Raw genomic sequence first — 72,089 nt, 5'->3', positions numbered from 1 at the left:
TCAAAATTTGAATGGACAAATAGATACAGATTTGATATTACCCATTTTACAATAGTGGTATATGTGTGTATGTAATATAGTGTGTGTAATATATATGAATTTATACACACACACACACACACACACACACACACATATGAGATATATACTGTAAAACATGATATATTCACGGAATGAAATTTTCGTGGCATGAAATTTTCGCGAATTGCCACTGGTGTTCAATGCATGTAGTGTAGACAAAAACTTTTGCGTGCATTGTAATTTCGCGAGTTTTGGCGCTCGCGAAATTCGCGAAATTAAAATGCACGCGAAAATTTCTCGTTTTACAGTACTGTGTGTGTATATATATATATATATATATATATATATATATATATATATACATCACTATGTATTGGTGTACACCTTTTGTGCTTGCAATATAAATTCTTTATGCTCTCCAACTCAACAGTTTGGCTTGCCTTGGATCTTAAAAAAATTATTGTTCCACAGAAAATGTTGTATAATTCATTGATAATCGAAAACTTTAATCATCTCAGAACAACTGTGTCCACTCCACAAAACAAGGAATACATAATCAGATAGCATTAAGTGCAAGCATGCATATTTACAAAAGAACAAAAACATTCCCACCAAAAAATGCAACAGAAGAACAGCAATACATATTACCAAGCGTGTATTTTCTACTTAATTTCTGCATATCATTGCATAAACCACTATGCACATGTCTCATTTCGAGCATCCATTTGTGCAAATAGTTGCTACGGTAACGAGACATACGCACTCTGGACTGTTGCACAGTTCCATTCAGCATTCCAATGACAAACACCTCAAATTGAAAAAGGTGACATTGCACCAAAGATATGGTTACAGTCAAGCTTACAAAAGGGGGCCCCCCATCACTGATACAGCAACGGGGTTTGTTTTTCTCATGTCTTGGTTTCAGCTCTGAGTTTTGAGTGTAAAGGCAAATTCCGTGTGTATTCTCTACTTGACAATTAACACTCTATACATTTGCAAGCGGTTACAGTGGAACAAAGTCTAACATGAGGACTTCCTTTTGTACACTATGGGGGTGCTGGGGACAAAATTATCAGCATCTTCACAACTGAAACACTTCACCTGATATATTTCTTCATTCCAAATTGAATGCTAAATCATGATCATTTATACATCTTCAAGACACGATAGTCACACATTACTTCACATGAAAATATAATTTTTATCTATCAAATCGGCCACAACCCATCCATTCAGATTTTCTCATGAAAGCTCGATTCCAATCATAATATGTATACTATTCTACCTTCATCCTTTATCTGTATATTTGTTGTGATAGAACTGACTCAATCAAAATATGGCTGATCAATTTTTTTTTTCTGAATGGATGTTTCAGCAAACCTACACTATACCATAACCACATGCAACAGTGACATTTATTCAAAACCTGCATGATAGATGAGGGACAATCATGGTGTTTGTTGTTGCTGTTGTTCTGCTGTTTGTTGTATGGTTGTTGTGGGTTCATTTTTTTTTTTTTTTGGGGGGGGGGGGTGAGTAATATGAGCATTTAATCTTTACTCTGAAAGACACTTGCTTTGCCATATGCTCACATGTGTTAATATCCCAAAATATCCTTTCATTCATTACAAAGAAATGCAAGGTTTTAGATTTTCCTGGTCATTTCAATAGCCAGAACTTCTGCTAGGTAAGGGTTTTGTTGTTGTTGTTGTTGGTTTTTTCATGTTTTCATCTCACACAATGGGAAAATACGATCCTAATTTTTCAAAACAGCCTTTTGCTTGCTACCAGTTGTGGTCACATTGGCAAATCTTCAAGAAGTTTAACTTTGAGAACACTTGCGAAGTTTGCTAGTCCATTCACACTGGTGGCCAAACTTCTCGAAGTTTCAGTTCTCAATACATGTACGTTCTCATAAGTTTGGATCACTGGTGCACAAAGGGGAAAGCGTGTGCCGTCTGACAGCTTTGGAGGCACCGCACACAGAATGTGAACTGGTCATCTGACAAACTTAATGAAGTTTCAGTAGTTGCCTTCAGACTGCACAAACTTCGAGAAGATTTGCGGGATTTGGAGGTCGGGTTTGGGAAATTTCCCTTGTTTTAGAGGGAAGTTTCATGAGAGGTTTGTGGGAAGTTTTCGCTCAGACTGGACAAAACTTCAAGAAATTGAACTTGCGAGAACTTGAACTTTAAGACGTTTTGCCAGTGTGACCACAGCTGTAGACGAAAAGAACATTTTTCTTATATACATTCTGCAATGTAACGGTCATAAATTCCTGGTACCTTGAGTGGGAGGTTGAGCTATCATAGCATCAACCATAATTCTGACCTCACAGTCCCTAGCTCCTTGAAATCAAAGCTTATAATCAACTTTTTCGCATGGAAAAAAAATACTGAAGGTATGCATGGAAAGTGCATAAATGAGTAACACAAATGACAAAAAGGGGAAAATTGAGATGAAACCACAACAATTTTCATTTATATCAACATGTAGTTTACATTTTTCAGACAATGGTACACATTAAAAGAAAATCTGACAAAAAAATATAAGCAAGACCTGAAAATGAAAACAAAAACATATGTTGGTTCAATTGGCAATCTTAAAGAAGCACACACACACACAGACACAAACACACCACTCAAACACACACTCAAAAACACACAATAGAGATCATGTACTCGTGCTGATTATTAAAGGACAAGTTCACCTTCATAGATATCGTGGATTGGGTGAATGCAGCAATATTAGTAGAACACATCAGTGAGAGTTTGAGCAAAGTCGGACAATCCGTTAAAAAGTTATGAATTTTTGAAGTTTCTGCTCAGTCACAACTGGATGAAAAGACTACTATAGCTTGTGATGTCACATGAGTACAACGATATAAAGAAAGAATAAAGAAAATTCAACATATTTCCATTTTTCTCGCATGACAAAAGAACACTCGACTTCTCTCTTTCAGAAGGCAGGGGGAATATCATTACCTTTAACATACGTCAGTAGCAAGTCGAAGGACTGTGCACTTTATTGAAAAAGTAAAGTTTTGTGAAATTCTCTTTTTATTTTCCTTATTAGAATCATAGTTGTATGCATGTGACATCATACACTGTAGTAGTCTTCTCTTCCAGCAGTGACTGCGCAGATACTTAAAATATTCGTAACTTTTGAATGGATTGTCAAATTTTCCTCAAACTTTCACTGATGTGTTCTACTAATATTGCTGCATTCTCTCAATCCTTATGTATATGAAGGTGGACTTGTCCTTTAAATACACATGATTTTTGCCAGCAGGCGATGCCCTATACGGAAACTATGCATATCTGGAAGATATTTTTCTTGATACCAATGCAAAAAAAAAAAGCTAACCACATTCCTTTCCATCAAACAGTACGCACATCATAGTGAAAGTGTTCTACTTCACAACCTATCTTTACACCCCCCCCCCATATTTCATAATTTCGTTTCTTTTTTTTTTTTGTGCATCTTGGCAGATTTCTGCATATGGCCGATATTCACTCCAGAGTACCAATCCATCAAGCTACCAGACATCCACTAGTTACATCGTTTGAAGAACTGTACCACTACTATTTTATCTTTTCCCCACGCTGGTCTAAACAGTTCCATCACATTTGCTTCTGCAACAATTGCTCTCATGAAATATTTGCATGCTAAGCCAGACATAAATTCTACCCACAAACATAACCCTAACCCTAATCCTACTCCTCACATCAAACTGAACCTAGAACCCTCTCACAACCCTAACCCTACGTCCTTGGAGATAAAAACACCAGAGCTCCATTTTATTAAAAGATATAATCGATTGTAAATTCCCTTACCACACAGGCTGCCATACACTTATGATAGAAATCAACTACTGTAAAACACAATATATTCGCAGCATGAAAATTTCGTGAATTGGAGCCAAATGGCCTTTTTTGCAGCATGAAATTTTCGCAAATTGCAACTTATATCCAATGCATGCTGTGTAGGCAAGACTTTTGAGTGCATTTTAATTTTGTGAATGCCGGCACTTGCGAAATTCATGAAATTCAAAATGTACGTGAACATTCCTCATTTTACAGGATATGATCAATTGTAACTCTTCGCAAGACAGGGTCCAGAGCCATTGTCACAGGAGTAAATGTTGTGTCACCAGACTCAACACCTGACATGCATTTATAATATGATGCACAAGTAAAGTCTGAACATGGACATCTACAAATCATTGTCTTCGGTTCGACCAAGGAGGTATGAGAGTTCTCTCATACCTCCTTGGTTCGACAAGTTTCATAATCAACAATATTCATGCACATGTTGTATCTTTGACTCCATGGCTGAGATAGGGGCGAGGCATGCTTTTTGTTTGCTTGTTTGTTTCAGAGAAGGCTTTCGTTACCTCTGACTTTACTCTGACAAACTGAATTGGAAATTCTTCTTGATAACAAGACACATTATCGCCTGAAGAGGATAGCAACAGCCATTTTTTCTCTCCTTTGGTGATTGATTGCTACATTATCTTCAGGATCTATCTACATACCCTGGGTACAGAGGAGGCAGATTCTTGAATAAATTGATGAATTACATTTTTGACATGAAAGCTGGTGTAAACACAAGTAATTTGTCAACTCTTTTATGTTGGATCAAATTTTGCTTTGGAAAAAAAAAAGTGCTTTGCTAGCAATATTCATAAACTTCAATGATTACAAAGAGATGAAACACTAATTCCACTTTAAATTCAGTTTTTGCGTTATGAAAGGAAAAGATTTACTACACAACACATCTAGCCTTTTGCCGTTTGAAGTTGAAATTCACTGCTGTGAGGTGAGATTAATAGAAAAAGTAGATCATCAATATTACTTTGGTGCTGTCCACAAATTGCCATATTTCATAATTTGATATTTTGGGTATCTGACTGATGCAAACAAACTCATTAATACAAAGGATCAATTCTCTTTTCTTTTCTTTTTTTCAATCTCGGCTTAAGATGCAGCCACTACATTGAAAAGCATGTTCTGGTTTGGAGCATTGTGTGTACAACATTGAACAAGAGACCCGGGGGTCACACGCTCACCTGAGTATCGCAAGTTCACCTTCCATGCATTCCTGCTGACTCTTACCTAGTGAGAACATTGGAAACTTATTTGATATTCATTAATTTAGGAGGTTTGGACCCCCTGGGGCCCCCCAAGGAAAGCATGGTGCTCATTCAAACACTTTGAGATCTTATCCCTATGGGAATGCTACTTGACAAGTTTGGTGGAAATCCATTACCCGATATGTTGTTTTCAGCAAGAAAATGAAAATTCAGGTCCGCATTTGGACCCCCCCCCCCCCCCATCCCATCCCGCTTCCTTGGGTCCCAAGGGGGCATCCCTGATTCTCCCATGAACAAACTTGAAACAACGGTCATCAATATACTGACTCATTGTATTAACTTAGCTCAATCACTTCCAGTTCTAGAGAAAATCTGTGAAGATCCTTACAGGAGGGGGGGGGGGGGTGGGGGTGGTCCCCTGGGGCCCCCCAGGTGGAGCATGGGGCCCATTTGATGGAATTGAGATTCTATCCCCCTAGGGATGCTACCTGCCAAGTTTGGTGAAAATTAGTGATAAGGTTTTCAAGAAAAAGATGAAAATGTACAATTTGGGCCCCATTAGGACCCCTCCCCTGGGTCCCAAGGGGGGCACCCATGATTCCACCATGAACAAACTTGAAACTACAGTCATCAATGTACTAATTCATAGTATTAACTTAGCTCTATCACTTCTGGTTCTAGAGAAAAAGATTTTTTAAGATTCCTTAATTTTGGGGGGTTTGGGGCCTCTGGGGGCCATGGTGCCCACTTGAACAAATTGAGATCCTATCCCCCTAGGAATGCTACCTGCCAAGTTTGGTGAAAATCGGTCAAGGGGTTCTCAAGAAGAAGATGAAAATGTAAAAGTTTACGCACGACGGACGACAGATGCCAGACGACGCACGACGCACGACGGATGCCGCACGACGGATGCCGGACGAAGAGCGATCGCAATAGCTCACTTGAGTCTTCGGCTCAGGTGAGCTAAAAACAGGAAAGCACTGCACATGGATGAAAAAAATTCCTGAACAAACTACAGTACCATGACTGTGTCATGTACACACAATTGACCAGTTACTAAGTTTCAGCTCTAGAAAAGGAGGTTTATGTATTTTGGATTGCCAAGAGTTATTTTTCTGTTGGTCAATGCATGCAACATGTTTTTCTCACTCAGAAGTTACAGAGTAAACTAGAAAAACACTCAGAGAGCACAGGCCTCTGCCAAGCAGCTCATTTCAACCCACGTACATAATTATGCTGAAATGGCTCTATTTCCCAAATGAAAAACTAAACAGTCCTTTCTGGCATCTCTACCTTTGCTTCGTGCAGTGCCTCGAGTGTCCACTCGGTACGCGTATGTGCGCTTCAAATACACGCAGCTTGAATTCCCTCGTTTGTTGGCCCTATATCCCAATGTTAAAGAATCCTTCACAAAATTTGGATTCTAAATATTTCCGATCCAGATGGTGATCCAGATCACAACCGTAATTCAATCATCAATTCCTTGTGTCATTATCAACTTTTGCTGAACGTGCCATCCAAGTCAATTCACAACTCTTTTGAGTTATTTTGCAGACAAATATTTAAACAAACAGACCGATACTGGCAGAAACATAGCCTCCTTTGTGGAGATAACTAAAAGTCTCAAGATGAATTGATTTTGTGGTCCATCGTTCACACTGCACTGTACAGGGTTAAGGCACAAGAATATTTTTCTTCCTTTTTTGGTTGTTTACTACAGCTACAGCTGAGGTACACACATCCTCCTATAAGACCCATGTAATGGACATGAAATGGAACCAGTCCACTTCACAGAGCAAATGAACCAAACTGAAATAGCTAGACTTTTTAACATGTCACATCAATAGCATAGGAGAATATATGCCAAACATTATGACTATTTACAAATAAGACATTAATGGGAAACTGAAATGAAGTATTACTGTTTTTTTTTCCCCTTGGTGAACATATCCCCAGTGACCACAACCCACCCCCCCCCCCAAAAAAAAAACAATAATAATTTAGCTTAGAGTTGGTCCTCTCTGATACTTCGCAGTATTAGAAACATATGACTTGAAAAAAAGAAGAAGAAAACAATGACACCACTATCATATTAGGAATTTGTAGCCTTTGATAAAGTGGCCTGTTGAGAATATTTACATAAAGTCGCATACCACACAAGCTTTGTTTTGAGCACAGGTCATAAGTGTACTCGTAGGTCTACAGCCAGCTGCTTTTGCACGTCAAAGCCGTACACAGCCATTATCAACATACATGTACAACCAAAGCAGAATATTTAGTTAGTATAATATTTAGCGAACACAGTCACTGGGAATAATCACAGCATGCAGACATAAGTATATTTGTTACCAAGTTGTAATTACCACATATTTATTCACTCTGTATTAAAGGCCATGATTCTTTCAGGGTACAATACATGTAAACAAAGACAAGAAAAAGCCGTCTGTCCGGAGGAGTCTTTTATTTTTTTTGATGTTATCGCTCTCCTCAAGAGACATAGGAGGGGATCCGTGAAGCAAGACGCAGTCTCCGCGGAACATATCCCCGACGGCCAGACACAGACCGATCTTCTCGGTCAAATATGCATCATACAATTTGTTGAGTGAATGCCTTCCAGAAAAACTGGGCAGAAGTGCAGACACGGCATTTAATTTGATTTCTGGCTGAAAAGCCTAATGTGGCAGACAGTCAACCTTGCATATTGTCTTTGTGGCCAATCGGAATCCCCCTTTTTTTTTTATTCAAAATTTTTACCAATCAACTGATATTATAAAAATGAATTACTCATGAGAACATTAATTCCTGGAAAACAAATGCAGGGTACAAGAACTCTAAGGTGAGAGGTCGCTACTCTTTCTCCCGCAAAGGGAAATTCTTATCTTTTCATTCAGTCACTACGGTGCACCATTGCGCATTCCTCCACTATCAAAGTTGTCTTGCAAATGTGAAATACATAATATGTGAATAGTGTATCGGTATTACACAGTTCGTCTTGGTAACAAAAGATGAAGCCAATTTGAACTCCAATTTAACTCGCACACGGAGAGTCAAGCATCTTCTGCATTTAGAAAATAGGCAGATTTTTTTTTCTTTTTTAGGCTTTTCTTAGGCATGTTGTTCACTTAGTCGCCACATCACCATTCTGATATGACTAACCAATGCAAGGTTGACAGTTAAAAGTTAAACACACATACAAAACAAACAAGAGATAGAAACAAAAATGTCCTTTTCCTCTCATATTTTGAAAGTGAGCTCCACAAGCAGTTTGAAAACATCCAAAACATATGTACATGATATGTACAGTATGCAAAGCTGAGCATATATATATAAAGCTTTTCATTCGGTTTTCACCTCTTTTCACCTCTAGTTTGGGCATGAACAGGCTGTACAATGTCTTGGAGACAACAGATGCTTAATGCCACAGATAGCTCTACCAGATCAGACAGCAATCCAGATGCTGTCGGGCAGTGGAGATCCTTAGTGAATATTTGAGCAAGAACATTAAACATAAACAAACAATCACAGATATAACCTACAGCAAGTTGATTCTCTTTTTCAGTCACAAAATATGATGTCATGTAAATATAGTCACAAAACATCTTGTGTCCACAAACAACACGACCACTGCTATGTTGGCATGGTCACATGTATTCATCTGACCAAAATGGCCGCTCAGAATTTCCAACATGATGCAAAATCAGATGAAAACCAGCAACCAACTTGCCCGGGCTATGTACCATACACACTACATGATTTTATGGCATACCAATGCAAAGAATTTCTGGGCATATATTTGTCCAATTTTGCTCAAATATTCACTGTTTTTTAGTTTAGTTTAGTTTTTTTTTACGTTGCCCTCACACAGTCACCTCCCCTCTTCAACGTCACTCAGGTGCCCGCTCGCTACGGACATGCTCACAACAGCCCTAGGAGGGAAATCACAAACACGTCAAGCACAAGATAGTGAAACTGAACACGCATCGACAGACCACCTGCAAAACAGCAGTGCGTCCATATGGGGCACCATACATTTTCTGCTATAGAGGAGGGTCTGTGCTGAGAAGAGCACAATCTCGACTGGCTCGAAGCTCGTCATGCTCCTCAAAAGTCATTCATGACACTGTTGGGTGCCTACGCCGCTACTGTCCCATGTACCAGGTATGTGTTTATAACCACAAGGCAGTGTTTGGGTGACCGTCAGTGAACACCGCGATCTTGATTTAGGACCAGCAGGTGCTTTCGATTTCACCAACCTGCTTCACTGGTCCATAACCCCATCAACACCACAGCTTCACAAATACCATTGACGCCCTAGGCAATGTAGCTGTTCGCATAAACACAAGAGTTAACTTATATGAGCCACAAGCATTCTTTTCTACAGCAAAGAATTGGACCAATATTCTACCTTATACAGAGAGTCTCTTGATAGCACTTTACTCCGCAGTTCACTCTTTGTGGCTTGCAAATTAATTCACAGCCTTTGGAATATCTTAGTTAAATATCTACCTTAGATGAACCCGGTGCTTTGCATAAGACCACAAGTTTTACCACATTCACATAAACTTTACATACATGATATTTTTCTCATGGGTTCCTGGCATCTTCTCAGAAAAAAAAATAGAAATAAAAAAAAATGTGTATTTACTCCAAGAATTTTTAGGCCATTAAACTTGGCCATTCCTTCTTATTGCACAAAGTTTATACACCTCCAAATCCTAGGTACACAATGTATCTTATTTATATGGCAGCTCTCCTTGCAAAACAAAACAATTGTCCTTTTTTTTCAAGGCCTCAAGTGCACTTATTCATTTTATATATATTATTTTTTCATTTTTTTTTTTTGTCCTCCTCAGCCACTGGCAGTGATCTTCAATGAGCACTGCACATCAACACCACTATTACAGGCTGTGGTTAGTAATGCAAACTAGGACATTGAGAAGGTTTTTGTGGGGGGTGTTTTTTTCTGAATGAAAGCAGGAAAATCAGTTTGAATGGATCATTCACACTTATTGGATCCTGCATGGGGTCTTTTTGACATGGCCAAGAAGCTAAGTATACATTTTGTAACAGCACAGTAATTTGAAAAGAATATGTCCCAAATGACAAGCATACAATTAAATTCCCCTGTCTCACAGGATCTGCAAGTGCCCAAAGTCATGACCTGCTCTTACAAAGAATATCTTTTAATTACTTGCAGGTTGTGGCTGGTATTCTAATGCAAATCGACAGGCAACATCTTCAATTTGAATTCACTAAAGCTCCATAAGTAACAACACTTTTCACCTTCAACATAAAACAGGTCAGTGAAAAAATGTTTCCTTCTATGATGAAGGAAAATGCATCAGTATCAATCTAACATGTCAATGCAAATTTTCTTTAATCCTTTTGTGTATCCTGCATTACTGCCAGAATTTACATCCTTTTACTTCTTTCCACCGTGACACAGTGTATGAAGAAATATGACTTTTATCTACAAATACATACAGATTCATGAGAGCAGACTGGCAAAGTGCATTGTGCACTGAAACATAAGGAACTGAACAAAAAATTAACATGACACTCCACAGAAATTTCACATCGAGTGGGCAGATAGCAACGTTGCTTTGCAAACATACAGAGATTCTTGAAAACTTTGGAAATGGAACAGTGACACTGAATACATAACAACTCTTTCACTGTTACAGTGTCAATGAATAATTTAGTGTGGGGCATTATTGAGGAGCTTATGGTATGAATATTTATATGGGATTTAAACATCTCTGTAACCAGAAAAATAAACACAAGAAACAAAACAAAAACCAATCGATTACCTTTGGATGCTCATCCACCAATCTAAAACCTTGTGTGATCTTTGTTCCATAACTCTGAATTTACCATTTCTACCGATGGTGAAAGCTAAAATGCATTATGGTGATTGGCCTGTAAAGTCATGCTGCAGATTTCTGGAGTTCTTCTCTTCAAAAAGAAAAAAGAAAAAAAGAAAAAACAAACAAACAAACAAACAAACAAAAAAATCATCACTGTAAAGAAGTTTGATACAATTGAGACATACTCAAAGATATATCAGTTTGCTGGAACTTTAACTGGCATGATCTGTTATGATTGTTGGATACCTGGAATAACTGCATAACTACTGTACATAATCTACACACATAAATTAGTGGGATGTAATGTATTTGATTGAACATCATACTATAAAATTTGTCTTCGTAGAATCCATTCCATGTTATGCACAATCCAGGATACAATATTCCTTGAATTTGCAAAGAGAAATTTTGACGGATGTACGACAATATAAGTGGAATGATAACATTACTATACATAACCATAATGATGGGGGAAATAACAAACGTTGGGGGGGGGGGGTGAACCAAATGCACAAGGAAATTCTGCAAGTAGCATCAAAGAACATCAGGGAGAAACGACCCACAAAATATAATCTCGGTGAACTTGGTCATAGCATTCTATACATCTGTAATTTTGCTCAAATACTAGAGTATCCAAAACTCTTTTCCTTTAATTACCCTGCCTTTAAATGCTCTGATTGAGATCCACTTCTTTCAGAAGACAAATTCTTCCTGAACTTTTACTGGCTTCTAAATAGCTTGTGAGACGAAGAAACATCAAAAACATTAAACAGAAAGCACACAAGATGAAATACCTTATCAACATCAACACAGACATAGCATGATTTGTCTCTTCAAGAACAATCAGGTGTTAAATTGTATGTGTGGCATATACAATATACACCTGTAGCCCTAAATAAGAAAGCTAACCAAACATCTCCGCAGTGCTGTAATCACAAACTTAAGGGCACGCTGTATTTTGATGCGTTATCTCTCCAGCCGTATTCAAACTGAGGTTCCATAATCCTCTCCTAACCTCCTTTACACAATTTGCTTTCGCAAAGCACAAAGTTAACATATTTTCTGAAAGCATAAACAGAGACTCACACACATACACAATACATTTTCCAATTCTTTAAGACAAGAGTTACAAGCTTGACATGACAGTGAACACAAAGACAACCAAGACGAGATGCTGCCATCATGCTCTGGGCATTCCTTCCTGGTTTAACCACAGACACATCCTCCAACCCTGTCGTGAGTGTTACACCACTGTGGGTTTAGTTCAAGGACAGGGGACAGCTATCAAACCGAAAATGCTGTTCAGCAGAGCACAGAACGTCACTCAATGACGACCTCCAACAGGCATACTCATTCCAGAAAGGCATACTAGTACACTCTCCACGCTCCAAGTCGTGCCCAGATACCGGGACACAATGACCATCATGGAGTCCATATCAGACTTGTCATCCTCAACTCATCCTCTACTCATTCCAGAAAGGCATACACTCTGCGCTCCAAGTCCTGCCCAGATACTGGGACACCTTGCACATCATGGAGTCGATATCGTACTGGTCGTCCTCAAAGAGCACCTCCTCCCGGATGAAAAACTCCGTCAGGCGCTTGCCGCAGAGTCGGGCCACCTCCACGACGCAGGAGCAGGAGACCTCGCACTCGCCAAGGCCGAGGGAGTGCAGGCTGTTGCAGTGCTGCGCGATGCTGACGATGGGTTCATCCAGGGGCTGGTTGCCGTTGGCGCACACCACCAGCTCTTCCAGCTTGGGGCAGTTGGTGCCCATGCGAATGAGAATGTCCCTGGAGACAGAGCGGCCGAAGAAGGCATGGGTGACGGGCGTCTCATAGTTGAAGAACGGCTTGTAGTCCTTGTCGTGCAGGACGAAGAAGCACATGGCCAGGATGGTGCCCGGCGAGTGCTTAGTGAGGGCGTCCCAGCTCTCCTTCTTAATGACATGGTGCTCCATGGACGTCTCGCTGTCCTCACAGACCACGTTGACGCAGAGCTGCTTCAGCTTGACGTGCTCCTCCCGGGAGAGGGCTAGGAGGAGGTTGTCGCTCAGGTGCATATAGTTGATGTTCAGCTCATGAAGCTGTCTGCACGTGTCGGCGACATGGAGCATACCTTGGGGACACAATGACAAATTGACTCTTGTCAAACGTATTCAAGAATGTATCCTATCACAAGCACTAAAATTAGTCACGTGTGCGCTCTCATTTCCCTACTAACATGCAAGGGCATACAAAAAGTGTGCAGCAAAAAGCATTGTAAATATCCTTGAGTGCAATGCATCTCCACAAACACATTCTCACTTGTGCATTATTTGTACAATACATGCGTACCTCTCTCTTGAGAGTCCAAGCCATACTACAATACCCATAATGAACTTTTCAAACTTTTCTATGCATCAAAGCTTTGCTGAAAAGTGCAAAGGGATTATAAAAGTTTTGCACTAGGCCAATTTCAGTGAACTTCTCTCATTTAAAATCATGTATGAGACTTGATTTATCCTAAGTATTCTCATGTTAGAACTTTTGAGGCACATATATAAAAGTGCAAAATTTGCCGTAATGTCTACATCACACAACTTTCTATAGATACACTGTAGGATTTTCTACAATCTTCCACTGTGGATCTTTCCCATAATTCCCATAAAAGCACTGTGTGAATTATGTTTAGAGTTTGTTAAAGAAACTTAAATACTGAATTGTCTGCATTATTCTTTTGCAGATAATTTGGGAAAGCCTTATTTGTGAAAGGGGTAAGATTCACATCTGATAAGTACCCAGCCAGTGACTACTGTAAAAGTGGACATTTTCGCGGTGTTGAAATTTTCGCGCATTTCGCACAACCCTAAATTAGCACGAAAATAAAAGCACGCAAATATTTTTGCTTGCCATGTAGTCCAGTAGGTGATGATCTGGATTCCGCGGAATTAAAAACACACGAAACTCTTCTTACCCAGCCGAGCATGAAAAATTAGTCGTGCGAAAATATTCACGTTTACAAGAGTTGCTAATGGCAACATCTGGTGCAAGAAATCATCAAAAGCTCACCCTGTGAGGACACTTGGGAACAGCTGTCTATTTTCAGAAGCATGAGGGAGTCCTTGTTGGACACTGCTACCTCCTCCAACCAGGGATCGTCGATTGGGGTCTCGTCTAAGGCCAGTGAGGAGAGGCTGGGCGAGTTGACCAGGACCACGGTCAGCGGCGTGAGGAGCTTGACTGGGTTGACCAGGTGGAAACTCGGCCTGGCTGTCAGCATGAGCTCCAGGGTCTTGAGCGAACAGTTGACGAGCTGGGAGAGGATGTCGCAGGCTGCCTCGGCCGACTCCTGCAGTGTAGAGAGAGAAGATTCAGCTAGTTTACCAAACAGGGCTAAAAGGTATCAGAAAAATTGGACATCTGTTCAAAGGTTATGAATTTTTTAAAGTTTCAGTTCCGCCATTGCTGGACAAAAAGAATACTTACTGTTTGTGATGTCACAGTAAGAAAATGGTATGAAAAAAATGCAAAGAGAATTTTACAAACTTTAGTCATTCATGATAAGTACACAATCCTTCCCTTTAGTACTGATATATGTGGAGGACAATATTATTCCCCATGCCTTCCAAATGAGGGAAGTCAAGCACTATTTCTTTATGCTAAAAAGATGAAAACATGTAGATTCTCTTTTTACAAAATATGTACACTGTATGTATAATATACAGGGCTCAACATTTGCAGTAGCCCAAGGCCACTAAAAATTGGTGTCGAGCAACAAAATTCATCTTTTAGTAGCCCAATCAGGCAACAAAGATTCAAAATAGACTGTTCCTTTTGGTTTTATTTTGGGCCACTATTCAGGCCACCCAAATCGTTCCTTTTAGTTTTATTTCAGCCACTATTAAGGTCATCCAAATTTAAAATTTAAAATTTTTAGGGGACCAAACGGGCCACCAGACAGAAAAGTTAGCGTCAAGCTCTGTAATACTTAATTTTCTTTATAATCAATATGCTTTCTAAAAATATGATGCTTTCAAGTTCCTATTTAAAACTAAGAATGAGAGTTAAAGCATGTCACTTCAATGGCAGTGGGTAGAATGGGATAGGAGAGGTTGGGTGAATGACATGATTATCCAGTCAAACAACCAATAATTCCTAGAAAAATATCAAACAATTTTCATGTTTATGAAATATAAATATCACATGGATGATAACACTCTGTCTTGGGGCAACAAGAAATTTTTTGGTAACCTTTACCCCCCCCCCCCCCCCTTTGCAGAAAAAGAATAAAATAAAAGAATGATTAATTCAGATCGCATACTCATCAATCATATCATTCTCAGTGTAGAACTTGAAGGATATTAAGTAAGACTACGGGTAAAACATAGGATAACACTGACACAAACAAGAAAAAAAAGGTGTTATGTCACAAAAATATGGAGGCTTTACATAACTTAGAACCTTTAAAGACCCTACTACCCACACATTTCCTGTTTTATATTTCACACACGTCTGTCCTGTCCTTCAAATTGAGCATCTTAGGAGGCACAAAGGGAAAGTGCATCTTGGGCATTCAAAGCATGTATTTACGAAAGGGGCTCGGAATCTATACAAAACCTTGCACCTCACAATTGGACAGTAAACATCCATAAGTAGAAATAAGCTGATGTCCTGTCACATGGCCGCAGCTGGGTAAAGTTTGGAAGAACATTGAGCAAAGTCTCGCATTGGACAATTTCCATGAGGCAACACTCACTCCCTCCCCATGAAGGGATTCAAAGGTGGTGAAGTGCTGATGATTTCATGGAGCATAAGAAGTACTCACTCGTAAAATGGAACAGGCTAAAATTCAAGTTAGGTTCACATGATGTCTGTAATTCTTGAAGTTTTAAACTTCGATGATGAGCCTGTGGTTTTGAACTATCATGCACGTCCACACGACACAAGACACCATCACCACATATGCAAACTTGTACATGTGACGAGAATGGAATGATGAGAAATGCTTTCATTGCAATGTGGCATTTTGGTAATTATCGATTAGTTTGGGCAGGTTTGTGCGTTTGAGCAAAATATTATGCGAACTCGGCAGGCCATTGACTGAGTCAGGCGTACGAAGGTGGCACATAATGAGTTAAGATTAGGAACGCAGAGAGGTGAAGTTTCTCAACTGGCTGAAAGTGAGAAACTGCAATGCAGAGAGATGGTACCGACGGGGTGGTGGGGGAGGGGAGGGGGAGGGGTTAGAGGTAAGGAGTGGATGTCCCCACCTCCTCGTATTGAGCTTTTTTTATATTGGAATTAGAAATTGTGCAATGTGGCACACACTTATGATTTTGATAGCATAATTCTCTTCGATTCATTATGAAAGATGATACTGAGAGAAATTATTTTGAGCATTTTTCTCAAAAAAATTTTGGTCAAGGGGTGAATGTGTCTTGATTGTGCAACTTAGTTTAAGAGACTTTTTGGATCATTCAAATCTATAGAGGAAGATAGTAAATAGCTGTAAAATACAACTATATACAAGGTATTCTCCAGCCATCAAAAAGAATAGGGAAAGTATACTCAATTCAGCATACACGGGCCTCCCATCCAATAGTATACAAATAGTGAATAGTCAAGAGTGCGATGGTACAAGATTTCGCACGAGGTGAAAGATAGAGGTGCTCTATTCAACGAGGTGAAGCAAGTGCAAAATCTTGTTCCATTGCACGAGTAAAGACCATGCACTATTTGTTTTATACAAAACCATGGAACTTCAACAGGTTTAGTCCACACAGATTCTTGAATTTAGCACAGAAATGGCAACCATTTTCTGTGAAAAACGAATGAGTAGTCGCACAGTCGCAGTCACCGTGTACGTACATACGCGAAATGAAGTTGTTTACAAAAATGAGTGACAAAAGTACACACTAACAAGCGCGTTTGTAATTCTCGCTATCGCCAATGACGTAAAGGGTACCCGCATGTTGATTTAAGCGTCATTTACGGTGCATTATGGGATAGTTCGGGAGCCAAGTCACTTCCAATCGTACGCGCGTGATACGCGAATGCTCTTTACATACATATAACTCACAGCTATACAGCCGGCCGACTGTATTCTTGCATGTACTTACCTGTTTCCTTGACTTGAATTTTAGCATCTATATGATTTGAAATTTCTCAATTCTAGAGAAATTGTTGTTAATACGACTATGGGTCGTTACTGCGAAAGCTGCCATGTGTTGGTGGCATGACAATAAATATGAACAAATCTACAGAAATATTCCTGGCATGCGAGATGTGACATTGGTGAAGTTTCCGGGTGACTCCACAGTACGTGCAACTTGCTTGGAAGATACTGCTTCAGAGACAGGATAAGTTCGAGATCATGGTTGCCGCTCGTACCCGATTGTGTTCGCTGCACTTTGACAGAGAACAGATGAAAAAGATGGACATTCCATGATGATATCAAGGTGGGTGAATATCTTCCAGTATTATTTTTGCACAATGTATGCAGAGATGACTGATGTGTAAGTCGATCACAATGATCAAGCAGTATACCGGTATGTCTAGCTTGTATACGTGCATGCTATCTGTATAAGGCCTAGGGCAATGCGGGGGCTATAGCTACAGTATGTATCACAGGCCTGGCTGGCTCAGGTACTGGCGCCTATCCGTCATGGCCAGCGCGGCGCTAGGTAGGTACACATACGCGCACACTAGCGCTGTGCAAAATATGCCCCACGCCGGAAGTGCCCAAGTCCCGGAAGTGCACTAAATCTTGACGAAAAAGCCACATCTGGGTACTCTTTTTGTCATTGGCGATAGCGAGAATTGTTGAGTGTGCGTGGCAAATGTTTGTTCATTGTGACATCAGAGCCATGCGATGGAACAAAAACTTCGAGTCAATCATGAGTTTAACACGGGAGTCAATGGAAATGGATGACGTCAGCCATGCGATATCCATTTTCGCTCAAACAAAATTGCATGGCTGGCAGCCAGAGCGTGCGATGGAACTTTCCACTAAATGTCACATGATGGGCAATCGACCAATCGGATAGCTACAATCTAAATAGGTGTTGTATAATCATTACCGATTCACCCACTATGTTTGTTTGTTTGTTTGTTTTATCTGGGAGGTTGAGAGAAAATGATTGCTGGGAGGGACTGGGGGAGTGAGTGGGGAGTGCTTAGTAAGCACAGATTACCAGCAAGATCCTACATGCAGCCATGAAACGGCCCCTCTGTTTACACTGGTCCCTGAGCTGAGAAGGAAATGGTGTGGGAATGATTCCCTTGGAATACACCATCAAAACAGGGCATTTTCAAATAAGCCAGTTCATCGTGAGCTCACATGCACATTGATAGAAATGACCTTTCCTTTTCTCAGCTGGTTATGCATTTCACTCGTTTTAAAAGTGACATTATATGTTTACTGTATTACAGAAGCTTACCCGAAGTAACAATATATGAAATTCATGTTCCAACAAAGAATGACCTTGCGTAGATCGGGTGACCAGAATGGTTTGTCAAGTTGATTGGGATATATCCATTTCTTATTGTTTGACACTGCATGCTTTAACAAACTTTTTCTTTTAATCTTGCCAAAATACCAGGCCTGCTGTCACAGTGTCACTTGGATGTGCTGGCAAGCACTGTTTGTAAGGATAACATGAATCACTGCATCACAAATGCATGTCTCAGTGAATCTAAAAATCATCATGCCTCTGAACATTACACATCACTTTTTTTCTACCCATGCGCAAAGTAAAACTACGAACTGGCTTTTAAAACACCCCAGGAGCGCTCCTGAACTACTCTGAACTGTATGAACTGACAGTTAGGCCCTGGAGTGCTCTAAAGCCATGCCCCTTTTGAGGCTCCTAAAGTGCCCTAACTAAACTCTGCACAATGTATCTGTCTTCTCGCTGGCCTTCCATCTGCAACCTTGAACAGACTTCAAGCAGTACAGAATGCAGCAGCACGCTTGCTCACTGGGCTGAGGAAGTATGATCACATCACCCCTGTCCTAGCTCAGCTGCATTGGCTTCCCATCAAGAACAGAATTGACATTCAATTGCTAACTGTCTCGGAGGAGTCTGCGCCTTTGAATGTTTCTATAACAGATATATGGCGTCATACAAATGCTGTGGATCATCATCATCATCATCTGCGGTCATCAACATTTGGAGCACTCCAGAAGTGGAATGTGGTGCACACTAAGCATACAATTTGTATGTTATAATCCCTCCCCACCCCCCGCAACTTTGCATGTGGTCTCATCAAGCTGTAATTCTCTGTATGAATAGACAAAAGAGGAAAAATTGATGCTCTTCAAATATGAAAAATATGAAACAAGTACATGTGCAAAATAATGACATGGATACCTTCCCAAGTGTTAGCTGACGACCATTCTGGTCACCTGGTCTGCACACATCCATCCTTTGTTTTGGACATGATTGATGGATTTGACACATTGCTACCTCAGGCAAGCTTGTGCATTACATCGCTTTAAAAACTGAGCAAAGTGCCTGACCAACAGAGAGAATACAGAAAGGTCATTTTTATCGATGTAAACATGAGCTAATTCCAAACTGGCTTATTAGCGTAGGCTGGGAGTGCCTCAAGGTAGCCCATTACCAGTCATGTCTCAGCTGCTCCCCTCATTCTAAGGAGGCCAGCCAGGGAGAGAGCTCAGTGTGAATGCCAAGACATAGAATAAGCACAAATAAATATTAGAGAGCAGGTCACCTTCATCTCTCAATATTCAGAAACGAACTATTGTGTAAATGAAGAGACTACAGGCCTATTGACACATAAGAATTTTTTTTTTTTTTTTTTGGGGGGGGTGGGATTGATGAGAGGCAAACTCAAGTAAACTTATCCTGTTCACATACAGCAAAAAAAAAAAGGGGGGAGACAAAAAAACCAATCAAGAGGGTCTCGCGCTCACCAGATTATCGCAAGTTACCTTTCCGCGCATTCTTGCTTTGAGTGATGGGGGCATAGCATCTATTTGCATATTCCATCACACTGGTAAAATTACCTGCAAAGTACACTTTACTTACAAAGTTTGACTAAGCAGTTTGAAAAAAATATATGATCAAAGCTCTATCACTTCTGATTCAAGAGAAGAACACTTTTTAATATATTCCTTAATTTGGGAGGCTTGGGCCTCTGGGGCCGTCAACAGGAGCATGGTGCCCATTCGAACAAATTTGAGACCCTATCCTCCTAGGAATGCCACCTGCCAAGTGTGGTGAAAATCCATCATGTTGTTTTCCAGAACAATATAAGGATGTACAATTTAGGACAGCATTTTGAGATCCCTCCCCCAAGCTCACAGAAGGGGGCACCCCTGGATCTGCCATGAACAAACTTGAAACTATAGTCATCAATGTCCTGACTCATAATAATAACATAGCTTTATCACTACTGGTTCTAGAGAACAACATAATTTGTAAATATTCCTTAATTTTTATTCATTTATTTATTTATCTATTCTATTATTATCTTTTATTTTTTATTTTATTTTTATCTTTATTTTTATCTTTTATTTTTTATTTATTTATTTATTTATTTTTATTTTTATTTATTTATTTATTTATTTTTTTGGGGGGGCGGGGTGGGCCCTATGGTTCTACAGAAGAAGATTTTTAAAGGTTCCTTAATTAAGGGGGGTTGCCCCCCTCCCAAGGGTCCCCAAGTGGGGCATGGTGCCCATTTGAACAAACTCACATCCTATCCCCCTAGGGATGCTACCTGCCAAGTTTGGTGAAATTTGGTCAAGGCATTTTTGAGGAGATGAAAATGTCACAAGTTTGGCGGACACCGGACACCGGACACCGGACACCGGACACCGGACACCGGACACCGGACACCAGACGAAGACTGATCGCAACAGTTTACTTGAGCCTGTGGCTCAGGTGAGCTAAAAACCATCTCTATCAGCATTATGTTCTAGTATGTGCATGAACAGGCCTTTCAGAAAGGGTACTGGCAGGAAGCTAACCTGATGGCTGTCCACTTTGATGGTCACAAACTTGAGGTGCTTGGCGTGCTGCTGGACTACCTGCTTGACCAGCTTCGGCGGGGTGGACTTGGTGTAGGACGTGGACTCCTGGGTGAACTCAAACTCGAACTTGTGCCAGAGGTCGGGCAGCTGGTAGACGTCGTACCAGTGCTTGCAGACCCCCGAGGCCTGGGCACGGTCCAGGAGCGACAGGTTCTTGTAGATCTTGATCATCAGGACTTCTGGGATGGTACTCCACGACAGACCAACTGCAATTCAGTGGAGGAAAATGTATACAGTCAATACCTCAACACTTCAACCCATTACATGTAGCTCCAAAATTCTAGTACGTACATTCATAGTTTGCATTTAAATGTGACTTTCAGCTCAAGGAAATAGACACTAGAATCCAGAGGTGGAAAACGTACAGTCAACATCTCTGTACTTCTACTCATTAGCTCTTCAGGGTAGTATTTTGAAATCCTTCCTAGGAAGAAATTTCTTCCTAAGTCAGGATTTTTTCCTGAGTGGTATTCTGAAAATCTTCGTAAGTTTCTTCCTACACAATGTAAGTCTGTTCCTACGTTTTTTCCTAAACTTAGGAAGAAACTTAGGAAAAGGGCAGGAGTATGCAAATTTCTGACTTAGGAAGAAGTTGGTATTCTAGAATGCACTTAGGAAAGAAATTTAGGAAGATATTTAGGAAAGTTCCACCCTTGTCCTAAGTATGTTGTTAAGAATAGCAAGCTGCAGACATCGTGATAGGTGCGCTTGTCATTCACTGCACGCACATGTACTTTGAAGCGCGAAATGAACATGAGAAAGGGGACAAGCCGTGCACACGTGTATTTGACCCTACATCATGGTAATATGCGATTGTCATTGGTTGGTTCCTTATGATACGGCATTCCGTATTGGCCTAAGAAAGGATGTGGGCGGGGATAAGGATGGCCTAATTTGCATTAAGAAGTGCCTATCATAGGAAGAAATTTCAGAATACCAATTCTGTCTTTCCTGAGCACTTCCTAAGTTTCTGACTTTGGAAGAAACTTAGGAAGAAACTTAGGGAGATTTTCAGAATACCACCCTTTAGTCTACAAATTGTCAGTACATTCCTGCTTTGCTTGTACACGCAACTGTTGGCTCAAGCAAGTAAATATTTAAAAAGTTTACGCCCGACGGATGACGGACAATGCATCTAAGTGAGCTATCGCAATAGCTCACTTAGAGCGCTAAAAATCCAGTGATGGAAAATGTAGTTAAATACCCTGACACTTCAACTCATTAGTCAACCTAAATTTAGTCTCTAACCTCAAGTACATCCATTCACTGCATCTAAATGCAGCTTTAATCTCAAGGAAATTATAGATATTAAAACTGGTATCTCTAAAGTTTTCTCTCTTTCCTTGGGGAACCAATATCCTACAATGTTATGGGGCTACAAGATCAACAGCAGACGAATAATTTTTGACATAAAAAGAATGAAGATTGGCAGCCATAAACATATACAAAAACAATATCCAGATTAACGCTTTACATCAACATCGAGATCATATACAAGATCAACAGCAGCTAAATAATTTTTGACATAAAAAGAATTAGATTGGCAGCACAAACACTGAAGAAGCATCTAATAGAAAGGAGAGCTCCATCTCCTTTCATATTATAGTTGGTAACAAAACATCGTTCCCGTACATGAACCTTTTTTTCCCCATATACTCATCAATGAAATTTTCTATCCTAATGACATTACAATATGTATTTACCATTTGCAGATGAAACAAAAACAAAACCGTGAGTTAGAGATAGAAACAACCAGTGTACAAATGTTGATCAGTATGATCAATGTTAACGTACTATTGTTTATACATAATGTGAACAATAGTTTCATTAAAATTGTTTCTAGAATAAACCATTTACAGGTATGGTTTACCGAGAATAATAGTGATATCTCCCTGATACGTTCTATTGCAAAATTCTTGTAAATATGGTAAGATGTTTTGTGATACAACTGACCTACACATATAAGCAACAAATGTGGTAACTCAAACATCTTTTAAATCACTGTTCCCTATGGTAAACAGTGGCTTGAAAGGGTGTGTACAGTTCTGGTCGGGGTGAGGATTTAGCTTTTAACGTTTTGCGAGATATTCAGAAACCACACTATGAGATGTCAAAGAGCATGCAATTCTAAGGGGTATCAAAAGTTTATTTGATGAAAATCGGTTTTGAAATGGCTGAGATATCCAAAAACAAGGTGAAACAAAGAGATCCTAATAAAGTGGGGCATGTCGCCTTTTATTATTATCACTTTTGGGGATATCTCAGCCATTTGAAAACCAATTTTCATCAAATAAACGTTGAATCCTTCACAAATCACATGCTCTTTCATATTTCATAAGAGGTTTCTCATTATCTCACTTAGGAATGTTCAAAACATGAATCCCCACCACAACCACTACTGTACAGTCCCTTTAAGCTCCATTCTAACGGCCCTTACCGCAAAACGTCACGACAACGTCAGGAGAACAAAATTCCTCGCCTCAGGCAATAAAACCGCATGAGAGAGAGCGAGGGGTACCGCTTCAACAGACACACACCAAAAACCTTCTTTGGGTAGGTTTCTATAAAAGGGGTGTGTCCACGGATACAACTACCCCGCCCACCCACCAGTGCCGCGTGTATCTGTAAACAAAACGTGGTTAGAATCACTGATCTCAACTGGACAGAGATAAGTGGTTACAATCCATGCACAAGATCAGCGCGCAGTGTTTCAATCATTCCCAGTCTACAATGTTGCACATTGGTGTTGAGTATGTCAAAGGAATGTTTATACCGCAGTTCTAACAGATGAGGGTTACCCAGGTAATGTCAGAGTAATGTTAGGGTAATGTCATGGTAATTACCCTTGCTGGCTAGGGTAGAATTTGGCTAAAGTTACCACAACAACATCCGAGCAACATTTTGTGGAACTATTTTAACAGAAAGGGTAAAAAAAAAGTTTGACGCACACTACCTGGATGTTGTCTCAGTAACAACGCCCTGTTAAAATGGGCCTTTATACATTAACGTTAGAAAAATATAAGTTAGCAAAATATATGCAGCATTGAGCCCTTCATGACTAGATTTTAGCTCTAAAACTTAACACTCTGATGCTATAGAGAAATCTGTGATGGAAAGAGATGAATTATACTTTGATCAGCCACTGAATGTTCACTTTCCCAGGAAGAATACCAAGCACTGGAATGTCGTGAGACAGGTGAACAGTGTACGACCTCCGTTTCATCCTCACCCATGATGAGAACAGGATTCGTCACAGCTACTACCCCAGACTCGTGGAAACTTGACGAAGGGAATCTTATGCAACAAACACGTGCTCAGATAACAGTTGCGGGACTCCGTGGTTCCTCTCTGTATTATAATTAGCCACCATTCTCGCTCACTGACGTGACTAATGATTCTATCAATGCAGGCCTCGAAATAGGATTTTGGAGGGGCAAGGCCATTTAGAAAAGGGCACTTTTTCCAAGAGGCCAGGGCACTTAAGTCAGTCAGAGGGGCACCAAGGCCACATTGGAAAGGGCATGTTTGGTGTTTATGAAAAAAGAAAGAAGAAAAACAAACCGAGAAAAACAAACAAACACACACACACACACACACACACAAAGTGCAACACACAACAAAAACCTCTTCCCTACAGCTGTAACACATTCCCGATCTCCGCGTTTCTATCAGGTGAAACGACATTTTTAAAAACAGGAATAAAACAACAGTAGGTATTGATTGAAACTCGACACCCTTTCAGGCCAGCCAGGTTGCCATGAAACTTCAAAGCACATTCCGACAGCTGGCTGGCAAAACCACAAGGCAAAGGAATTTGCGTGCGCGTGTAGATTGCTATGATTTATGTCTGTGACAGACAGTTCATGACCTCCAAGAATGCGCCAGTACGCGCGGTTTCTTCTGTTGATTGGTTTCTCTCTCTCTCCACCCCTCCCCCATTCCCCAGTCTGGCACACCTTGGCATCGTGGGATTTTTCTTTTTTCTTGGTGAACTTGGTGTTCACTTACTCTATCTGAATATGCGCTGCCTAGCTAGTACATACTCGCGGCCGCTGCGCTGCGGAGGCAGTCGGGACGGTAAAAGCCGGTCGGGCGTACATGTACGTACACGTCGTCTCGTACCTCGGAAAGATACTTTGAGTTTGAATCAGATATATCAGGACGCGAGTGAACTGAAGGTATGATATTTGAGATCAGGAAAGTTGTTCAAGCTTATTAAAGAGACTTTGAGAAAGGGCATATCATACGTCATAAATGGTAACTTTCATTCTAAAAGGGCACCACGGCCCCAAGAAAAAGGGCACATTTTTTTTGGCCGTAACTTTGATCAAAAAACAAAAGGCATTGCGGCCAACGAGAGGGGCACCGACGGCCATGGCCGTCGGTGGCCGTCGGTTAATTCGAGGCCTGCAATGGTTACAGTCCTGAGTAGTTCTGACAAGATCACTTGTGCATTCAAAACATGGTGCCATGAATATTTCTAGAACTTGAAAAATCAATGCCAGCATAATTGCAACTCCAACACACTATTTTCCAAAAGTAAGAGAATATTAAGCAGAGGGGTGAAGGTTGATGTGTGAATTTTCTTCAATTTGTCTCCCTTTACAGATGAAATTTGTATTCGTAAGATTGCAACTGCTGAGATATGGGGAAAGAAATGAACGTTTAAGAATTTGACCTTGAGCACATGCACCTAAATCTTTCCCTAGAGAATTCCAACCTCGTAAATTGTAGAGATATGTGGAAAATAATAAGAAGTTGAACTTGACCTTTGCCCTTGAGCAAGTGCACTTAAAGTTGATAGGGACTACTCTGTTTTCTCATGATTTTGTATATAACAAATGCCACGTTTCATTTAGATACCTCAAATGAAAGTTACGTGATTCACAAAACTGATTACGGACGGAAGGACAGATGGATGGACAACCTGAAAACATTATGCTTCCGGCAACACTTTGCGGCACAAGCAAAACAAAAAAAACAAAAAAAACCCAAATCCAAGACCAACAATTCACCAGAACGAATCCACAGGGAAATTTATCTGATTAAATGGACAGGAAATTTTAGCAAACAATGCACGGACAACTTCAGCAAATTCAAACAAATGTTGAAGGATTGTTAAAAAAAAAAGAAGTATGTTTGAATGTCTCCAAGTCATCTTCAAAGATCACAACATCCTGTACAGTATTAAAGTCTATTAAAGGCACATGTCCACAGAGAAAATGATGCTGAGTTATCCTTGTATACAACTTGTAGGCCTACATTGTATACTGCAAAAGAGAACGTGAAATTAACAGCATACCAAAAAAACATAGTTACACGTCAAAATGATAATATGGCAACTCTTCTATAAAACCCAAGCAATGTCATGTTAAAAGTATTTCTGGACACATTTCTTGATGTTTGGGCTCTGAAGTTCAAACTCTAGGTGCAAACAGCGAATCAAAATGCAGTGTAAAACTGACAATTTAACAGCAAATAGTTTAAAAGCACACTGGAACACGCTTTAGTGGAGTACTTTATTTGAAAGATCAAAATATCCCAGATTAAAAGATAGAAAACTAACATGCGGAAATGTGCGCATTACAGAAAAATATTAGGTTTTTAAGGCGGCCTAATTTTCATTTCATTTCGCTTTGCGCATAACGAAGAAACTAGAAATACATGTTTATAATATTGAATTCTTTCCTAAACTATTCTAATCGAGAATTTCATTTAAAATTTTACGGTGAAATAAAGCTTGGAATTCAACGAAAGGTGAATTGCGTTCTTCGTCTCCGAACTTTGTCTTGCAACAAGAGCGGTGCCGAGCATGACTTAAAAGCGTAGTGGAATGCCAGACATCCCATTGTAACGCCTTGAACCCAAACATGTGTCTGCATGAACTACGAAGAGTTGCCACTCCATCTCTGTAACAACTCCCTGGTGCAAAGTTGCCTTTTCATTCCTTCAAGTCCCATTTTATCTGAGCCTTTCAAACCCGAGTTACTGCGTTAACGCTTTGGTTAATCTTCTTTACCAAGAATGTTAAAACAGTCCTTGCAAAATGTTGCTCGGATGTTGTCGTGGTTACTTTGGCCAATTCTACCCTAGCCAGCAAGGGATTACTCCCGACAACCCTTTTGTTAAAATGCTCTTGCATTTTATAACATTCCTTTGATACACTCAACATGCATGCGCGATCATCTTAACAGAATGACATACCCCTCGCTGACCACATGCATGGACTGTAGCCACACCCCCTTCTCACACGAACAGGTAGGTTGTTAGGGAAACCTACGTAAGTACCTGGAGAAGGTTTTTTGTGTGTTTCTGTTAAAACAGTACCCGTTGCTCTCTCCTGCAGTTTTATTGCCCAAGGCGAGGAATTTTGTTCTCCAGACACTATTCCGACGTCAGGGTAAGGTCTGTTAAAACGGAGCTTGATTAAATTGATTAGCTTGATTAGATTGATGAGCTTGATTAAAGAAAGGAATTGCCTTCTTCCTTAAAGGGTGTGTACAGTTCTGGTCGAGGTGTAGATTTAGCTTTTAACATTTTGCGAGATATTTAGAAACCACTCTATGAGATGTAAGGGGGACTGCAGTTCTAAGGGGTATCAAAAAATTATTCGATGAAAATCGGTTTTGAAATGGCTGAGATATCCCAAAACAAAGTGAAACAAAGAGATCATAATAAAGTTGTGGCACGTCGCCTTTTATTATTAGCACTTTTTGGGATATCTCAGCCATATGAAAACCAATTTTCATCAAATAAACGTTGAATCCTTCTTAACATTACATGCTCTTTAATATTTCATAAGAGGCTTTTCATTATCTCACTTACATGTAGGAATGTTCAAAACATGAATCCCTACCGCAACCAGTACTGTACAGTCCCTTTAAATCAGAAGACCTAAATCCTTTTCGGTTTGGGTGCTGCTTTATATATCAATATCTATTTCATTTCAGTCATTAGTGAGGGTTTCAGTCTGCCTAACAATAGTTAATTATGCATCATGACTGACATAGCAATGCATCTGACTCATTGCATAAAAATTGAATCATCTTGTCTTCCACCCCGTTTACAGTGCGAGGCTCGGCCGCTGCTGAGCCCACCTTCATTTCAGTGTAAACGCGCAAAAGGCCAAATGCGAGGCCACGCATTTGGCCACGCTCTGGAGGTGGTCTCGGCCGCGCTCTGGAGGTGGTCGCGGCCAAGCCCGGCCTTTTCTCAGCGTAAACGTAAATGGGGCCAAATGCGCAGCCAATTTTAGTCTGGCTTCCAAACCCTCTGCCTGTACTATTTCGCTGTTCAGGATGTTAACCCCCTCAATGTCGAAAACTAGCATAATCTAAGGTGGTTTTGTCCTGCAAAGGATTTCTTCCTTCGGCGAAGGCCTTTGCCCGAGCGGCGACTTCGTAGCCATGGAATTCATTTGGCAAAGGGTCTGAAAACCAGACAATACCAAATTGCATTTGCTTACAAGCAGAGCGCCACTACGACAAAATATTGAAAGGCTTGAATCAAAAGCGCGGCCGAGCCCGGCAGTGTAAACGGACAAAATTGCGGGCCCGGCCTCGCAATTGAGGCTGGGCTCGGCCGCGGCTCGGCCCAGCCCCGCACGGTAAACGGGGTCTTCTTATCTTGGATGCTTCCCAAATGGCCTGTCATAAAGTGTTCTAAAACCTGAATAGGTCTTTTACAATCACAGACATTTATCATCTATGTCTGTCTGGAAATGTAAAGTCATGGTCGTATTCCTCCCCCTCCCTCCCTCCCCCCCCCCCCCCCCCCAACCCCAATATCCATACCAGTGCAAACAGCATTGTTCTGGAATTTGACCGTGACCTATAGCTCTTGGAAGTAGGTGTAATGTAATGAAGGTGCCAGCCATGCTCAACACATTGAACTGCACTGTCATGGTTGACACTGGCACTATGTTTGTTTCAGTGTATGTTTCTGTCCTTACTAACCCTGTAGCCCCTACAGATTCTGTACATAATGGCCTATGATTCACTGGAAGGTACAGCAATATTGCTCTCATTTCGATAACATTGAATAATCTGAAATAGCTCACTGCATGTACATGTACTATACAGTATATTTTGTCTATTATAAGTTATACTCATTTGAATAAAGCCTTGAGACTTTACACCCAAAAGAACAGTGTGTCACAGTAATTCTGACATACATTTGTCGACCTTTGACTTTTTTTTTTCAAATTGCATAATCATATCATTTCATATGAAAACAGAAATATGATGGTAATAAATCATAAAACTATGATAAAACGGATGGGTAGTTGCAGACATTTTAGGGATTTATACGACAGGCCCTTTTGGGCATTTCAGTGACAAATGAGTTAAGTCATAAATTATATCTGTAATGTACAAGATACAACCCATTGGAGCTATGTCATAGAGCCCTCCTAGTCCCTGCCCTGCTCTGATAGAAGGGCATCGAAGCTATGGAATATGTTGCAGTCTTTTGATAAACAGTTACGTTCACATGAATTTCCTAAACATAAAGAGTTGCTGAAAGTTTCACTCTTCGATGATTAGCTTGTACTTTAGCCCCACGTAGACACACTCCAGAGTAAGCAATTTCAAAGATTAGTCGATGATTTAATAGAACCACATGACATCGCCAGGTTAACGCTCCATCCATAAGCTGCAGGGGGTCCCTAAGCATGGTTTATCATTGTGCTGACACGGTAATCAATTAACCTATAAGCCAAGTTGACCTCTCCATGAACCCTATTTCCCTTCTGATTCGGGTCAACCTCAAGAGTGTGTTGTACACTCCTGTATCCTCCCACATTGTCAGATATATTATGTACATGTAGTGTATACTTATTTCTTCTGGTTCTGTGGTTTAGTCAAGTGGGACTCTCTTTTCAAAATTCAATCTGTAAAATAAGGTGTTGTGTGGATGCGTGCTGTAGTTTAACCCGCTGAAGACGAGTCCCGAGTATACTCGGGCAGGTGTCTCTGGGAAATGTGTGTTGTAGCAAAATCAAACAGTCCTCAATGGACTAAAAACCTACAAGCTACAAGTTGTAATCATCAAAGTTCAAAATTTTGATTACAAATGTTATAATGTGAACGTAACTCTGGACGCTGGGCCTTAAGCAACTCCTATATGTATGCCATACTGTATTTAGTGAGTCTAATTTCTTGTAAATTGGAACTTCCTGCTGATTTCGTGAGTGGTTAAATTTACATTCGTGGAGTATAGTACTGAACGAAGAGAACGTATGCGTGCACGTCACATCTATGCCGGGATCAGAGTGAATATTTTTGTGTGTCTTAAAATTTGTGAATAGCACCTGACTCGCAAAATTCACAAAAATAAAAACTTCACAAAATTTTGCACACATACAGTATTTTTTTTGTATGCCTTGTGGTGGCAATTATTCAATATCACTGTAAAAGTTGAAATTATTGTGTTCCAGGATATTTCTTGCCACACCTAGGAAGAGACACATGCAGAAGACTACTAGTAAATATCACTAAAGTACAGTAGGTCAAACCTGTCAATAGCAGCCACCAAAGGGAGGCAAAAAGAGCACAGGCCATTATAGACAGGTGGCCACTATAGACAGGCTCTCCAACATGTCATGTGCATCTCTCACATTCAAGCAGGTGTACAGTCATGTATTATCACTGTATCCTTTTATATGTATTCACAAGTACATGTATGTGTATAGTATGCACATGTTTCATGCATTGAATAATGCCATTATTACCTCCGCCAAGGGAGGAGGTTATGTTTTCGTTACCGTTGGTTGGTTTGTTTGTTTGTTTGTTAGTTAGTTAGTTAGTTAGTTCATCCGTGTGCAAAATAACTAAAAAAGTAAAAGCGTGTAAATTAAATCTGTTCGACTGGACTTACTTCACTCAAGAGGGGAGGGGGACTCCGACACAACCATTCACCAACATACAAGTCGGTGATACGCAAAATTCCTTGACGTACAGACAATAGAGGTAGTAACATCGCCTATTCACCCTCCACCGGTGAATGCTCGCCAGCCAGCCAGAGCTGAAGAAGTGACTCGGACGAGTCACGAAACTGTTCTCTCCGTAATTTTCACAAGTAAGTCCAGTCGAACAGATTTAATTTACACGCTCTTAGCATACTATCTGGATGAATCAAAATCTACATCGATAAACTCAAAAAGTAGATAACGGATTTGGATGAAACTTGCAGGAAAGGTTTAGAATGATACAAGTAACAGATGATTAAATTTTGGTGGTGATCCAAGAATTTTTGGGGAATTTAAGAAGGATTTTTGATATTTTGGCAGGTAGGATCAATGAACTTGGGAGTTCAGGCTGTGCGTATTTGAGGTTTGCGCATGCGCGCACTAAAGTGCGTGCTCTAGTTTCTGCTAGGGCGAGGCGCGCCGCGCATCTGAGGATTCATGATGTAACAAAGGCTTCTATGTTGGGAAATCGGGCGATTTTTCAGTGGGTTGAAATCACTGATCTCAATGGAAGAGCAAGATCATCGGTGGAAAGTAGCTGCTTGGTGGAGGTCTGCGCTCTCGGAGTGCTTTTCTAGTTACCTCTGCCACAGATGTTAATTATGTTTTTGTCAGTGTTGGTTTATCGGATGTTTGTTGTTTCTTTGTTTGTTTGTCTGTGTGTAAAATATCTCAAAAAGTTGTAAATGGATTTGGATAAAACCTACAGGAAAAGTTGATGATCAATGACACAAGGTACAGATGATTTTTCACATTTTGGTAGTGATCTGGGCATATTTAATCTTTTGGCAAATAGGGCCAATGAGCCTGGGAGTTCAAGCTGCGCATATTTTAGGTTTACATACGCGCACTATAGGGCTCACACGGGTAAATAATTCCCAATGGAGACGTGTGTTAAAATTCAAAATTCAAAAAATTCTGTAAAATAGCTGGGAGAAATGAGGTGTTTCATCTTCACTAACCTGGATAAGTGAGCTATACCCTGTCATCCATCAAATTTCCAAGGCAGGTTCTTTGGCTCAAACTCTGTCCAAGGGTCTGCAAAGCCAGACTACAGTTGTACGAGTCCTTTTCACTCAAAAATCACCATTTCCGTACACGCACCCAATGAAATATAGTTCATAATATATATATATATATACTTCAAATTCCATGAGAAAAGCTATATATATATATATACTTCAAATTCCATGAGAAAAGCGTTCATCTTCAAACCAAAATGCAGTTTGTAGAGGAATTCATACTCAATATCTGCAGCTATTCAGTTTTATGCCAAACTGCATAAATGATTTTTAATTAATTTTTTTCTCCATTTATTTTGGTATCTTTGGTACAAATTTGTGAAGGGGTCTGGGACATTCCATTTTATTTACAGGTGTGAGCCCTAAAGCGCATGCTTTGCTCAAGGTGCCATGCAGCAGGAAACTTATATGATTAAGGTAAACACAAGGCTTCTTTATCATATTAGATGATAATCAGCATGTGTGTATGGGTGGAAATGAGCTCCTTCGCACAGGTCTGCATTGTCCAAGTGCTTTTCTAGTTGATCACATTATTGCACTCTATTTTTTCACATGTGCTATTTCACTCAATTTTTCATGAGTGGATTACTACACCAGAATGATCATTGAACTGTTGGCCATTCAGAGCAGAAAAACATGCTGAACTAATGCTAATGACTTGGCTGCAGCTCCCTATTGGTCTGTGGTCGCTGTACACAAGTTAAGATCCCTGAGTTCATTATTGACAGACATACTTCTTATTCTTAAGTGGTACAATGTAAGTAAGTTAGGACACTGACTAGCTGTGATATTTCAAACAACGAATCATGTTCGGTTGTTGGTCCACATACCCCAGTATTGGTATGTATGTGTGACAGAGTGTAGTGTAGTCTGTGAACAATACCTGTGGTATGCACTCACGTAGTTATGTTTTGACATCTTGTGGAACTTTCCCCCACCGTACTGTACGTAATTCATGTAGATGATTCCAGATAAATCATGTGTTTCATAATGATTGAGGATAATCAGCTTGCAGGGTCTGAGTATAGGCAGACTAACTCGGTGTACTTACTGGTAAGAATGGAAAAAGAATATGTGCCTTAGTGCAGAGAAAGCACTTGACCATTTTAGCGGCTGAATTACACTCTGGCTCCATCCGTACTTCAGAACAAATCTGATACTTACTGTACTTGCATTTCAACTAGAAGTATTTGTGAAAAGACATTTTTATACATTGGCAGTAAGGCACAGTGAGATACAGTGCAGGCTGACAAAGACATGCTTTTATGATTATTATTATGTCGTGCCAGCTACCTAGAGTTGCTGATTTCTTACTCAGAGTGAATATTGACTACCTTTTTTAATATCATAATTGTTCATGAATATGTTTATTTTTAGGACTCCCGGCTGTTGAACCAAAGTAGAGAACACACTCCAGAAAAACCCAATCGAAAGTTCACTGCTTTCTACACCAGTTTGGAGGATATTAATTGTGTGCTTCCTTATCAAGTCCGATGTACAACAATATTGAATATCCCTTTCTTAAACTCATTATCAAAAGGAAACACACGAATGCCACTGATAAAATGTAAACATTCACATTGTACCTCATCTCAAGAAAATGAACCTGGTATATATACACATATATATACCCAAGTTACACCAGGGAAATACGAATGACGAAGATTTACCAAGATTTTAAAAGGTCTGAGATTATGATCAAAGTGTGGCACAAATATCTAAAAATACTTTGTGCATGCCCCATAGTATGGTAAGCCCTATTCATTTTTTATTTCTTTCTTTTATAGGCTAAAGTAACAAGCCTCATGAAGTCATGATTATGCATTCAAGTTATCCAAAACCTCTGGACTAACATTGCTGCTTGATGACTAACAATCATTTCAGTCAATTGGTTCATTTTTATCTGTAAAATAACATCTGACAGTGAGTGGGTGTGTGTGTGTGTTACAATGTATTTGGGGGGATGAGATGCAGATGTTTTCATTGGTAAATGCAGCAATGATTGTTTTCGTTTCACATGAGAAAGATAAGAAGGGGATAGGGCAATATGCCTGAAGACAGATTTTGTTCGATCAGTTGAACTAGTGTAAATGCTGAATATTTTCGTGAATTTCTTGAGTTTAAAAAAACGCACAAAATAACAACTCTAATCGGACATGAATGTGACGTGCACGCATACATTTCTCAGTTCAATACTGGTACTCCATGATCGCAAATTTAACCACTCGCGAAAATGTCGGGAAGTCCGATTCATGAAAATTTGAACTCGCTAAATAAATACATGGCGTACAATGTGGGTCGCACTTAACTTTTTTTTTAACTAGCCAGGCGGACTACTTAGAATCAATTTTGACACTGAAGCAATATTTTGGCTAGCCAGACGGACTAGTTACTTCAGAATTTTATGATTTTTAGCTAGTCCGACATGATTTTGGGTGGCCAATGGCCAGCGGACCATCGCCAATTTCGAACCCTGATACAGTATGACATGAGATCTTTGATAGTTTATTGGAGAATTTTGTGTAACGCAGTGTTTTCATCTAGATGTATTGATAAGTTTGATCACGTTAACCCTAATCCTAACGGGTTTTTCAAAAAACTTGAAACCACCTGGGGGCCTTTTTGGCCCCCCTCCCCCTTAAGATCTCGGTCGTGGATCAAGCGATCCTCGCGAAAATTTGCACTAAGGTAGAGGCCAATGTAATCTTCAAGATTGTACAGTTAGATTTTTCAAATTTTAATTAATGTATTTCATATGAATTAATTTATGCTAATTTATGCAAAAACAATTTTTTTCCCCATAAATCCAAGACTTCTAATTTTTAGTGAACATATTCTTTTCAATATCCTGAACAATAATATTGAAGCAAAAATTTGGCTTCATAATCACTTCTTATGTATTTTATTGTTTATTGAATTTCTTATGTATTTTCTTTGTTTTTTACGTTTGGTTTTATTGTTTTTTCGTCAAAATTTGTCGCAGAAACTTTTTAAAGCATAATCAGGCCAAAATAAATCATTATCAGCCATTGAAAGTAAAAACATTTATTTTTATATGAATTAATTGCAAAAAGACAATTTACCTAGGATTTGTACACAAAATCATGTTTTTGAACAATTTTTGGGTCGACGAATTTTTTTCCAAAGGGGCGTGGCTTTCAAAACAGTATGTCCGGGAGCGACAAATTTGATCTCAAAAGTTGCACGATACTTGAAAGAAAAAAGTCATAAAATGTCGCGGCGAGAGCATCACGCGTTGCGGAATAATCATGCAAAACGTCGAGGGGGGGGGGGGCCAAAATGCCGCTATAGTGAGACTTATGTTTACATGGTTGCAGATCTTTGTGCAAGTCAATATCTTTTTGTACAAATTTATTCAAACTTTTTCTCTGCATGTACAAATTCATGTGATTACGTCTTGAGTGGAATACTACAGTGGCGAATCCAAAGGGGGGGGGGGGGGGGGATGCACCAGGCATGCACCCCCTCTTTATTTTTTGTTAGAACAAAAGAAATGAAAAATTTTTGATTTTGCAAAGCCGCCACCACTTTACGGAATTCCTGGATCCGCCCCTGTACTAGGCGCATTTTTTTTTTTTTGGGGGGGGGGGAGGGGATCTTACATTTATATATTTGTAAAAATACGATATTGATATCAAATATAATTCAAACTAGAAAAGCATTCTGAGAGCGCAGACCTCCACCAAGCAGCTACTTTCCACCGTGATCTTGCTCTTCCATAGAAATCTATGATTTCCACCCACTGAAAAATCGCCTGATTTCCCAAAATAGAAGCCTTTGTTACGTCAAAACCCTCAAGATGCGCGGCGCACCTCTCCCCAGCAGAAACTAGAGCACGCATTTCAGTGCGCGCATGAAAACCTCAACAAGAGACCTGGGGGTCATGCGCTCACCTGAGTATCGCAAGTTCACCTTCCATGCATTCTTGCAGACTCTAACATTGGAAACTTATAGTGGGGGTAGTTTTGAGAGCTGGGGGCATGGTGTCCATTTACATATTCCATCACACTGGTAAAAATACCTGCCAAGTACACTGTACTTTATAGAATGTTGGATTATGCAGCTTGGGAAAAAAAAAGAGACTTAAATCCCTATCACTTTTGATTAGAACTAGAGAAAAATATTATTGAATATTCATTAATTTAGGAGGTTTGGACCTCTGGGGCCCCCAAGGAAAGCATGGTGTCCATTCAAACACTTTGAGATCTTATCCCCATGGAAATGCTACTTGCCAAGTTTGGTGAAAATCCATTATGTTGTTTTCAGCAAGAAGATGAAAATTTAGGCCCACATTTGGACCCCCCCCCCCCCCCATCCCATCCCGCTTCCTTGGGTCCGAAGGGGGGGGGGGGGCACCCCTGATTCTCCCATGAACAAACTTGAAACAACGGTTATCAATATACTGACTCATTGTATTAACTTAGCTCAATCACTTCTGGTTCTAGAGAAAATCTGTAATGGTTCCTTACAGGAGGGGGAGGGGGGAGGTGGGACCCCTGGGGGCCCCCAGGCTGGGCATGGTGCCCATTTGATGGAATTGAGATTCTATCCCCCTAGGGATGCTACCTGTCAAGTGTGGTGAAAATTTGTGATATAGGGTTTTCCAGAAAAAGATGGAAATTTACGATTTCGGTCCAAATTTAGGCCCCCTGGGGTCCCCCGGGAGGGGCATGGTGCCCATTTGATGGGGATGAGATTCTTTTCTCCTAGGGATGCTACCTACCAACTTTGGTGAAAATTCATAATGGCATTTTCAAGACAAAGATGAAAATATACAATTTGGGCCCCATTAGGACCCCTCTCCACCCCCCCTCCCCTGGGTCCCACGGGGGGCACCCCTGATTCCGCCATGAACAAACTTGAAACTATAGTCATCAATGTACCAATTCATAGTATTAACTTTAAGCTCTATCACTTCTGGTTCTAGAGAAGAAGATTTTTTAAGATTCCTTAATTCTTTTTTTTTTTGGGGGGGGGGGGGGGGGTTTGGGCCCCTCTGCGGGCCCCCCAGGTGGGTTATGGTGCCCACTTGAAGAAATTGAGATCCTATCCCCCTGGGGATGCTACCTGCCAAGTTTGGTGAAAATCGGTTTAGGGGCTATTCCACAGGTTGGTGGACATGAGCTTAAAAAATCAAATTCAATATTTTTCTGTGTTATTTTCATTTTTAGTCCTTCACACATGATATTTTCAGGAACCAAAAATAAAAAGTTAATTTTCATATGTTTACTTTGGGAAAAAATGGTTGAAAGTTGTGACTTCCATCCTGTACAAAAATACACGAAAAATTGTGAAAAATGGAATATGGCATATTACCATTTCATTATTGCAACATCATGCCAGTTTATTCATTTCTGAATTTTAGAAGACTCAAATTACCTAAAATACACAACAGCTTTTCAAGTAAATTTGTAGAACTTGTTCAAAAATAAATATTGTAAGCCACTTAGGCGATGTAACGTGAGTAACCAAAAAAAACTGACTTTGTTTTCTGAGAGAACAATTCTTCACATTAAATTGGTGGGATTTGAAATTCTCTTCCTTCAAACAAACTTTGACAAGGTGATGACTACCAAAATCACAACAGAATACTAATCTTTATAAAAATGATGAAGAAAAACTGTAACGTGAGTAACCTTGTAACGTGAGTAACCATTTTGTAACGTGAGTAACCAGCAAAAATTATGAATTCAGGTAACATTTACTGTGGGATGGCAAATTTTAAGTCTTGTGGTAAGCTTTGAAGTTATTTTTGGTTCATTAAAAGTGAAATGAGAGTACCCCTCTCTGATGTGACTCTTTCCTCATCAAAAATAAACAAATAAATGAATAAATATGAGCTTGGTACATGGCATTGTCAATTTTGGAAACACATGCTCTTTTCTACAAGGTGTTCCCAGATGTCAAAGTGGGAAAGTATAGGGCCTAAGTAAAATTTACTGAACTTTGTCTCAATCATGTCCAACTTTCAAACAAGCTTCCCCACAATGTTTGTTTTTAAAATATGTAAATATCAAGTGAACTTCATATTGGAAATTAGTGCTCTTCACAAAGTATCATTACCATGTCCCATTCTGCATGAGCTCCCAGAGATCTAGAGATTCTTGTGTACATAGTGAACCTACACGTAAGTGAGCATGCTGAATGAATGAGTGCAATTTGTGCAAGGATGGTGGAGATTCATAAGAATCATGAACTCTGACAGTGCTGGTACCCAGCAGTACATTTGGAAAACTGTGCACAGAAGATAACCGATAAATGAAAGCTGTTGAGGAGAGCACCACACATGACCTAGTCGATTACAACATACTGTAGTTTGGTGCCTCAGTTCCTCCAACATAACAAGCGTCACCAGGCATAGTATATGAGGACCAGACATGCAACCAAACAACCAACAATAATTATTCTAAAGAAGCCCTCATTTAGGTTCATTTCAGCAAAAATTACACCTGTATTGCTCAAGATAAGATCCAGAGTACCTACTGGAATCAAAGGCAGGTTAATAGTCTTTTTTACAGTGGCAGTGTGGCATTCTGGGTCTCAGCACTCCCACGTCAACACATTAGACAATCTTGCCCACATAGAAGGAAACTGTGCTGGATGGCTAACCAGATCATGTGAAAAAGGATTTCTCTGGTCAGATGGCCCAGCATCATAATTAAAAAACAGAAACATGGCAGCATCACTGTACACACTGCATAGATAAACTCTAGATTTAGTGGAACTTTTTAGACACATCCGATGGCCAGTGACTAGTGGACAGGATAGCTATATTTGTGAAACATCAAATGTGGGGTAAAGTAAGGATCAGAAAAGCTAATATGTGTGATGCTACTACATCTGTTGCTGCAGTTAAGGGCATGAAGGGTGTAACAGTGGCAGTCCTGTCACAAGCTGAGATGAAGGCTAGAAATTTTCTTCATATTGGTATCATATATGAAGCCACACACCCCATTCCAGGAATCACAAGCATAAATCGTATCTATTTTTTCAAAAGCTTATAGGTGATCTCAAAATTCCTGATTTCTGCGGATGCAGCAAGTCAAGTTTAACCAGAGTCAGAGGAGGCACAAGAGAACCCATCTATCTATTAGAGACTGGTATACAGTGGAGTAAGACAGAAGAATATATCCTGGAGAAGTAATTGCTGTTGGCCAAGAGAATAAGTACATATCAAGTATAATGTACACTGTATCTGTAATGGAGCAAGTTGGGATGCATTGGAAATGGCCCAACCCTTGTAATCTTTTACATGAAATAGAAGATGTTTAATGAAAAAAAAATTGTAGATGCACCAGCTATCAATATTGGCAATAATTGTGGACACTTTAACTTTCAATACAAACACATATCAGCTGGATAGTATGGTCAAAATGCAGGTTAAATGACATGGACAGTAGTATCAAGAACGGAGAGCTCAATGTGAACATTTGATTTGGATTTGTAGTCTATGTCTAGGGTCTATTGTTATAGCCAATTAGAAGAGTATTTAATTATGTTTGTCTATTTTTTATACTTACTGTTCTTTTTTAATTGATGCTGAAGCAAGAAATTAAATTGAATGCATTTGTTGAGTTTTTTTCATTTGCAAAGCCCATGCCAGATCTCATACAGTATAGAAATAGCATACAAACTGTCCAATTTAGTAAAAGAGAAAAGGAAACGTACTCAGAATGTTATCTTTAAACATAAACTGGTCTCTGATGTCCTACACACATTATTTCAGAAAAAGAAACTTGAATGCTACACACATTATTAATTTTTTTGTGACGTTTATATTGAGGACCATACATGGACAAAATGTAACGTGAGTAACCGTAACGTGAGTAACCACCTTATCTGCACCCCAAGAAAAATCCATGCGTTTGTTATTTTTCATACTATATACAAAGTTTGTCTCCCTACTGTACTTCTTTGAAATGGATATAATTAACTTTCATAAAGGCTTGGTATGAGGACACTTTTCACTTTTGTCGACTTTTCATTTTATGCATGTCCAAATCATGTAACGTGAGTAACCGACACATTTTAAAGATTTGCCAGGAGCATATCGAAATTTCTCAAGTTTTGTTTTTATACAAAGGATAGTCAGACTGTATACTTTGTTGTGATAAAAAGTTGTTTGGTTCATATCTATAATAAGGGAGTTACAGCTCCAGGAATGAGTGAAGGTTTCTCCAAGTGTAACGTGAGTAACCGTGGAATAGCCCTTAGGGGTTCTCAAGAAGAAGACGAAAATGTAAAAAGTTTACACACGCCGGACGAAGAACGATCGCAATAGCTCACTTCAAGCTAAAAATGCGCAGCTTGAACTCCAGTTCATTGACCCTACCTGGCAAAATACCGAAAATCCTTCATAAAATCCATAAAAATTTCCTGATCACTACTAAAATTTTATCATTTGTTACTTGTGTCATTCTCAACATTTCCTGCAAGTTTCATCCAAATCTGTGCGCAACTTTTTGAGTTATTTTGCACACGGACAAACTAACTAACGAACGAACGAACAAACAAACCAACGGTAACGAATCCATAACCTTCTCCCTTGGCGGAGGTGATAAAGAATACCACCAGAAAACAAGATTGTTTGTGTGTGTCACTGTATTTGTGGTTAACAGCATTCCCTGAGGCACTTTAATCTAGTGTTTTCCTGAATGTTACATTACTTTACAGTTGCAGTTTTTCAACAGAAATTCCCAAATCAAAGATCTTGTAAATGCCGCATGAACTTCAATTACAGCTGTGGTGGCGCCAAGAAATACCGCTAATGACGCACAAAGACAGCCCGAAGATGGCTGGAAAACCTCAAACCACCGGGCTTCGGAATTAAATTACGTAGTGGCTGCACACATACGACGCTCGGAGACGAACACACGCAATCGACTCACACAGAACCAAGCATGGTCTACTTACCTCTGGAGGGCATCCCGACCATCTGCTTGCGAAGTCTCTCCCGGCGGTCGCCCATCGACATCTTGGAGAAGGGCGAGTAGAACGTGTCTTTCTTTGCGGTGATCTGGGGTGCGACGATGCACGTCAAGGGATCCTTCACTGTGGTTACAGCCTTCATGAAGGGGCTGTTGAATGCCATGACTCCTCCTCAACTGCAAGGCAAAGAAAGACACACACATGTACACCGAAAAAAAAAATAGTTAAATACATAAATTACATTTATGCATGAGTGAATGAAAACTTACATCATCATAAGGGGGGGGGGGGGATAAGTTTGAAATGAAGTTTCACTTGATGTTCAATTACACTTCCTCAACGGGTTAATGGCTGCAGCTTCAGCAAAGTTGTGGAATATCAAGTTTAACATATTTTCACAACATTGTAATATCCATCAGAACTAAATCTGCAACTTACATGTAGCTGATGCCACCATGTCAACAGCTCCCAAGTCCTCTACTGATCTGCAAATTGTATCTCAAACTTGAACATTCAAGTACTTTCTCGTTCTAAACCTGATTTTGATGAAGCTTAGACTATACCGTGTAGTTTTACTCTATTAACTATCAGTAAACTATACAAGGTGTGCCATTTAGGTTATATTTCCACTTCTTGAAGGTGCATCTTAAATCTTCCTTAAATCTTTACTTACAGAAAAAAAAAAATACAGGGTATTGGTAAGAGTTCAAACGTCCGTATCTTCTACTGGCAAAGATTTCAGCAACAACAAAAAAGTTTGGCTGTTTTTGCTGTTGCTTTTTGAACTTTTTTTCCAATGTTGAAGTGGAACTGAAATGTGCCCCAAAATTTCAAAGAACAAAAATGTACAAAATGAAAAAAAAAAAAAAAGCAGCTCAACTTCAGAAAATGAGTGATGATCAGTTTTGATGGCCAGCAGCAAAAGAAAAGAAAGTGAATAGACCAGTTCCACTTTGCGCATGAGCAGAAAAAGGTTATATTTGTACCAACAGGCATTTGGGGTTTGTTAACTCACTGCAATAAGCATCTGTGAGGTGATGATTATTCATGTACATGTATCTTTTATATTGATATAGATAGTGCTTGCCAGCACATCCACCTGACAGCAAGCCTGGTATTTGGCAATATCAAAAGAAAATGTTGGTAATGCATTCAATACAATACAATGAAATGGATGCCTCCTGAAATGTCAATTGGCCATTCTGGTCACCTGGTCTAAACGCAAGTTCATTCTTTGTTTGAATATGAATTCATAAATTGTTATGTCGGGCCAGCTTATGCATCATGTAGCTTTGAAAACGAGTGAAGTGCCTAACCAGCTGAGAAAAAAAGAAAAGTCATTTGTACCAATGTGTACATGAGCTAATTACGAACTGGCTTATTATGTCTTACGCACTTAATTTCTTGGTACATCTATTTGTAAAGTACTATAAAACCACAAATTAAAATGCATATGAATTTCTTACTGTAGTTAAATTGTATTAAATGCATTGGGTGCCAACGGCAATTCGCGAAAATTTCATACTGCAAATATTTCTTGCTTTACAGTACCTGTACTGTTGCTGATTCTTATTATGGTATGCAATATTGCAAGATGTTGCCAGCTTGTGGGTGGATTTGGGGAGTTTCCAACAATTTGCTGAATTATTCTGGCGCCAATCTTCCCCTCTTTTGAAAGCTGGGATTATTGCTGGAGCCAGTTCCTTCAAGCTGAATGCTCAAGGAATAATTTTTCATGGGATCACATTACAATTTGCTGTGTGTTTTATATGAGTGCTACACAAAATGTTTTGTGTGTAACAGTTTCTTTACATAGGATTGTCCAGAACTTTGTTTATAATATTCTCCCAGGATTAAAACTGTTGATCGAATTTGAGAAGTGAAATTATTAGCCAATGCTCATTGCTTAAATCTGTCATCAGAAAAGATTCACATGTGCGTCTGCAGGCTCTGCTACAATAGAATTATTGATTGATTGACTACTAGTATGCTATTTAAAGGTACTGTTTACCATTGGGAGCAGCGATTTATAAAAAAAAAATGTTCGAGTTATCACATTTGATGCATATCATATACATGTAACATCCTACCATAAAAAAAGTGCAATAAAGCCTAAAATATAGGGAGATATCACTGATTTTCTCAATAAACCATAATTGTAGAGAAACAATCTTATTGTATTAAACTACTGTTCACATTCTGTATAATAACAATACTTAACACTGATTATGCTGATTAACATTTTTACACTGGTTGTTTGTATCCTAACTCACATTTTAAAACTATTTTTATGCACTAAAAAAGTTGGGCTTTTGTTTCATACAATACTGCAAATGGCAAATGATGCCTTTACAGCACTGCTTTGTCATCCGCCAAAGAGAATAAACGGAAATCTGAACATAGGGCATTTATCGCCAGTTGTGCTTTTTTTTTTTTTAATCGTAGTTCAGAATTTTAAAATTGACTAATTGAAAGATGTTTTCATACAAGAGAAATTATTCCAGGTAGACCTTGCCAGTTTCATTTACATCCCAGCAAAATATGACTTTTTTTTTTTTTTTACAGTGATGTTTTGTTTTCTCTTTCAAACTTGATATTGGCATAGCAATGTATTCATTGCCCTCAATGTGTATTCTTCCTGATATTGATCTTGGGTTATTTCAGCAAATATGCTTCTTTGGAAGTACTAAATAAAACAACAATAAAACCCTGATGTCAGTCAAAGTAGTGATGAAGAAGTCACACTGACAATGAAACCAAAGAGTAGCATGAAAAGGCATCGCTGTGCAAAGATATTGGCTTTACAATGTGGGCGAGGGAGGCTCGTTTCACATCAAATACATGATGTATTCTTGGATTATCAGAAATTAAAATGAACCTGCCATACTCCTTCTCTGAGCCTAACAAAAGCTAAATGAAATGCCACAATGAAAGGGCTTCTCATGAACAGCATGAAAAATAGAAGATAAGTCTGGGCTACATTTGGAGAGGCATTTCACTACTCTATCAAACTGTAGATACCAAGACATTTCTTGGGCTACAAGGAACTTACAAAGAGCCATTACCCGAAGTGTTGCTATGGTAATGCCAATCATCGTCCTTCACTGTGATTGCCAAATTACTTATAGTACCAAGTCTTCTGAATCTTGGTATACAACTTGTAGATCTAGGAAGTGTGACACATACTTCAAGTTCAAAGAGGAAATTGCACATTGTAGTCTCCAATACTCAACTTTGGCTGTTTTCTTTTTTCAGTTAATTTCAAAGAAGCACTGACTACCTACGATTTCCGAAGGCATTTTGCATTTCACATTTGAGAGGTGCCACACATTGATCCGAATTTACATGTATTTTAATGGGAGTATCCGTTCAACCATGTATTCAAGTTATTCCTGAATATCTTGAATGAACACTGGCTCGAGGTGAAATCTGCAAATGGCCAAAACAAGCATAAAAGATAAATAGCACTGTACATGCATGGGAGACCTAAAATTGATCTGCTGCACTGTCGGATTTGTCCCCGGATACAACAATACATGTTTTCCAGCACTCGGAAGAATTCCACCTCTAGTCTGCTTCTCATTCCCGCTATTCATCAAAACCTTTCGGCACTATAAATAGCTCCGCCGATTACAGGATGGGACATAAGTACTTACATCTCACTCTTACGACACATACATAACACAGGTTTGCTGTTGCTTCACTGGAAAATGGATGTAAACAAATACTGGCGTGAGGTATCATACAAAATGTATTAATACATTGTACTGTGCCGAGACAGAGAAAGAAACCATCACAAGTGTCAATGTATGGCATGTGCAAAAAAACTGGTTGCAAAGCCAAAATGAGCAAATCTTGTTATGAAAGAGTTCAGGGAAAATGGTCAAAAAGTAATTTTTTCCATAATTTGATTGTGTTCACTTTAATGTCTTGTTGTGCAACAGCAAATTGTGCAAAAACGCTTTCCTGTACAGTTGTTTTCCAAAGGCTTCTCGCTTACATCATTATCCTGTGGTACAAAATGATGCATAGCCTGAACAACAACAAAACATTTGAGAAAACAGGTATTTGAATGACAACAATGACCAAGGCACTCCCTTGCCAGGCATGTAATGTCTTCAAAATTTGCACCTATTGACACTTCTTAAATCACAAAAAAGCATGTCAAGTATTTTTCTGACAACCTTCCGTACGCAACATGCTCAAAGGAAGCAAACATATTTTGTAATATTCCTTTTATTCATTTTGATTCCTTGTAGCATTATCCAGTCGTCTTGGGTGTAAAACATTTTATGTGTGTATTTTGTTTTGCTGTTTTTTCTTTCAAAAGAATGTTATTCTTAGCTATGCGCTGAGTGTGTGTCTACAAAAGAAGCTATTTGTGATATGTACCAAGTGCGCTGCTGATTTATACCTCAACAGTGAACTGTCAACAATGAGTACCATCATCTATTAAAGTTAAATCAATCAGTTCAAAGTCATTAATGCAAGGGGGAACTTAAATAAGCAAACCAGAAAGGCAATTAAACCTGATGTAACAAGTAAATAAGAGGAGGGGAAATACAATTGTATGACAGGGAATTGAGATACAACATTCTATATATGGTAACCAAACAAACAAAAATGTCGGAGGCAAATATATGGTTGGAGTGATTTGCAATCAGTACAATGCAAGACCAATTAGGTTCCTGCACTGAGTGACAACTGAGGGATGACTTGCAGAATAGATGAGGTATGATGTAGGCTCACCTGCATGCTAACCTGTCTGTGGGGAATAAATAAACTCCTACCCCACCCCCATCGGCAATTACCTCTAAAACTGTCCTTAGAATTACAGCTATTGAACACAGAACACACTTTGCATCAGCACACAGGTTCATGGAGCACATATTTTTTCGTTTATCAAGACGAAGACTTCAACTCTCCCGCTCTGTAGCCATTTTTTTTTTTCTCAAAACCTCACGCTCTTGCATTTCAGTTTGAATTAATGAAATACTCCTGCTCTAACTGAGGTGCAGTTTCTCCTGCCCAACTTTATAAGGCTAAGATTAGGACAAGATAACATACTATAAACCTACAGTTGCAGTACTTGAAGAAATCCATCTCCAATTTTACCAATTTCATACAAAAGGGGAAAAAATATATCCCTGTTGAACAATGCGAAAATGATCAAAATCGGATGAGAAATACATGTAAAGGAAGTAATGACATTTTGCAATTTCAATTTTTTTCCCGAAAGCACTTCTTGTGTTATTGAATATCAAATCAGCAAGTTGATGATGTCATGCTCTCACAATTTCTTGTTCATTATTGTACAGGAATGACAAAAATCTCATACTTCAGCTGTATTTAGTATAAAACTTGCCTTAAAACCACCCAACATAAAAAAGAACAAATTTTAACTCTGATACATTTTGGTATTTAAAGGGAATATGCTTTTATCTGTCCTAGCTAGAAATAACAATTTTTCTGAATTCCATATGTACATACTATGAAAAATTGTGAGGGCGTGACATCTCATCATCAACTCACTCATTTGAATATTCATATGGACTGGTCAAGAAATATTTTTTCTGAAGAAATGAGAAATTTCAAATGTCATGTCTTTTTTAGTTCTTACCCAATTTTTGTCATATTTCAATGTTCTGTTAGGTTTCTTTTTTTTTTCCTTTTTCTTTTAGAGTTTATTAGTTTTTTTGGGGGGTGGATTTCCTTTTTTTAAAGCGATACAGGACCACCCTACACCACGGCATGCTTTGTGCACTTGATTTTCCCTGTACACAAACATACTGTGCCCATGCTTGCATGATCAGAGTTTCCAGTTTGCAAGGGGGTCCAGGCATAAGAATCTTCCGTTTAACGAGATGCTTTTTGATAGGATGGAGCCTGTGTCAATTTGTACAAATACAAGTGTACGTCAAACCTGTCTGAGTGGCCACCTGTTCACAGCATCCACCTGTATTATGAGGCCAAAACAAACTCCCCTGCCAAAAAATTGCAAGTTTAAAGGTCCAGTCTATCTTTGGGAAAAGTCATTTAAATTTTTTTCACGATATGACATTTGATGCATTGTATTTGTAGGTCAGTGGTATCATCAAACATCTTGCCATATAAAATTTTTGCAATAAAGCCTAAAATATTTATAAGGAAATATCTGCATTTTTCTCAATAAACCATAACTGTAGACAGTTTAGTCTGGAAACATTTTACAGTATATAGAACCGTCCACATTTTGTATATTCAACACAACTTAATATCGATTTTACTGCTTCAAATTTTTACAGTGGTCATTTCTATCCCTAAATCACATTTCAGGACTATTTTTGAAAAAGCACTAATACTGGGTTTGTGTTTCATCTGCAAATGGTAAATTATGCCTTTAAGCTCCAACATATAATGAGCTGCCATCTTCCATTGTACTGTATTCACCTCCCGCAGGCAAAATTTCACTGCCCATGACAGCCACAGACTCAAGACTGCACCCCATCAGATTAAATTATTACCATTCTTCCTGCCTGAGTATAACAGCCTGTCCATATAAGGGCTATTATAAAGTAATTTGTTATCTAAGAACAAAACAACACATTGTATCTTGCATCAGCTAGTTTCTACTACATAACTGGTAACACCTCATCAGATATTGTGTATTAATTTAGTGTATTTATAAGGAATACTAGTGCATTACATGTACACATAATACAGATATATGGCATTTGTGATAAAATCAAACTGACACCTGCTATGCTTTCTTTGGGAGGCTGCCACGCACAGGTTTGTGGGTATTTTGTTAAATTCACCGTACACATCAGCACAACTTTCAATTTCTACTGGGAAAAATTAACCAAGGGAATACTCTCTTTGTACAATTCAAATTGTAATATATCCAGCATTACACTTGTCTTGAACGCTGTAATCATGTTGTTGGCCCTTCAACGGCTTCAGAAGCCTTTTTTTTTTAAATGCATTGATGGATCGCTGGAATAGTCTATCAAAGAACAGCTGTCATCTTAAAGACAGGTGGGAGTTAGTACAATGTCTGACAGTCTTTCTTTTCAACCTAACGCCCCTACATGGCAACTAAATGATTTCGTGATCCAACTAATCCAACACTACTCAGCTTCAATCATGTGTCTGTCTTTGCAAATAACTTGTGAATTAGAGGGGATCCACACAAATAATGGAGTTGTTTGTGAATGAGTTCAAGAACACGTTTCTTGTCAACCACATTTATTTTCCAGTACAGATAGCAAACCTTAGTCACGTTTCTGCTCAACACGTTCCCCAAAACATGTCTGAACAATCTTGTTCTGGAGGTGTTATCCAATCATCTGCCCTCAATTCTGGGACCCTAGTGCATGTTTGCAATCTGAACAGTTTAACCTTCCACAGTGTCAGTATGGGAATTTAGTGCACTGCTTTCAAATCTTACTTCTCAATTACAAATGAGACATTTCACTTCTGGGAATGTTTTTGTTTGTATTTTCTTAAATAAAAAATTAAGAGGAGATCCTCTGGAAATGAGCATTGCTCCCCTGGCAAATGATAGGAAATTAAAGAGGCCCTTTGGTTAATAAAACTTTGTGAAAACAACCAGCAGGGTGGTCCACAAGGGATTTCAGCATGTTGCTGCAACATGCTCAAATTCTTGTGCAATATCTTCAAAAAGCCAGCAACATGCTCAAGAATTTGAAACAAGCTCGAAATAAAATGTAATCAAACATTTGAAAAACATGCAAAACATAGGAAACATCAAACTACCTGGTATTTACATATTTGTGTACATAACATGAGAGAGAACCTTGAATGTAAAATTGTATACGTGCGCTTTGCGCACACACAATTTCTGCCAAATTCTCACATCCTGAGCTTGCAACATGCTAAAATTAAAAGTTGTGGACCACCCTGCAACCAGTGTCATGCATTGAGTGAGGGGACATATCAGGGAGGTCTCTTTCCCACCTCCATGGATATATTACAGGAATGGGCCCCTATACCAACTTTGAAAAGAAAAATCTTCTTAAAGCAAGCTCAATTTATAATGTGCGAAAACTAGTAACAAATTTACACAGAGGTCTTTGCACTTGTCACTTTAAGATCTTTGAATTTTGTCACTGTTATTCTTAAAGGAGAAGTCCGGACGATTTTGAAAAAAATTAACCAAAATCTACATAAATAAAGGACCATAATGACTAAGTTTCATTGAAAAAGACCCTCCCAACTCGCCACAATCGATTTTTTAGCATCACTAATTTTGAATCGTAACCGTTCGATTTCTGTACGCCAGCGAGAAAGATCACGTGACAGCGTGACGTTTCATCCTCACATTGCTTTTTGCTTGGAGCGTCAGCTGGCTCGGGGGAGCCCTGCTTGAGCAACGGTGATACGGGCCAAGCAAGCGGTAGTAGCGTACCGCTCAACAGTCTCTGACCACACAGCGGATGCACGCGGCATGATCTATTGCTTCATTAAAAAAATGCCGATGCGTCAAGTGTTAGGGTGTTGTCAATACTTCAACTTTACTAGTAAGTCTTCAAATTGAAGAAATATTTCGATTTTAAATTGATATCTATCCACGATACTACCTTTACATGATCCTGAATGCTACAACACGCAGCCCGATTACGCTGTGTGTATTGGGCTGCTGGTCGTAGTTACCGGCGCGGCGCGGCGGCGGTACCAAGCTGGCGCTGGCGTTTCTTCTTCGGTTCAAGTTACATGTATACTGTCGTATTTTATCACCGTCAGACACACTTTTCAACAGTCTCGGACAACAAAAGAGGCAATAATTCTGACATTGACAGACTGATTTCAGATTGTTCACACTCAGAAGTCGAAAAAACGATCGCGGATTGTGATAGCACTTGGCAGCAGCAGACGTAAATGTATGCCTGCACAGCCCGACAACAGCTAATAATGCATTGTAAGTGATGGGGTGGACACTAATAAGTACGGCAGTATTATAATACATACATATTTCAATTTAAACGAAAATGTTATAGCATTGCAACTATTTTACATTAATCTTTGAAGATTTTATATAGATGTATAACGAAGATTATTTGAATAAAGGAATACAGTGTTTGGCAACAGCACTCCTAAATCGGTGTACGGTCTCCTGCAGTAGCGCCGACAAGGCACACCTATGCAGGCATGCAGATACCGTCCGCAGTCAGCAGTGCAATGGGAGATCGACGCGTAGCTGGGCTTCGCTCGCGGTGCTCTCAGCTGAGGAAATTGCGCCCGATACGTCACGCGCAATGCATCCTGGGACAGATAGTACGAAGGGCAGCTCGCGACGGATTCGAACATGAAGAATTACCTTATTAAAAAAAAAAAATCATAGTAAATGTATCTGATGGTCTTTTCTCGTCGGGAAAAGGGTAATAGGCTCATGAAATATTGTTCTTTACACACGAAACGGCTGATAATCGTCCGGACTTCCCCTTTAAGGCAAAGTGTCTGTGGGTGAGTTTCAACTCACTTCTGGTGCAGAATTAAGGTTTCCAAACAACTTTCAGGGAGTCTTGGGCAATTGATAATCAATGCAAAGCTGTTTTGATTATGGGGTTACTGTTGTACATGTAGGAACGTGTTTCTGAAATGCGGAAAAAAGTATGACAGCATATGTGTTTTAGCCAGAATTGTAGCTTGGACCTGCCCATACTAACCACTGCCAACAACACATCTCAGCTCCTCTTGTTTAACTGTGCAATTGAGCTGCGCAGTGACAAGGCCTCTCAATCAACTCATGACAGAGTAATCAGTTGATAATGCAACAACTCAAGAAAAAATATCTGAAATGCGTTTGCAGATGCATTTTCATGGTGGATATTGAAGCATGTTTCAAACATGGGAAAGTTGATAAACCCGGCCTGTGTAGGCCTCAAGATAAAAGAGTAGTACAATGTACCTGGCATACTGTAAAAGTGAAAATTTTTGCAGTATGGAGGTTTTCACACATTTCACGCAACATGGAACTAGCTTGAAAATAACATCATGCAAATCTTCTTCTTTTTTCCGCTTATCATGGCAAGTGTCCAAGTGGGTTCTAGGTTCAAGAAGCACAAATTTTATTGGCAGCACATGCAGTAAAACAAACAAGAAAACTATGTGTTTGGAAATTGTTTTTGAAATGGTTCAAGGAGGTTCAAAATATAGGTAGTGGAACAAAAAGGGGGTACCAGTGTCCCCAAGAAGCTTGTTGGGTCCAGGGACAAAAATTGGAGGGGAGAGTGACTTTGGGCTCACAATGGATAACAGTCAGCTGTATTCCTCAAATGTGGATATGCTGATCTCTAGCGTCCTACATTGTATGCCAGGACTCACCCCTGCCCCTATGCCCCAGCAACTCAGGAGAGTGTCTTCATCAGACCAAAGTTCGAAGTAGCTATTTTGCAGTTTAGGAAAATAGCCCGATATCACGAATGCGCCTCTTTATCACCTCGGAAACAACCCACTTGGGATATTTAATAGCCCAAAGTTGATGCATGCGTACTTTGCATCATTACTCGGCTCGCTCAGCCACAGAACTCTACATAGAGTTGTGTTTGGGCTCAGTGGGCAATTCAAACGATGGGATCGAGAAAATTTTGGGCTGACGGAAACACAACCTTAATAGCACGCTAACACACAAACTAGCACGCTTTTTCACAAACTAGATCAAGATTTGGGGGAAAATTTTCCTGATCAAATAGCACACTATTTGTCTCTTCATTGCACAAATAGCGGCTTAATTCCACATGATGGGGCTAATCTAATTTCCTAGCCACAAAATAGCTTGTTATTGTGAAACTATGATCTGATGAAGACAAGCCTCTAGACACAGGAGATAGAACTGTAGATGGTCAGTGTAAAAAAGATAAGATCTCTCCTGACTGTCCCCAAGACCACATGGGACCGAGTGTGAATGAGGAGAGTCGATGTGGTTTCACTTTCCTGTTTATAAGATTCAGAGTGCACCTTTACTAGTACCTAAGTGGCATATGATAAGCGAAACTTTCCTTTTTTCTCTCTATCTCTTTCCAATTTGAATGAGATTTTAATGATAATTGTGAACCAGTATAAATTTACACATGCCATTGATGTGTTTGAATTTGTTAAAGAAGTACAAAATGTGTACAGTGATGCTGCAAGTTGGAATGTAAATGATAGTGATGTGAATGTAGCCCAGGACAACTTTTTAAAGAAATTTAAGTATACATTGTATTTATTGTAATTTTTTTTTCTAGAAAAAAGTTCGTAGAAAAAGTTCAGAAATAACCAAGGGTTTAATAAAATGCTGAAAAACAGGGAATGAATCAGATATTTGAAAAATGTACTTGAGGTATACTTGATGAATATAAACTATTACCAAAAAAAAAAAGGAACTCCAGAAAAAAAATGATAAAGAATGTTGCTATGGTTGAGAAAATAATTCACATTTCATGTATCCTGATATGTGCAATATTCAATTTATCATTTATCATGAGAATTATTCCTGACTACATAAAATGGAGTCAAAAGGGGTCTGAGCTTTCGATCCTAGCAGAATCTTCGTCAGAGGTAAAATCTACACTGACTACCGTAAAGTTCCGTGTATAAGACGCACTATTTTTTCGTCGGAAAACGTTGAAAATCGGGGGTGCGTCGTATACACGGGTACAGTCGAATCACGGGAAAAAATCCGTCATGTACACCCAATTTTATAAGGTCAACTTGGGGCCATGTATGCCCATCGACGTTTGAAAGGTAAGCAATCACTAAAACTCACGGATAAAAGAGCCATCTTTCAATCTGGACACACACAAAAGCTGCAAATACGAGATAAACTTACATCGGCCTTGTGCAGTAACGATGTATCAATCTGGCCATAGACAACAGCTGTAACAGCACTGCTGTATGCCACCGATGTCAGTCTACCAAGCTACCAACAGCCAACCTAGTAGCTGGAATACGCGATGTACAGGTATCATTACTAAATTACCGATACCGTAAAACTTATCAATGTACTAGTATCAATATGGCCATAGACAAAAGCTGTAAAATACGGAGTAGGATCGACACTATGTCACCGTAAATATGAACGATGTGTGAAGCATGCATGCATATCTATGTCGTTCGTTTGCTCTTCATTCACGAGTGCAAGGCCAGCTAGGATAGCATAGCTACACTGTAGCTAGCTAGCTAGCTAGCAAGCCTTTGGCAAAGGCAGCAGCTGCAGAGAGACTTTTGCAATGGACTCGCGTGCACACAGCGATCGGATCGAAGCGCGCTTGCCCGTTGCGCGCTGTGTGTGCAAGTCCATTGCTCTCTGTGTGAGTGTGCTGAAATTATAGCGAGCTGCCTTTTGCAAAAGGCTAGCACTGTGCAAACAAGCATGGTACAAGAGACAGTATGTTACTGGTAACAGTGCATGAGTGTAATTACCGTACGCACCGTACGTCTTGCCGTATGATCCCTCTGCTACACTTGTTGATGTTTTTCTTATTTTTCATAATGAACCTTCCAGTCTGACATGCGTCAAGATGCGAGACACCCTCTGCTATGTATGACAGCAAAGATCGTACTGTACACTCATGAGTACGATATGCATGACACATGTACCACGATTGAAAGGCGAAACAATAGCAAGTGAGTACCGAGACAAGTCTCGCATTTTGCGTCTTCCATATTTTGTTGATATCCGATGAATACCGTTAAAAGAAAATATAAAAGGAAACGAAAAATAGAGCAAATACATGCTGCATTCTAGGGAAATTTTGAGCTGAAATAATATGTATGACACACGCAATATTTGCGTGGACATTTTCGTGTGTGTGTGTTTGTTTTTTTTTTAATTTTAGGTCCGAAATTAGGGGTGCGTCTTATACACGGGTGCCTCTTATACGTGGAACTTTACGGTACATAAAAATTACAAAAGTTATTCTGTTTCAAAAGGTGTTGATAATGAAATATTAAAGAATTATCACCATGTTTATTCCATCAAGTGATGTTTTCACAAATTTTAGAAAAGTTAGGGTGTGTTAGAAAATGAATGTACAGTTTTAGACAAGCGTATAGCAATATAATTACGAATAGCCAGTATTGATTCAGTACCGGTAACTCCACATCTTCTGCCATTATTGAATTTGTTCATAAAGTTGTTAATGTAAAACATAAAGATAGGAAATACTATTAACCAGATTTGAATAACATATTCAATACTATAAGTCATGCAATTTTGCAACATAAGCTTTCTAGATACAGTTGAACCTCTCGTATCCGGACAAGTCGGGACCGGGGCTCATCCGGATAAGGGATTTGGCCGGATACGGGAGACTCAATGCTTTATGTATGTACATATACATACACATGTACTGATGTAGCACATTGTAGTACCACATGTAGTAATGTGTATACTGCAACCTTTTCATTGTTACATTTGGGGATGTTGAAATGTCTGAAGGTAAGCAATTTGGAAGGAAATTTGATGTAATGTATGTTAATCATATTGGAAGTAATATGTAATTCATGTGTGTTTGTGTAGGAGTTCTCAAGGAGTTGGGAATCCCCCTTTCCTCCCGTAATTATAAAAAAAAAAAAAAATCACGGCGAGTGCGTCCGTATAATAGAGAGATCCGGATAAAGGGAGGCCGGATAATAGAGGTTCAATTGTATTGAATTTGTAGAATACAAATACAGACGGTACATGACTTTTAATATTTTAATTAATCATCTGTAAGTAGTATTTTCTTCAGAAGCTGTAAAAGCAGAATTAACATAGTTTTAAAATATGTGGGCTGCCAAAGGGATCCATTTTAGGCCTACTCCTTTTCCAATGAATCGCATTTATTATGTTATTTGCACATCATAAATCTAATTCATTATTTTGCACTCAGAAACACTGTATTAAGCGCATTACAAATGTAACGTACTACTATTATTAGGACACAAGTGTGTAAATGTCCCATGATGAACCAAATGTACTACAAAATATTTTCAATGAGGAATCTAATAAAACTGTCGGAACCTTGATTTGTTAATCAACTTGTGATTAACGTAAGGAGAACAAACTATAACACTCGTACAAATCAGATTGATGTAATTTTTGTAAACAACATTAAGATTATTAAAGATACATTGTAGTATAATAGACAAAGGTAATAATAATCCCAAAAAAAAATATTGGTGCCACAACTGACATAAGTTGAATTGGAATGAGTACATTCTTATCATCTGCAACAAATAAACCAAAACAAAAACACAACAACAAATATCGGAGTCTTTAACAGATAGAAATTTATATCACACTGTTTAACACTTCATTCTGACTGCATTTAAATCACTGCTGTGTAATGTGGGCCAATTTTTAAAGTACATATCAAACACTATACAAGAGTACTACTGCTCCAGAAGAAACTTGTTTGTTAAATCAATCACAGTGATTATCATTCTAAAACCACTTCAATATTCCATCTTAAAATTTTAGTGATTCATTATCAATGTACTGTGCAATTTCATCATATAATATACTGATAATGTTTTTACTATCTGACTCCTGAAAGTCATCAGACTATCTTAAGTTAGATATCAAATGTGGATGCAATATGAGAAATGTTATATCCGCTGTTCCATTTGCCAGAACCTTTCAATCCCCAAAATAAATTTTTGTCAATGGACCTATAATAGAATATTATTATGGAACACAATTCCTCCAGACATAATAAGAAGCCAGTCATTATGATTATTTTACAGGAGCAGCAAGCTTTACCTCTTAAAGGGACACAGTCCTCACGAAATTAAAAAAAATATGTTGTTGTTGGTACCTCCAATGAACTACTTTCACCAAAAACAAACTTTAAAATCACCAAATAAGCTCGTACATTTTGGTTGAAAAAGTGTGACTCTGCATGGTGAATATGCTAATGAGCAAGTCTTGGCGGAGAGTCATACGTCGTCGATGCACAACTCTTCCCAGCCGTGTTCTGCTCGTTATCCGTACGCTCCCTAGTTTACCCGGATGCATGAAGACGTCGGTGGCTACTCCGACTCGTATTTGACATTGTTTCTACGTTGTGTGTGTGTGTGTGTGTGTGTGTGTTTGTGTGTGTGTGTATGTATTGTGTATTATATTCGCACGTGTGGACGGTACAACTAGATGATAGATCTACGGTAGATACGCGTACGCACCCCGTACGCGGTTTGCCCTTCGTACTTTTCCAGTCTCAAGCGCAGCTGCAGCCCTACGTGCCTATTTGATGTCAAGTTCATGGTATATTTGGTTTAAAAATACATATAAATTTATGTTTACAATATTAATTTTTCGTAAATTATATATATCTAAGCTTGAAATATTTTGTTTGAAATTATAAACCACAAACTTTCACATTATATGATAAAATTGCAACTAATCATTTGAACACTTAAATTGGTTTTTAGAGGCACGGCTGTCAACTTGGTGAGTAGGGCATGCACTACGTAGCATCTTTTTGCCGGCTCTTTCACGATCGCTTGCAGGAATTATTTTTCAAAAATCGCGTACGGAGACAATTTTTGATGTCCAAGCGTATAAATTGGTGAAAGTTTATATTTTTTACTCTTCTTAATTATCAGTACAGTGAAAATCTCAGGACTGCTTCCCTTTAAATCAATTTAATGTTGTTGTTGTTGTTTGTTCCAATTGATAGGCTGTAAGTGTGTGGGTGTGTGTACAAGGTAGGTTTGTACTATTTTGCCAAGATATGTGATGTTTTTGTTATTATCAAGAATACTTTTATAACATGATTTATGATAATGTACTGATGCAATTGATTCATCCGGAGACAAGCTGAAGCATACATTGTAGGCTATAAGGTTTTGCCTTCCTGCCTCTGTATACATGTACCTCAGACTTTCCAACTACCTTTTTCCAGTATTTCCTATTGAATGTTCTTGTAATTCTCCTGCTTTTAAATATAGGTGCAGTCAGACTGGCAAAAGATCAAGAAGTTTAAGATCACGAACTTTTGTCAGTGTGACCGCAAAATTCCAGCAAAACTTCTCACAAAACTTCCCACTCCAACTACAGTGTAGGGATATTTCCTCCATCCCCGCAAAACTTCTCTAGAAACTGAAACTTTGCAATCTATGTAACGTGACCATTCAACCACCTGTTTTTGGGTCATGCCTCGGAAGCGCACGGCTATCATAATGTTCAGGATTTCATTGTTATGTCACCATCACTAGCCATCAGACTGCGCATTCTTTCATCTTCCTTGTGCACGCACACTAAAGACAAAAATTTCTCGGCTGCCACTGTGACCACACAAAAAAAAGATCGCGAAAACTCTGTGATCTTAGACTTTTTGATTTCTTGTCAATGCCAGTCTGACAGCATCTAATGTTTGTCATGCTCCCGGTTTTTGTTACCAAAAAACAAAAACAAAAAATCTATTTTAAGGAAATTATGTCAAATAAGCCTAAATCAATCAAAATAAAAGCCCTAATTTACCTCAATGTATTCAGTCTTTCTTGAAACATGCATCCATTGGAATATTTGGTTTAATACCTTGTTGGGAATTTCTTTTCAACTGTTTTCCCCACATTTTACTTGAATCGAAAATCCCACAACACTCTGCTATTTCCAGACAAACAATCAATAAGACTAATCAGGCATGGGCGGCAAGACAGCTTCACAAAGCTCGTTCACACTTGACTGTAAATACTAGAATCAAGATCAGAACAATCTTGCGTCCACAGCAAGACCCTGAATGAAAGAAAAATACCCCTACACCTATGACGTAAACATGTGTACATGATATGCCCACAGCACTTTGTGCCTGTGAAGTACCCATGAAGCCATGATAGCGTGATGATGCTCCACTGGCACCATGTGCACTATTAGATTTGAGTATTAACTCTCTTTTCTTTAACCACTGTCTTCTAATTTGTAACAATGACAGCTAAACCATGTTTACCTGATTTTCTTTGCCGTGTGTGCACAATGATAGATTAGTTTTGTAATGCACATACTGTAAAACATGATATATTCGCGGCATGAAATTTTCGCGAATTGGAGTCGACAGCCTTTTTCGTGGCATGAAATTTGCGCGAATTGCTACTGGCATTCAATGCATGTAGTGTAGACAAAAGCTTTCGCGTGCATTTTAATTTCGCGAATTTTGGCACTCACAAAAGTCGCGAAATTAAAGTGCACGCGAAAATTCCTCGTTTTACAGTAGTACACGTATTCAGATTTTATGCATACGTGTACGTTGTTTCTAAAAGTTGCCCTTTAAACAACTTTCTACATGTACTGTACAAAGCTTGCTGGTGGCTTGGCCTGCCTAGCAACAACTACATTCTAGTAAGTGAAATCCTGCCTATGGCGTGAAATGGGAGGGAGTAAGTGAATGAAATGCTTCAATACTAAGCTGTAGGAAAAGAAACATACAACGTGTACATATACAATTTGCAAGTGCACACTGTCCTACATTACAGAAGCCATCTACACATACAAAGTATTGTATTTCTGAAGCACTGTACATTTGTACGGCTTGTGCCGAAAGGGTGGGTTGGGTGGTGGCGCGTCGCGTTAATGGGAACACCACCCTTCGTCCAAAGCCCCCCCAGTTTTGCCGAAAGGGTGCGTTGGGAGCGTTGGGTCGCGTCGCATTGACTGGAACCCCACCCTTCGTCCAAAGCCCCCCCCCCCCCCCCCCCCCCCCCCCCCGGTTTTGCTGAAAGGGTGCATTGGTACTTTTTCTCATGTAATATTAAAAGACGAGTTTTGAATTTATATTTAAAGGGGATGGCTAGTAACTGATCAGTGGGAATCAGTGGAAATGCTGGAGGATGATTGTTCCAATCCTTGTGGGATTCATTTAAGAGTACATTATGTATCTATTGTTGTGTGAAAATTATTTGCTTCAGAATGGTGTCATAGAGCGTGTTTCTACTGAGAGCAGCTCACATCCCTGGCATCGCCACGAATTTTGTCCAACGCAGCACCTCGTATTTTACGACCACTCGAGCTGTTTCTACTGAGCGATAAAATACGAGGTGATGCAAAGGTGACGTGCAAATGCGGCGATTCCGGAAGTCAGGTATTTTTAAATCACAGATTTGGGTCACGCGCGCATTACCTGTTAATATGATCCGAACCCTGCCTGCTTTGATTAGCCATTTCTCTTCGTCTTTCCATCCAATATACCCTGAACTAACATACTGGTATCCTGCCACTGACTGATGAGAAATCTTTGGAGATCGAGGGTCCAGTTGAGATTTTCTCAAGGCTGCGACATACTAATGTGGTACTCTCGCGATTCGAGACAATATAAAATGAAATAACGCGGTGTAAAATTAAATAAGTGATGAGGGCTTAGTAATGCAATAAGTTAGGCGAACAATAGACGATAAATGCCACAATTCTCGTGTAACGTAACGTATAGGGCCTATAACACATACACAAACGAGTTGGTACAAACAAAGCATGGTGCGAACACGGTCGCTGCGTGTACACACGTATTTTGTACACATGTGTCGAAGGAGTGTGTGCGATGAACCGATTGAAAAGCGCGGGGAGAAATTCTAGACGTCCGATACACCACGAATTTCGCTACCCGGTGTGTTTCTACTGAGAATCGTCCTTCGCGTCACCACGCATCGACCACCTCAATAGATGGACGACGGAGCACCTCGCATCAGCCGGCATCGCCCACTACCCGATTTGTTTCTACTGAGGAAAAATTCGAGGTGTCACCACGCATCGGCCGGTATCACCACACATCGGCTGGCATTTGGACGAAGGGTGGTGTTCCCATTAACGCGACGCGCCACCATCCAACCCACCCTTTCGGCACAAGCCCATTTGTACAAGGTAAGTACATGTAGGTGTTGACATTAATTAGTTACTCATGGTAGATTGCATTAACTTCTATTGACATATGAATATCGAATGGCAAGGTAGTTGGGGGGGGGGAGGGTTTGTAGCAAAAGTTTTGATTGAAGAACATGTGGATAAGATTCCCTGGGCTCATCTCTCCTATTCAAGTTTGCTCTCCTACTTGCTGCTTTTCAAAACTTTTCTCTTTTGCAAAGTTTATTTCATTCTTGTGCTATCAAAAGAATGTCAAAACCAATTCCATGTTGTTTTATAGGAAGATTTATAATGAAATGATTGTGGCATGGCATGTAGCAAAATAATGAATAGTATCTGTACAATTTGACAGCAATTCATGCAAAAGTTAGATTACAAGCCTAAGGAGATGTTACTCAGGTACATTGTGCATTGTACAATTGTACCATTCTTCTGACAATTTTCTGGAGTAAATCTTCTCTGAGATTGAGAAAGCTATTCCAGGATTGCATGATGATACACCATACAGTAAATGTATCATGGAAAATGCAGTGTTCAGTTTGAACTCCTAAATGCAAGATCTCTGTTGACCCCGCCCCCGAACAGATTGTCAGCAGAAACGGTGTAACTGGTGCACAACTTCATGTCCAAGAAGTAGGGTTGAAACTGGTGCGATCTCATATGGCCACATTGACTTTTCCACCATGATTGTTTTGTAGGTTGAAGTGAACAATTGTTTTTTATTACATCAATTTGTTCTTTCATGCATGTTGCCAAAAAAAAAAAAAATTAAATCCAAAATCATGACATATGATGAAAACATACAATCCTCATATTCATAGGCTGTAAATACAACATGGGAGAAGAAAATATTTAAGCAAAATTCAGGGTGAAGTCCAATATGCTGTCAGACCTTCAATTCCCCTTGCATGCATTATCCTCAAAATAAAAAATTTACAAAGTGGCTAGGAATGTGATGTCGTGATTCTTGTGTGGTGTACAGTAACAGTGTGCTTTAATAGAATCAATGTTATTGTGTGCTCTAATGCGCCTGGGTTTTTGCATAGACATGTCATGCACATGTGAGCAAATGTACAGCAAAGTTCAGCTTGCATAAATATCCAACAGCTCTTGCATCATTCATTTTCTAGTTGTTGTGTTTTTTTAAATTGGTGAAGGGATTCAAGTTTTCCACCAGAAAAATAAGGACATGCACTGAGAGAATGATGGTTGATTTAAATAAAATTAATTTATCCACATTCTAACTAAGAACTGTGACTTCTGTGTAAACAATCAACATTATACATACCATTTTGAACATCTATGAATACAGGTAAGTCCAACAAAGAAAAAGTTGAGGGAAATTCATGCTAATGTATAAATCCTGGTTCAATACATCACATTTTGAAGTCGAACCACTTTCTTCAGACCCTATTGATTGGAAGTATGCAAGGTTGACTGTACCATATGTCCCCCAAAAAAAATTACAATGGGACCTTCCGCAAAGATATCCTTAAAAATAGTAAATCAATCTAAATACAAATTCAGGGTATGAAACTATGATTCATTGCCGGTAGGAATCTCTTCCCTCCAAGTCCAGTCTATTGTATTCACACACATGAGCATCAAAGTGCTGAAATTGGAATCAGACTCATGACATGCTTCACAACAATCTACACTTCTCTGTGACCGCTTGACCAAATTGAATGAGGTTTTCTGCAAAATAGAGCTATGATATTATATTTTAAGACCCTGAAGTAGCATTTAGACAGGTCAATCATATTGGGCGTTATAAATTCGAAAATCTGATCGTAAGTTTTTTTTGGGGGGGAACATACTTTACTGTACAAAGTTTGTAGCTCCAGTCCAGCTTCTGTCATGTATTTTTATGAACCTTGCCCCTGTCATCATTTTGTTGCAAGTTTTACTAGTACTATGATTTTACATGGGCTTTTGAACATACACTGTATTATACACTTTGCATCTGTAGAGAGGTTATGATGTGTGTAAGGTAAGTCCCACCAACTTTACTCAAATTACTGGTGCATTCTTTGCTGCTATCTCAATTTTGCATTATGCTACCAGCAAGCAGATTAATATCTTGTTTTTTTATTAATTCAAGGTCAGTATCTGGTACATGCAAAAAGCCAAGACTAGTAATAGTTGATACAGGGTAGCCTGACCATTGGTCGATATCCTTGGACCAATTATGTAATGCCCCTCTCAGTGCTCAAGAAGAACCAAACCCAACCCCAGACCTCAGACAATTGTTCAGAGCAGGAGTATCCTTGTGTCGTCTGCGGAGAAAATGTACCTCCCAGCAAACCAGCCACTCAGTGTTACAGTACAATATATGCGCAGCTCATGGTGTCACATCTGATACTTTGGCATTTCAGCACGCAGCTACTGTATGATTATGAATTCCAAATGCTTCATCTGGATACTGTACAAAGTATATGCCGAATATTTTGCGATGTATTTATTTTTGTGAGTTTCGCGAAATTAAAGACACACAAAAATATTGATTCTGATCTGATGTGGATGTGTTCAGTACAGGACTCCATGATCGCAAATTTAACCACTCGCGAAATCGTTGGGAATTCCTGATTCGCAAAAATTTAGACTCACAAATATATATGGCGTATAAAGTATTGTATCCAATCTGGATCCACAAACATCAGATCTAGCACTCGTCTACTACGAGGACAGGATTTCACTAATTAGTAAATGTCAACAGCTTCTCTCCACTTGAAGACAGGCAGCCTGACTCTTCTGCTTCAACTACAATGTAGTAGCTTTCCAATCACTTTACTGCTTGAGAGAAGCACAAACAGGTGCACACCAACTCCTCAGCCTCACTGTTCACCCCCACAATCTCACTCCCCCAAGACCAGACAAAAGAGTTTAATGATCATGACCCTGAAGTGTAATGCCATGGTCTTAAAGGGAATCCCTAGTGCTCAAATTTCAATGCTGCACATTCCTTTGCATTCTTTAGACATTGTTTCTTGGGCTGCGAATCCAAACTAATGCAGACATCCCAGCATATACTTCATCTTTCCTGGTACAACTACATTGTGCTCAGTATTTTGCAAAGACCAAAACCAGTGTGGGGGAGGTGTTCTTACTGTTCCCACACTCACAGTCATTGAGTGCCCACATCTTCTATTTATAAACTTCTATAGTTTGGTGCACTGCTGAATTGGCAAACAAAAGACAACTCTTTCTTGGGTCATACATACTACTGCCCATCAAATGACCATCAAGCTAGTCTTACTGGGATTGGAAAACTCTCTTTCTTCCTTGATGGGGAATGGGCAGGGTAATCCAAACATCCTCATTGCAGGGGATTTCAATCACCCTGACATCAACTGGGAAAGCCAGATCACAAGCGATCCCAGCTCTGCCACAACACATCAAAAATTACTGGACATCCTGCTCACAAACTTCTTATTCCAGTTAGTATGTGATGTTATCCGCCCTTCGTCTGGAAATGTTCTTCAAAATCCTAGTTTTGTGACCAATGTAGAGGTGCTACCTGGAATTTCCCATCATCACCAAGTGAATACACAATCAACTTGAGTCTGGATCAACAGCCCCAGCCTCTTCACTAAATAGTACAATTCACCATTCAATAACGCTGATGCCAATCAACTCTTTAAGAGAACAGAAAGACAGATACATTGTACTGTAGTGTAACAACCCTTTGATATATCTTTGTTCACTGCCCACTGTGCACAATACATTTGAAAACAATGAGAAGCACATGCCTGCTATAATAGGATTGTCTGTTGATCCGTTGAGGACGAGTCCTGAGTATACTCGGGAAAGTGTTTATGGAAACTGATGCGTGTTGTAGCAAAATCAAACCATCCTCAACGGGTTAGCAAATATGCATGCATCAAAGTGTATTCTGGTCCTATGGTCCTAGTCCTATGCGAAGACTAGGAAGTTGGCCAACAGAGTCTGTAAACCACTTGATACTCTTCTCTGCTTGCAAGAGCCTGTTGTATTAGCCTTCGAACCAGATGCTGTGTGAAGCAACAGGCAGCCGGCGGGCGGGTCCGGGTCCCTGCTGGGGCGGGCGGCACAACTGCGCTGGCTAGGCTGCAGCTGCGCAAGAGCGATCGCTAGCACACCACTAGCAGTTTAGCGATGTCAAACCAAAGTCCCCCAATTTAGCGGCAGTTGTAACTTTGCTATTAATTCTAAACCCATCATATCAAGCAAACACGATGAGAATGAAAATATATCAATTATTTGTAAAATAACAATATTAAAAGGTATGAAAATGAGGTTACTTTCATCACCTTGTGAGCAAGCTGATTGTGTGCCGTTTATGTGTTTGACAGGCACGCACGGCGATCATCTTCTCCGTACCATGTGTGTATCCCTATATGTACATGTACATTACAGTCCGGGAAACCCGCTCATGAGGACCGCTCCCGTGTACGAGGACTGCCCCGCCTCATGAGGACTGCCCCCCCGCCTCATGAGGACCGCCCCCATGCCTCATGAGGCCAGGGGGGAACGCCTCATGAGGCCCCCATATTCATTTCTATTCATCTCACATCTGACATATAAATTGTCGCAACTTTGCACGGTGATTTTTTGTTACACACACATGTCCACTATCCATGATGAAAAGAAGAAAAAATCCTATCTGTTTTTTTTTTCAAAAATCGAGTTTTAATCAACCGATGCAGAGCACCCATTAAAACAGTCCTCATGAGGCGGGGCAGTCCTCGTACGCGGGAGCGGTCCTCATGAGCGGGTTTTCCCGGACTGATTACACACGAGTGTGGCTGTATCCAGCGACTCGGGCCATGGCTACAACCACACTCGTGTGGCTGGATGGTAAAGACACACGCGTGTGGTTGTATACACTGCCTTTCTTTAACCACAGATACATGTAGGTGTAGATAGATCTACATTCATTGTCATTTACCCATCTACTGACTGTGCCATCTCACTCATCTTATCACTGGAAACAATGAGCCGAGTAGGGTTGGACCTACTAGTACTACTCATCGACCGCCTAATGTTTATTTGCTATATAAGAATATTTAACACTGAAATTCACGTAAAAAACTTGACCTACGTGATTGAGAAAATCCAGCTCTATCAAATGCCGTCGTTCCCTTTTCGATTCGAAGTTTCAGTGCAAAAATATCGCCGACGAACTTGCGTGGCCTCGTTTCAGCTCCCCGCGGTAAATCGCGTTATTAGGATCGACCGCTGTTTTTGCATTGACGATGCATGCAAACCGAGTTGTATTGAACACCGTGTTGTACGAAGCTTTTTAGAAGCCTTTTAGAAACTTCCATAGACATTACATTGTGCTGTCATTAAATACGATTCAGTGAAAATATTCATTCGAAATTTTGTCCTTGATTAAAACCATTAATGAACAGTGAATTATCGCGTTTTCCCACACCATCCTCATCTACATTAAAAGCCAATCCATTTTTATGTGCTTTGCGCGCAGAGAATTGCGTACTAAGTGTTTAGTGCGCGAATTATACACGGTCGGTTTAAAAGAAGGTGGTCGATATGTAGTTAGGGCTACCATACAACTAATTTAGGGACCTACAATTTAGATTTTACTGCCTACTAGACTAGTTCTACTGCTACTGCCACTGATAAATTACTTACCGGGTACCAATTTCGATGAAGCAAGTAACTTCAACTTGTACAATGTTTAGATGCTGTTGCTTGAAGTATCACAAGCACTGCTTGAATTGCAGTCAAAACAGTCACGACGAAGGAATGAGAACGTCTACCAATTTCAGACAATGAGAGATTAGTTCCGTTGAAGGCCCTGTCCTAGAAATCTTTGCATCCATGTTTCTGCAATTCTTGTAGAGGTCTGTAAAATGAAGTGTCTTCCAATTCAGGTAATCTGCTCAGCCTCAGGGGTCGGCGAAAGCAATGAAGACGAGCAGTTGAGTAGTGTTCTAGGCCTCAATCACCATGCTCACAAAATCAACGAGAGCTCGCTACTAACACTGCGGGGAACGAGAGGGACTATCGCAAAAAACTGTGACTGAGCAAATATCTTCTGTGCAACGCTGCAACGGCAACCATCCACGGCTTGACGACACCTTGCAAATAAGTTTCCAGATGTTCGATTCCTTACTACAAAAGATATTTCCGTACTACCTGAGCTATGCTAGAAGCTGATACAATGAAATAGGTTGGTCGTGCAATTTTTAGCCCCATTTGCAGCAACACCAAGTCTCCAATGCCAAGTCTCAATCCGTAATTAGGGGGCCGGGAGTTACGCTACAGTGTTTATACGTTTGGGCATGGCGAAAAGGCGGAATACATCCTGGGGCCGCTGAATTCGTGCATGTACGCGTGAAAGAGATTGTGGTGACACGGTTCACCGTAAACAAACTCGGATGTACGCACGTAGAGAACGTCGGGCGGGCCCCTCTCTCATCCCACAGCATCAACAAGACACCCAACGCACTGTCGGTGCGGCACGTACAAATTACGGAGGCTGAGATGTGTGCAGGTGGGCGAAATTGTGAGGCCTCGCGTTGAATCCATAACATCACGTGTGCATTAACGAAGTGTGCGTGCGCTCGATCATTTCGTGCGTTTTAATTGATGTGCTTGTATGATCAGCATGTCGTGAACATGAATGAGGTTAACATATACGGTGTATTACTAGTAATACACTGTAATGACAATTTTGTGTCAAGGAGATTGATAAAAATTATGTTATACATTCAAAGACGAGACACAAAGCAGTTAAAACTAAAACTACGTTTGTTCACTGATAGTAATTTCCATTTACTGGGAAATAATTGGGAAAGTGTCCTCTTTTTTTTTCGTTTCCAATACAATCAGTCTTGTACAATACGATTGAATTGATCTAATGCATAAATGAACATTGGGGCCATGCACATTTTATTATTCAGAAAATATAGTTTGAACGTCACATCATTCGCAATTTCATGATGTAGGAAATGTTTTCCAAATTTACTTCACTAATGAGTTACTATAAAAACTACCACGCACTATATTTATCGGCAAGCTCGAGAGCTTTCCAGACTTTGATAAAAAGGGTATAATGAATCATATTGTACAATCAATATGAAAATGATGGATATAGTGGAGGGAAAAGAGTTAAAGATATCCTTATTAGCCGATACATCCACATAATTTGTAGATGGGTCTATAAATTCTTTCAATACTTTGTTTAATTTGATGGACACTTTTGCTGTTTGTTCTGGTTGTAAACTAAATATTTCAAAATCTGAGGCTGTATGGATTGGTTCTAGAAAAGGCTCCCTTGACTTTCCTTTCTCTGAAAAAGGTCTTAAATGGACACAAAATCAATTTAAAACCCTTGGTATAACATTTTCTTTAAATGTAAATCAGTTATTTAATTTGAACTTTTTGCCCAAATTAGAATCAATTAAAAGTGTACTTAATTGTTGGCGAGCCAGGAATCTCTCTTTAATTGGGAAGATTTGTGTTGTAAAAACCCTATTGTTGCCCCAACTCCTCTATCAATTTCCAGTCTTGTGTATAAAGATTCACCATTATGTTTCTTTTGTAATAAATCGCCTGAAACTTTTTTACATTTGTTTATTTCATGCCCCCATATACTACCTTTATGGCAAAAGATAATAGATATCATAAATCACAAGGAAAAGAAAAATCATATATTTTCTAATTTTGAGAAGATGTTCGGTCTCTATGGAGACTCTTATATATCATATATTTTTTATAGTATTTTATATATGTCTGTAAATTCCAGAATAAAATCCCTACTTTGGAATCTTTCCAGGCTTACTTAAATAATAATAAAGAAATAGAATATAGAATTTCTAAAAAGAAAGGCAAACTTGGTATTCATTTTAAAAAATGGAGGTTTGACATTTGATTTGAACTGTATTGTTCTACAAGGTATTTTTGTCATATTTGATATGTGATATTTTAAGTATCCACTTTGTTTTGCTGCACTTTTTTGTTATGTGATTCTGTAATTCGATTGATTCTTTTTTATTCTTTGCTGTAAATGGCATTTGCTTTTCTACCAATAAATACTGAACGAAAAAAAAATGATGGAAATATGAAAATCGTATATATGAAACGAATTGTATACCAAATACATTGCTTTGATGGAAGGTATAGTCAATGCTAACAGAGTGTTACAAAAGAAAAATGGATTTCAAAGTTGCAAATTAGATGAACCGATGATGTTATCAATCTAAAACTATTCCATTGATCTGAATAATTAGAAAAGTGTAGGCTATAAGTGCCGGGCCCCGTTTTATCAAAAGATAAAATCGATCTTAAGTTTCCTTACTACTCATGCTGGCATAAATAACAGTTGAAATGAACTGTATAATCAATTTTAACTCTTCATAAAACAGGGCCATGATCGATTTGCAATATTTCATTCTTCATGAAACAAATTGTTCAAAAAAATGTACAATGTATTTAAATTGATTTCATAATCCTCAAACTCTGATATACCGCTTTATTTTTCTGCTACATTTTTTTCTGACAATTATAATTTCATTTCATCTCCGCATACTGTATGTATATATTGTACACAGTTTTCAGGCTGAAATTTTCAGTCTTGTGTACCTGGTGGTTTTTTGTTTTGTATTTCAAAATGTGGTGTTTCTGCAATTTACAAGCAATGCTTCTCAGCAGGTCTCCTATCTTGTCCATCTGATGTGTAAATATGTTAAGTCTCTTTTCAGCTATCTGTCATTTTTGTCTAATCATTGGTATTTTTTTTCTTCGCCCAATATTTCAATGTTTGTAATTTGTTATTCTTGGTGGAATTGAACAAATAAATTGAATTGTATTGATTTTTTTAAAATTCATGTTCCATATTCCACATTTCGTACAAGTTTTATATTCCATTTGATTTGAAGCAGAAATTTTTTTCACACAATGGTCAGTTTGAACCAATAATGCACATAATTTAATGTATAAGGACATATAATTAACGTGTATGAGGAACCCACTAAAAAGCAAAGCTTGTAGGATGTGGGCTCCAAAAATATAACATATAAGGTTTTAGTATAGTAAATCAAAGTCAGAAGTGACGTAACATGCAAAATTCAAGATATCGAGAATATTATAATTGAATTGAATTGAATTGACATACAATCCCTTTTTGGTACATTCATTCATCACTATAGAATGTTATATCAATGACAAAACCCGATACTCACATTCATTCTGTATACCTGACCGTAAAGGGGCATTCCAGACGATTTTCATAATTTCACATGATGAAGTACGTAAATCGACAACTCTCTGTATTGATTTGTGGAATTTATTGTGGTTCTTGAGCAGAGAAACAAAACTTTGAAAAACCTTAAACAAGTTACACTGAACAAGGATGATGACAGTGGAGGTTCACATATTTAAGAAATGTAGCAGTGTAATTCCATTACAGTACCGCTTGCTTGCGAGTTCACCTGTGTATAATCTATGCATGCCTTCTTCTTTTGTTCTGCTTCCTTGAGCCCCAACTCATGCATTCTTATGGTGACTCTGCCATGTCATCATCCTTGTTCATTCCAATATTTGTTCTAAATTTTGAGAATATTCGTATTCTTCATCCCAATTATCATATATTCTTAAACTCTGTCCTCAGTATAACTAATTTACAGTTGTTCAAATGTAAAAATCTGAAAATCATCTGGAGGTCTCCTTTAAGTGTCAATATTATTGACTGAAGTTTATTTCTGAAATAAAAAAGTACCCCTCTCCCTTGTTTAATTGATAACATCATCGATTCATCCATAATCTGCAACTTAAAGAATCAAATAACTCTTTCCATATACTGTAATGTCCGATTTTAAAGTACTAGTGTCCATTGCACCTTTGATAGACATTTAATACATGCATTATTGAATAGCACAATGTCTTAGAGGTCCTGTTTACCTTTGGGAACAGTGATTTAAAAGAAATGTTCAAGATATCACATTTGATACACATGTGTAGGTCTGTTGTATCACAAAACAGCCATATAAAATTTTTGCAATAAAGCCTAAAATATATAAGCCTGAGATAACAGTATTTTTCTCATTAAACCATAACTGTATATACACGATTTAGTCTGGCAACATTTCTGTTATAACTATTGTTCACATTTTGTGTATTCAACAATACTTAACATTGATTATACGGATTACAGTATAGTTGTTTCTATCCCAAACTCACATTTTGAACTATTTTAAAGCACTATAATACTGGGTTTTTGTTTCAACTGCAAATGGTAAATTATGTTAACATGCTATCATAACAAAAAATATCATATATATGAGGAATGTGCAAGAAACATTTTTTTCTCTCTTTGGGGTTGTTATAAAGCAAATCTTAATTGAAGTTCAAGTTCAAATTTATTTCGTTTTTGTACAATGAAATAATGTATAATCGTAAACCTCATTTTCTTCATTGACAGAATTTTAGTGCATATAAATTAATACAGAGAAAACAACAATAATTGAAAACTTGATATCACGACAGAATTGTGTATATAGCGATACATGGCAATGGGTGCTAGGGTATTATTAACGAAAGTGAAATAGTTGTCAATATGCAATGTGTGAGAAAACGGAGGGACCCATTGAAAAGACAATACTTGTGGAGTGAAGGTCCCTCTTGGATTAAAAAAAAAACAAAAATCGATGTAAAAATTGATTGAAAACAGCAAGAAAGCAGCTCAAAAAGTTTGGTAGGCCACTTAGAGACAGACGGACAAAATTGTTTCACACAAAACAACAACAAACAACTTAATAGACATGAAACAAGACTGGGACAGCAATAAGACTACTTATAGGGAAAAACTGACTTGACGACAAGATAATTATGAAAGACTAGCGTGAAAAAGAGGTAACAAATGGACGAGAATATCCAACAGGAGAACGATCCTCGGAGGTTTGAGGAAGAAAAAGAAAAAATGTATAAACAAACCCTTCAACTGTGATCTAGGTTACCAAAAGTCTAATCATTATAGCTTAGCTTAGGCAGTATTTAGTAGCGATAATAAAAAAAAAACAACAACAGCAATGCAGATAGACGGGTAACAAAATAAGCCTGCATGGAATCCGATTCTGGGGGTCGTTATTATAAGATTGCAAACGAAAAAAAAAAAAAAAAACCAAACTTCACACCTCCTTTTAAATGTGTATATATATGAAGGGGTAGATTTTAAATCATGAATCAGGGAATTCCAATAATTTGGTCCAGTGTAAGTAAATGTGTTCTTTGCAAGAATTGGTAATATACAAGTAAGTGGTAATATAAGTGAGATTAAAGGACAAGTTCACCTTCATAAACATAAGGATTGAGAGAATGTAGCAATATTAGTAGAACACATCATTGAAAGTTTGAGGAAAATCAGACAATCCGTTAAAAAGTTATGAATTTTTGAAGTTTTTGTGCAGTACCCGCTGGATGAGAAGACTACTGCAGTGTATGAATAACTTAGATGTCACATGCGTACAACAATATAAGGAAAATATAAAGAGAATTTCACAAAATTCCATCTTTTGAAAAAAGTACACATTCCCCTGACTCGTTACCGACAAATGTTATGGGTAATATTATTCCCCCTGCCTTTAGAAAGAGGCAAGTCAAGTGCTCTTTTATTATGCGAAAAAAGTGAAAATATGTTGAATTTTCTTTTACATTTTCTTTATACTGTTGTACGCATATGACTCACAAGCTGTAGTAGTCTCCTCATCCAGCGGTTCCAACACAAAAATTTAAAAAATTCATAACTTCTGCATCGATTGTCCAATTTTCCTCAAACTTTCACTGATGTGTTCTACTAATATTGTTGCATTTTCTCAATCCTTATGTTTATGAAGGTGAACTTGTCCTTTAACTCATTATGGAGCGTCGAGTGGGGTAATTAATGGAATGATTGATTTTTTTAGGAACATGGAATAAAAATAGGCGGGAGTAAACGGTTATCATGAATTGGCCTAAACTAGATTTAAAAAAAAAAATAATCATTCACTGATCATCAATAGCTTATTACAAGCAAACAATACATTCGTATGTGAACGTGTGGGAGAACAGCAAATTACACTGTAAAAAATGCGACATGCGACATGTTTATGAACTAAACACAGTGTTAAAAATCTAAACACTTTGTTTAACATCTAAACACCCGGTGTGTATAGCACGTGTAAAGTTGTGAGAGTTAAAGTGTTTAGCTTGGAGTGTTTAGTTGGAGTGTTTATTCTGGCTATGTCCATATAATATGAAGAAGTGTTGGAAATGGTGTGTAAATTGCAATTTCTAGTTTCCTTTTATCCCGAGAAAGTGGAAACTGTTACG

At 39.0% G+C, this 72,089-nt stretch overlaps 1 protein-coding gene across 1 annotated transcript; it reads right to left on the bottom strand.

Moving 5' to 3' along the window:
- Positions 1-11,492: 11,492 nt before the first annotated feature.
- Positions 11,493-66,143, bottom strand: LOC139725031 (F-box/LRR-repeat protein 21-like). The gene is made up of 5 exons (XM_071636120.1): positions 65,412-66,143; positions 40,949-41,139; positions 20,963-21,231; positions 14,035-14,314; positions 11,493-13,102 (listed from the first exon to the last, which is right to left on the bottom strand). The coding sequence occupies exons 2-5, from the start codon at positions 41,124-41,126 to the stop codon at positions 12,447-12,449; spliced, it is 1,383 nt and encodes a 460-aa protein (XP_071492221.1). The 5' UTR covers positions 41,127-41,139; positions 65,412-66,143; the 3' UTR covers positions 11,493-12,446.
- Between the last annotated feature and the right edge of the window lie 5,946 nt (positions 66,144-72,089).

The sequence above is a fragment of the Diadema antillarum genome, unplaced genomic scaffold (genome assembly GCF_040938485.1).
Source record: "Diadema antillarum isolate AM-2024a unplaced genomic scaffold, OU_Dant_1.0 seq00000009_RagTag, whole genome shotgun sequence".
Taxonomy (NCBI): Eukaryota; Metazoa; Echinodermata; class Echinoidea; order Diadematoida; family Diadematidae; genus Diadema; species Diadema antillarum.
The sequence above is the reverse complement of the archived record's forward strand: the minus strand, read 5'-3'. Positions and strand labels throughout refer to the sequence as shown.

Coding starts and splice junctions, on each gene's coding strand:
- LOC139725031 (XM_071636120.1), bottom strand. CDS start 41,126: ATGGCATTCAACAGCCCCTTCATGAAGGCTGTAACCACAGTGAAGGAT. Junction 14,315..20,962: donor TCAAAGTGGACAGCCATCAG/GTTAGCTTCCTG, acceptor TCTACACTGCAG/GAGTCGGCCGAGGCAGCCTG. Junction 13,103..14,034: donor TTCCCAAGTGTCCTCACAGG/GTGAGCTTTTGA, acceptor TGTGTCCCCAAG/GTATGCTCCATGTCGCCGAC.